Here is a 64,632-nt window from a genome sequence, read left to right as displayed (position 1 = left end):
TCTTTCCAGCACGCTCTGTCCTTTCCTACCTAGTTCAAAAACCGACTTTCCCTAGGAATACGTTGCTGTTATAGGTATGTGTAAAGGAACATATCTACTGTAAGTACTAAACCTTTCTTCAAACTATTTATACTTATTTCAACCTCCCTGGGTAACTAATTCTAGAATTTTACTACCTGCTGGGTAGACTAGTATTTTTAACATTTATATTGAAATTGCATCATCTCTTTTTTATTTTTTTACAAAAATGGTGTGTGTTTGTGTAAGAAGTTCAAACAATGAAACCATGTATCCCTCTTAATGTATTAAGTGGCCCCTTGGCATCTCGCATTTTGAATCTCAGTAAATAAGACTGTGGTTACTTGATTCATATCTTTGAAGACTTGTTTACTGAAAGATTTATACTCCTGTGGTTAAAAGTATATGCTTTAGAAACAGATGGGGTTTGAATCCTGGCTTCTCCTTTACTATCTGGGAGATTGGGCAAGTTATTTAACTTAACTGTGCCTCAATTTCCTCATCTGTAAAGTGGAGATAATAATAGTACTTACCTGGTGAGATTGTTCTTAGGATTGAGGGAGACAACACATCGAGTTGTTTAGAATAATCCCACTTGGGGTAGGAAGGGTGCTCCTACTGGCTGGCTCAGTCGGTGGAGCATACGACTCTTGATCTCCAGGTTGTGAGTTTGAGCCCCATGTTGGGGATGGAGATTACTTCAAAAAAATAAAATCTTAAATAAAAAGAATAACCTCACATGGTGAGTACTCAGTAAGTGTTAGCCATTATCATTCCTGCTGCTGCTTCTGTAGAGTCTTCTAGCAATTTTTCCAGACTAAAGGAGCTCTTTATCCCCTTGGTCTTTCTTAAAACATCAGTAGCTTCTCCCCTTTGTTTATTTTAATTGCTCTTCTCTGGGCCATTTCTAGATCTACTAATATCTCTCTTGGGGTTTCATTACCACATCTGCACAAAGTATCCTAGGTTACTTGTCTGGGGCTAAAATGATTATTTATTTCAAGTAGCCTTGACACTGAAAATGACACCAAAAGTCTAATTTGCTGTTTTAGCACATTGAGCTGATAAGTTCAGGAAGTGAACGTAAAACTCTAGCACTATACTGTGTCCTAACTAATATTGGGGGCTTTTTGTTGTTGTTACTGTTGTTTGTTTGTTTGTTTGTTTGTTTTAGAGAGGGAGCGAGAATGTGCAAGCATGCACATGGTGAGGGGGAGGGATGAAGAGGGAAAGGGAGAGAGAATCCCAAGCCAACTTTACTAAGCAGGGAGCCAGACACAGGGCTGAATCTCAGGACCCTAATATCATGACCTGAGCCAAAATCCAGAGTGAGATGTTTAACTGACTGAACCACCCAGGCATCCTGCCAACTGATATTTGTGACCTATTCTTCCTCTCACTTTTTTTTTTTTTTTAAGCAGGCTCCACACCCAGCATGGAACACAATGCCGGGCCTGAACCACGACCCTGAGATCAAGACCTGAGCTGAGATCAAGAGTCTGACACTTAAACAACGCTTAACCAACTGAACTACCTAGGTTCCCCCTCCCACTTCTTGAATATAGACGTTCCTTATACCACTGTCTTAAAGCTGGGTCTCTTTCTACCTTCTGTTCTTTGGAGAACACATGAACTCCTATAACTTCAATATCGCCTATATAGCTCCCACATCTTTCACTGGCCCTGATTTCACTCCTGAATTGCAGACCCTCTACTTGGACATCCCACCAGTCCTTTAAATCCAACCAGTCCAGAGCCAAGCTGTACCTCCTGCCTCCCATTTTAAAAAAAGTTTTATTTATTTATTGGACAGAGAGAACACAAGTAGGCAGAGAGGCAGGTGGGGCGGGGGGAGCAGGCTCCTCGCTGAGCAGAGAGCCCAATGTGGGACTAGATCCCAGGACCCTGAGATCATGACCTGAGCCCAAGGCAGAGGTTTAACTCACTGAGCCACCCCGGCACCCCATGACTCCCATTTTAATGCTATTAGCACCCCTACATTTTCAGGTTGCTCAGGTTTAAAACTTTGGTGTAGTCTTCTAATTGCCCTTTCTCAAGCATTCCCCATCTACCTGCCCAGTCAGTTTCCATGACAGGTTAGTCCTACCTCTGCATGGGCTGCTGAACCCCACCTCCCTTCTCCCTTTTCCATCCCTACTGCATCCAGTCAGTTAAGGCCTCCTATTCTAACCCCCCTACTTTTTTTTTAAAAAACTTTTCTAACCTCTTAATCAGCCTCCCCTACTACCCATCTGTGTGCATTTCATTCATCCCCCTTTCTACTGCCAAATTAACATTGGGGAAGTTTTGACCAGGGAAATGAATGAGTTAAAAATGTCTACAGCATAAAGACCTTCCACAGTATGGCCTCAACTTTGCTTTCTGGCCTTTCCCCCCTTTCGGGAGCCAGTTAGTTCAGTGTTTATCAAGCATCTCCAGTGAGCCAAGGACTGTGCTAATCACTGGGCTAAACTTATCTCCACTTTTCAGTGATCAGGTATTTACTGAGCACTTACTATGTGCCCAGTACTGGAAAGTCCTCTTTCAGTTTAATCCTTGAACTGAGTCTGTGTCCCTAAGAGGGACAGAGTGTCCCTCCATCTGCAAACATGGAGATTTCTTTGGTCCTCAGTTAAATTTGAGAGGCATTCACTGATGCTCAGATGTATTACATTTTTTAAAAAAGATTTTATTTATTTGACAGAGAGAAAGAGAGAGCACACAAGCGGGGGCGTGGCAGGCAGAGGCAGAAGGAGGAGCAGGCACCCCGCTAAGCAGGGAGCCTGATCGGGGGCTCGATCCCAGGACCCTGGGATCATGACCTGAGCTGAAGGCAGACAATAAACTGACTGAGCCATCCAGGGGCCCCTTAGATGTGTTTTATTGAATACCTCTTTGGATTAGACCTTATGCTACATGCTGTCAGTAAAGAAATAAGTAATGCCTGGTTCCTACCCTCAGAATACCTATCCATGACCTGCAGAGTAACAAACATGTAAATCAAGCATGACAGTATTTTAGGAGGGCTAAAAGAAAGAGTTGCCCAGTGGGCTGTGGGAGCTCACAAAGGGCCCCAAACTCAGCCTGAGGGCATCCCGGAAAGCTTAGTGACCTCTCTACTGAGTTTTGTCAGAGGAGCAGAGGTTAGGTGAGGAAAGGGTTGAAGGACATCCAAGCAGAGGGAGCACAAGGAAAGGCACATACACGTATGAAACCACGTGAAGCATTCAGGAACCCACAGAGTTCAGAATGGCTGAAGCAAATGATATTTGGGGGAGAAGGGTGGGCTATGAGGGGAAGAAACGGTAGGGAGTCGGGGCTCAGGGAGCGTCACGGGTCAGGCTGAGGCACCAGAACTGATGACAGTGGGGACACTGGAGGGTTTGGAGCAGGGCTGTGCTATATATAATCAGATTTGTGCTTCAGAAAGATCCCTCTAGTAGAAGTGTGGGAGGACAGTTGGTAGAGGCCAAGGCAGAAGTCAGCAAACCTTTCCCATAAGGGATCAGCCAGTAAATAGTTTAGGCTATTTGCAGATTCTACAGTCTATTGGGCAGCTACTTAACTGTGCCTTGCAGTGCAAAAGCCACCACAGTCCATTAGTAAACAAATGGGCACAGCCATGTCCAATAAACCTTTACTGATGGACTCTGAAATGTGAATTTCACATCATTTTCATGTGTCACAAAATGTTCTTTTGACTTTTGTACAGCCATTACAAAAAATGTGTAAAACATTCCTAGTTTCAGGCCATACCGAAATGGGTGGCAGACTGGATTCCATTGGCTGTACGTTGCTAATCTCTGGACTAGCAGATGGGAGTGTAGAGAATGTAGGCAACTCTTTGGAGAAGTTCATTTCTGATGAGGAGACAAAACTAATGTGGTAGTGGAGGCAGGTGTAGACAGTGGCCCGTTTCTCCAAAGAGATCTGGAAATGGTTTTGGAGAACAGGAAGAGACAGTGGGCCAGTTTTGTAAGAAATGAGTCATGGGGATGAAAGGTACAGCACAGGAAATATAGTCAGGGGTATTGTAATAGTGTCACATGGTGAGAGATGACAGCTACCCTTGCGGTGAACACAGCATAACATATAGACTTGTGGAATCACTATGTGGCACTCCTAAAACTGATAATGTGACACTGTATGTCCACTAGACTTCAATTAAAAGAAAGCTAGTGGACAAGGAGCCATTGAAGTTGGTGGAGGGAGATGATGGTTGGAGTAGATCCTGGAAGAGGCAAGTAGGAGGTGATGGAATGCAGAGCACAGATTGCAGTGTATGTTTCATAAAGGAAGAGGAAACATATCTTTCACTGAGCTTGGAAGGAGGAAGAAATGAGGGGCCCCCACAGGATGGCTAAGTAGGTGGCAGGGTAAGGAAGGTGAGGACGATTTTCTTGAGGATCTTGATTTTCGCACTGAAAAAGGAGACAAGGCTCAAATTCCAGGTGATTTATCAGTATGGACATTGAATCAGCCGGAATGAAGGCAGGGCTGGGGCTGAGGATGGATGCTGTGACCCAGATGCCCACATCCTCCGTGAATGTACAGGATAGACGAGGAAATCATAAGGGGACAAGGAATGGAGAGTGTTAGGGCTTAAAATGAGGGCTGGAAGGGGTGCCTGGGTGGCTCAGTGGGTTGATCCTCTGCCTTCGGCTCGGGTCTCGGGTCGTGGTCTCGGGTTGTGGTCTCGGGGTCCTGGGATTGAGTCCCGCATGGGGCTCTCTGCTCAGCGGGGGGCTTGCTTCCTCCTCTCTGCCTGAGTCTCTGCCTACTTGTGATCCCTGTCTGTCAAATAAATAAATAAAATCTTTAAAAAAAAATGAGGGCTGGAGGAACGAGGAGCTTGGAACAACAGTGGGGAAGTGAGCTGAATGGCAACCTCTTCACGCCACAGGACACAGGGCGGGAGTTGCATGTAGGTATTGTCTGTGTGTAAGCGGGATGGTGACACAGCACGGCCTGAAACAGCCACAGAGCACGTGATGTCCTGAGTGAAATTCAAGTAGCTGTTAAAGGAGGACATCTCGGGGACATCAATGCAGCAACTGGTTTGGGTTGAGCGAGGGGTACATTCTCAGGGGAGCCAAAACTCATGGGGATTGGCCCACTTGGTAGAGTTATTGCCCCGTCAGGATTCCTCCCAGAACTGTGTTAGAAAGAGGTGGCTGGGTGGTGGGGCGGGGTAGCTGCTAGGTCACTGGGGCCTGTGGACAGAAGTAAAGTCTGGCGCTTGAAAATATTTGCTACTGGTCAGGCAAGCAATCTCTGACTTCGAGTTTTTTTTTTTTTTTTAATTCCAAACACTCAGAGACTGAAAAATGATTTTGTTCTGAGGCAAAACAGCCTGAGAGTGGGTGGTTAGGCCTGAAGAAACAGGTAAATGAATTTGGTGGGTCTTCTGGGGTGATCAAGCTAGGTCTGGGAGGGGGCAGTGGGGAGACTGGGAAGGATCTTACCTGGGTTTCTTAAAGGCCAGCCCTGTGTGCACAGGGCAGTGTGGTTAGGCTGTAGCCAGGGTATAGGGGACAGGCAGGCATGAGATTTCTTGGGAAAGTGCAGATAGTTCCAGGTACTAATAGGAGAAAATGGGCTTCACAATCCCTGGGACAGTTCCTGACCTGCTAGGGACAGAATTTGGAGTTGAACAACCTGTTCTAGGTCTTTTTTTTTCCCCTTAAGCTCACTATCCTCACAGAACTTAAAGAGGTTAAAATGAAGAGCCGGTTTACAGGAGGGAATCCAGAATGGGGTAGCTTGGAGTTACCTGGATGTTATTTGTCTTAGCAAGGGGGTGATAAAGCATTTAAGAATCAGGAATTCTAGGCAGAATGATAGGAATTGGATTGATAGTATGCAAAATTTGAGAAGGAATTCATGTTTGTAAGGGAGAATCGAGCTCACTTCAAAGCAGTTCTAGTTTTTGGGCTTGGTAGGTCCTTCAACAGGATGTGATCAGGATCCCACCGCTAGAGGCCTGAAGGAAGAGTGACAGGTCACGGCTGGGGATTTGTAGTGCATTCATGTAGGGGTAGAAATGAAAGTCCAGAGAGAACAAAAAGCCCACACAGACTAAGGTGTGATTTGATGATAATTATGGAGAAAATAGGAAGCCACTGTTCTCCAAGAGGTGAGAACTGTGAATCTTTCCGTTTGGGTGTGAGACGTGGAGAGGCTGAGTAGAGAAAATACTCTTGGAGGAAGAGAGATGAGAGACGGTGTCAAAGGTGACTTCCCAGCTGGGGAAATCTGCATTGTAACAGCAGGAAGAAAGGAGCAAGGAGAGAAAGAGAAATGCACCACACCTCAAAAGATTTCCTCTTTGGGAAGGAGAGGAGTGGTTTGAAGCTTGGGTAAGTTTGAGCACACACTGAATCTTCTTTGCGAGATGAACGAGTGTCTCTGTACAGGTTCCTGATGTGAGAAGATGACGCGGGTGGTTTACATATAAGGAAAACCGAACGTACAGACACACTCATATTCCTTGCCTTTGAGTCAATTCTTTCATAACGACTACAGTGTTGGTTTTTTCCCAGTGAGGACAGAACAAGGAGAATCCGATTTAAATTACAGAGATGGCGTTCTAGGCGTCCCCCAAGGGGACAACTTCTTATCCAGTTAAGAGACACTGGGGGACAATATTGAGATGGGTTATGAAAGCTCGATTCCCCTGAGAGCTCTAAGACTAGGACCAAAGTAGACCTAGCCCGATCCGCCTCTGCTTGATTAAGCCGAGCTGAGGTTTCTTTTCCAGAAAGCTGTGGGCTGGATGCGACAGCCTTTCGTTCCCTGGAAGCCCCCGAGCGTGCGTATCCGAGGCTGGGGGGAACCGGTGCGGTGGAGGCCCGAAGGGCAAAGGGATGGGGCCGAACCAGCCGGGAGTGTCGCGTCGCCTTTAAGAGCGGCGGCGGTGGCGGCGGCGCGCGCTCCGACGGCTTCCCTGGGGCCCCGCCTCTTTCCCGTGAGCCCTCGGGGAGTGGTCCGACCGCGGGCGGCTGCGGGTGAGGAGCGGGGCGGGGGGCGGGGGGAGTTATGGCTCGGCGCGGCTGGCTGCGGGCGCCCCTCAGCCGCGGCGGTGGTGGCGGCGGCGGCGGCGGCCGCGGCCCCGGGGCCCACCGGCTCATGCGGCCGTTCTGGTTGCTCCTCGCAGTGGGCGTCTTTGGCTGGGCCGGGGCTTTGGACGGCGCCGGCGGAGCGGCGAGAGCCATGGATGAGGAGATCGTGTCCGAGAAGCAAGCGGAAGAGAGCCACCGGCAGGACAGCGCCAACCTGCTCATCTTCATCCTGCTGCTCACCCTCACCATTCTCACGATATGGCTCTTCAAGCACCGCCGGGCCCGCTTCCTGCATGAAACCGGCCTGGCTATGATTTATGGCAAGTGCCTCAACCCATGTTCGCTCCCTGGCGCTCCCCCTTTCTCTGCCCGCCGGCTGCTTCGCCTCCTCTCCTGGCCCTGCTTGGCCTGTGTTCAGCTCCCCTTCGGATTTCTTTCATTTTCTGCCTCGCTTTCCCTCCCACCCCCGTTTCTCAGCCTCATCCCCCCTTTTTCTGCTATGCCCCCCGTTTCTCTGCCTCACCCCATTTCCTCAGCCTCGCCCCCCGTTTTCTCTGCTTCTCACCCCCTTTCCTTGCCTGTCCACACCTTTTTTCCCTCCGACCCCACCCCCTTTTTCTTCCGCGCACCACCCCCCGCCCCCCTTCCCCGCCTCTGCCTACCAAGCTTGGGACCCGGGACTGAGGATGGGAAGGGAGTGGGTGCGGTGTCTCAGATTGGGCTGGGGACTGGGGGAGGGGAAGACAGCGTAGCGATCTATTTCTCTGGGGTGTCAGTTTGTTTAAGGTCCATTGAAGCTGCAGTAGTATCTCTACCGCTCAGGATCTGGCGTCCTTTTGGAGCCGGGGTCCACCTATACCCATCACCCAGCTCTTGCTACGCCCTGTCCTTTCGAGGTTGAGAATGAAAACGTTACCTCCCTTGTAGCCCAAGTGAAAACCCGAATGCAGAAAAAGCTACCAGGAAGGCTTAGGGTATTTTTAATGACATCCTGCTTTATTGTACTATGCTCGTAATATCTGATTAGGATACGTGTGGTCTACCGTCCTAATCCAGGCATACCGAGGTTAGGACAGGAAAGAGTTAAAGATCTCCCAGCAGTGTGTTGTACTATACGGCGATCTGGACAGTTCAGCCAAACAGTGTTTAGGAACACCACGCATATGCGGTATGGGTGACTTGCTGGTGCCGTAAGGTTATTGAGGGATCATTGAGTAAATGGTTTCAGTTCTGGTGTCTTAGTGTGCTTTCTTTTTGAGGTTTCTTGTTTATGTATTTTTATATTTTGGTCTTAAGGAAAGAAGGGCAAATCAAACCATGGGCTCACAGGCATTTTGGCCTGCTGGGAGGCCTCCTGAGTGGTAAAGATGCATATTGCTGACTGTCTTAATGTGACTGTGAGGGTAGATGGCTGAAGAGACGAGCGTGGACAGACAGTCCTTTCAGTGAAGTCCGTGAGTGAAGATTATCTTCATATGAACAGGCTTAAACTGATGAGCTTGCTGAGCTTTGTTTCCCAGACTTGCAAATAGGTAGAAGCGGCACAAAGGAGACATTTCTCCACGACCCTCCTCCCCAGCCCTTCCCAGTAAATACAGACTTCTGGAACGAGCATATGTGCATCTCAAGAGTGGCAAAACAAGGTAGTTGTGTGCATCAGGAAAATACATGAAATCAGACTTATTTTTCATCTGTAAGGTAATACGATTCTAAGCCTGTGTGCAAATATCTCTGCTCCGTAGGATTCTTAGTTTCTAGACATATTGGGTAGTTTTCCTACTCCATATTTTTTTGCATTTTACTTGCAGTGCCCCTTAAGCTACACCTCTCTCTATATATAATTTCTCTGTATAACAACGTATGATTTGTATTTGCTATACTGAATGAACATTTGCTAGTTAGCCAACTATGTATTAGGCACAGAAAATACAAATAAATAGAAGAGCCCCTCCTTCAAGGCGCTTAGCTTCCTTGGGTAGGCAGGTCACATAAAGAAAATAATGGCGTCTTGGGACACCTGGGTGGCTCAGTCGGTTAAGCCACTGCCTTTGGCTCTGGTCATGGTCCTTGGGTCCTGGGATCGAGTCCTGCTTCGGGCTTCTTGCTCGGCGGGGAGACTGCTTCTCTCTCTGCCTCTGCCTGCCACTCTGCCTGCTTGTGTGTCTTCTCTCTCTCTCTCTCTCTCTGACAAATAAACGAGTAAAATCTTCAAAAAAAGAGAAAAGAATGGCATCTTAAATTCAGTTAAATGCCAAATGAGTATTATGGTGTTAAAATAAGGAGCTGATCATAGAAGCCTCTTTGCTCCATATGGGGAGAGTATGATGTAGTGGTTAAAGGTGCAGGGCTTTAGACCAGAGGTCCACAATTTTTTTGTGTCAAGGGCCAGAGTATAAATATTGTTGACTTTGTGGGTCACATATGTCTCTGTTGCATTTTCTTCTTTTTTTTTCCTTTTAAGAAAGCTAAAGAACATTAAAACTGTTCTTAGCTCTTGGGCCACACAAAAACAAAACTTCACTGTGGTTTGCCAACTCCTGCTTTAGAGTCAGTCCAGGGTTCCTGTCCCACTGTGCTAATTGTTCTATGTGATCTTAGGCAAGTCCCTTACCCTCTTACACTGTCACCTGTAAACTGGGGGAAATGACAGGAGGGTTGCTGTGACGAAGAAGTGTTTTTAGCTTAGTACCTGACCCCTAAGTAAATGTTTAATAAATGATAGCTTTGATACTATTATTATTGCTATTATACTGCATTTTCTCAGGTCAGGCTCAAAACGTTTCTTTTAATTCATTAGTCTTATAAGTTGAGAGGCAAACACAGGTTTTTTTTAGTATCAAATACAGACTTAGAATTGCCCTGAAAATATTTGCTCCTTGGTAGTTGATGTCATTAACTTCCTCTAACTCTTGAGCTAAATTGGAAAGTGGGATTACTGACTACATTTCCTGACATTTCTGGTAGTAAAAGGTTATGGAGTAGCTTAGTGTTAGTATTTTGTGAAGGAAAAACAAGGGTGTCTCTTGTGGAATATCAAGTGGAAAGGTGTTATCTGGGAGTCAGACCTGGGCTTGATTTGCCACAACTTGGCATTCTTTAGCCTGTTCCATTTTCTCAGTATGGCATTGGGGGCTGTGGATAAACAGCCTCCTGACTAACTCCCAAGTCCAGTTTGAGAATAGATGGGATTGGGTCAAAGTATATTCAGTGCCATAGAAACCGATGTCTGCCATTTACCTTTTCTTTGACTCTCATAGCTGTTAATATATTAACTTAAGACCTGTATTTTTCTGCTTGACTTTCGGATGAAAATGTTCCTTACTCTGCAACTATCCAGCCCTCCACAGTTCAGCCCACCAATGATTTTACTTCTGTGATGTCAGTTTAGCTACCTAAATCGTGGAAGAATGCTATTTAAAATAAGCCTCTCCTTTATCTTTTTGAGAATCAAGAGTAAAAAAAGAAAAGATTAAATTGTGATCAGTTTCTAGATTGTAATATAGCCTAATTGCTCCAGTTACGAACACAATGTGAAAGCACCCAAGGGTTCTGTTCACTGGGCTAGCTTGCTTAAGAAGCTTAAAAGTGAGTCACCATTAGTAAAAATTGTCAGGGTAGCTAATTGAGTCTGAAAAGTGATCACTCGCTGTAGTGTGTTTACAGATGCTATAGAAAGCAAGAGACAGGAAAGAAATATTTTCCCTGAAACTTCCAGCATCCAGAGTCTTATGCTTAACTGACATGATTCATCAATAAATATTATTGTCTTTGACATATGAGATATGATGGGAAATACAGATATGAGTCATCTTCCCTGCCCACAAAGCACTTAGGATCTAGTGCCTTAATAGATAGTGTTCACTGGGCATTCTAATGTGTTCATTTAACCCCCCTAACAACCTTGTGAGATGGGTACTATGATCTCTCCCATTTTACATATAAGAAAATTGGGGCAGAGAGAGGTTAAATGACCTGCCTGAAGTCACATAATTTGTAAGTATTGAGCCAGGATTCAGACCCAGTCAGTCTGGCTCAGAAGCCCCATTCTCTTACCCCTAACCTTATTGCCTTATATTGAAGTGATAAATCTTAAGTATAAAGATAAACAGTTAGTGTTACCATCACGACATGTAAGGAAACTGAGGTTCAAGGAGGGTTTATCGACTCCAAGATCACAGACTAGAACTTGATGGAGCCAGAATTCATGCTTCTGACTTTCAGACTTGTGCTTTTCCTCCTACATCTTGCTGTACTAAATTTCATAAGATCATATATGTAGAGAAATAATACTTAGGTGGTAAGGGTTTTGGAGGTAGATTGTGAGGGAAGGCTGTGAGGGAGTAGAGACCTTAACCATTGGAGCAGTTCATTGTCATGTGAGATGTTTAGAAAATTGGAAACTATGGACTCTGAGAAACAAACTGAGGGTTTTAGAGGGAAGGGGTGGGGGAATGGGTAAGCCTGGTGGTGGGTATTAAGGAGGGCATGGATTGCATGGAGCACATAAACAATGAATTTTGGAACACTGCATCAAAAACTAATGATGTATTTTATGGTGACTAACATAATACAGTAGAAATTTTAAAATAAATAAGAAAATTAGAGAGGCTTGGGATGCCTTGGGGGAGCTCAGTCTGTTAAGCGTCCGACTCTTGATCTCACCTCAGGTCTAGATCTCAGAATCATGAGTTCAAGCCCTATGTTGGGCTCTATGCCAGCATGGGATGTACCTAAAAAAAAAAGGAACTTTAGAGAAGCTTTGGAGATAGAAAAACCAGATTCAGTGCTGGTTTTATCACTTAATGCCAAATACTGGTGGCTAAGTCATTTATCCCCATTTTAGAGATAAGGAAACGATGACTGAGAGATTTACAATAATATCTACTACATAAGGTTATGAGGGTCAGATTATACATGCAGAAAGAATGAAGATGGGGATTGATTAGTTCAAGATGCTAAGTGAGAGAACTCCCTTTGAAAGGAGGTTGATCTATCCCCAGAGTGGGGCTAAAGAGAAACGAGCTGGTGTTGACATGGAGAGGCTTGGAATTGAGACAGCTTACATCAGATGGCCTGTGGCTTCTCCAAAAAGGATATAGTGAGGTTGAAGATTTGAGAAGGAGGATAAAGGTTGGAGGAGCTGCTGCAGAGAATGTGCTAGGAGACAAAAAGTTGAATAAACACATGAAAAACTAACCAGAGGTTAGCAAAGACCTTGCCTTTTTTGGTTGCCTTGAAGTCGAATTAGCTTTTTTTTTTTTTAAAGATTTTATTTATTCATTTGACAGAGAGATCACAAGTAGGTGGAGAGACAGGCAGAGATAGAGGAGGAAGCAGGATCCCTGCTGAGCAGAGAGCCCGATGTGGGGCTCGATCCCAGGACCCCGGGATCATGACCTGAGCCAAAGTCATGTAACCCACTGAGCCACCCAGGTGCCCCTGAATTAGCTTTTAAAACAAAATCTAACAGCATTCTTCAAGAAGTAGACAAATGTTATATAATAAATACACGCACATACATTGTGTATATAAATCTCTGTGTACAAACATACATATGTTAATCTGTAGAAATTTTATCAATTTTGACCACATTTGATATCCCATCAATATTCCTTCCATATTTTGACTATCAGAGGCTTTTAGTGTCATAGCCTGGGAGAATGAGCTGAGACCCGTAGAAAACCAATTTCCATTGACCGTGAACCCCATACAGTGTTGGGACCCTCAATGATACACTGAGTTCTTTATCCCTGGGTGGAGGTCCAGTACATGAGGGTCAGGAATGTGTAGGAGAGGTGGGACCTTTCTGTTCTGTGAAGGATATCTCTTTGAGACTGTATTCTTTGTTGCCTGTTAGTGGTAATTTTACATTTCGTGATATCAGTATTTTTTTGTGCCTCTGTCTGTAGGAGGCTGGAAGTTTCCGCCTTATCCCCGTAACAAAGCATTCTTTTTGTGTACTTCTCTTCACTGAGAATTGCTTTAACTCTCTGATTACAATTTGACCTTTCACAGAACCCAAATTAACTTGAACTACCAACTTTATTCAGAGAAATTCTAATTTTTCAGATGTCTGATGCTGTAATAAAAAGCATCTCAGTTTTTTCAACCTAAGTAATTATTCTCCTTGCTGAAGTTTTAACTGCCAAAGTGTGTGTTTCAAATTTGTCCAAGCACTGAGCCCTCCTCAGGGCACACAGTGACATTTCAGCTTTGAATCGGAGTGCAAAACTGGTGGATACCAATCCTTCCACAGTCGGCCTTAAGGACATGGACAGAATTTGTGCTGCTGTTATCATTATTTGTAGTAGCTTAGCTATGATATTGGCACAGAAATATAAGGGGGGTATGACTTTTACTGAGCCTCTTGATTAGGAGGCCTTACAGGATAGTAGAGAAAAGAGCTCTTTCTGTATCATGTAGGCAGGGTGACTATGGATCTATAGCCTTTGCTCACCAAGGTTGTCCTTATCAAACCCAACTCATACACAACTATCCCTTTCTTATTTTGTATTCTAGAGGTTAGCTACCCTCACAGTGTATCTTTCATTTTTAAAAAAATTTTAAATAAATGTTTACTTCTTCACTAATTTCTTCCACCTCCCACACCCCACCTCTGGCAACCACCAGTCTGTTCTCTGTATCTATGAGCTTGGTGTTTTGTTTTTAGATTCCACATATAAGAGGGATCATAAGGTATTTGTCTTTCTCTGTATGACTTATTTCACTTAGCCTAATGTCTTCAAGGTCCAGCCATATTATTGCAAGTGGCAAGATTTCATTTTTTATGACAGAATAATAGTCCATTATGTATTACACCACATTTTCTTCATTTATCCATGGATGGACACCTAGGTTGTTTGCATGGCTTGGCTATTATAGATGATGTGGCAGTGAAATTTGTGGGTACATAAATCTTTTTGAGTTAGTGTTTTTGTTTACTTCAGGTAAATACTCAAAAATGGAATTGCTAGACCATATATGGTGGGTTTTTAACAATTTTTTCGAGGAACCTCCATGCTGTTTTTCATAATGGCTGCAACAGTTTGCATTCCCACCAATAGTGCGCAAGGGTTCTCTTCTCCACAGCCTCGCCAACACTTGTTATTTCTTGTCTTTTTGATCTTAGCCATTCTGACAGGTGTGAGGTGATCCCATCCATCATGGTTTTAATTTGTATTTCCCTGATGCTTAATGATGTTGAGCATCTTTTCATGTACCTACTGGCCACCTCTATGTCTTCTTTTTTTAAAAATTTTTTTAAAGATTTTACTTATTTATTTCACAGAGAGAGAGAGAGATCACTAGTAGGCAGAGAGAAAGAGGGAAGCAGGCTCCTTGCTGAGCAGAGAGCCCAGTGCGGGTCTCAATCCCAGGACCCTGAGACCATGACCTGAGCCAAAGGCAGGGGCTTAACCCACTGAGCCACCCAGGTGTGGATTTTTAGCAGATTTTTGACTTGCAAATATTTTCTCTTTCATTTATTTTCTTTTTTCTTTATTTTTTAATTTTTTTTATTTTTTAAAAGATTTTATTCATTTATTTGACAGAGAGGGAGCAATCACAGGTAGGCAGAGAGGAAGGGGGAAGCAGACTTCCTGCTGAGCAGCGATCCCAGGACCCTGAGACCATGACCTGAGCCGAAGGCAGAGGCTTAACCCACTAAGCCACCCAGGCACCCCTTTCATTTATTTTCAATCTAGGACTTTGGTAAAAACTTTCTAAACATTTGAGGTCATCATACTGTTTAGCAGTTACTCATTTTTGCTCACTTAAAAAATGTGTGACTGTAAGTTGCCTGAAAGAATCCCTCATCTCTGCACCCTCCCCACTTGCCACATTTGCCCCCCTTCCGCATTTATCACTTCCCATTCTGGCCTGGCTTCTGCCCCCACTGCTCCACTGGAACGGCCCTTACCAAGCTCACTTGTGAGCTCCTCGTTCCCAAACCCAGTGGACCATTCTTAACACCTGTCTTCCTTGACTTGGCTGCAGCATTAGCTAGTTTTCATCAATTCCTCCTCTTCTCTTCCTGTTCCTATTACTTTTCCTCCTTCCACTCCTTCATCAGCTCCTCCTCCTCTACCAGCTCCTTCACCTTGGCTGTTAAATGTTGGGATAAAATCCGGGCATATATCCATAGTCCTCTTCCCATTTTATTTGCTCCCCAGGTAATCTCAAAGGCACCTGACTTCAGCCATCTCCACTTGAGACCCCCTACTTCCTTGAGCTCCAGACCCCACACACTCAACTGTGCATGTTGTCACAGGTACATCAAACTCAACAGGTCTGAAACAGAACTGTATGTTTTCCCCCGTGAACCTGTTCCCTTTCTCACCGAATGGCCCTGCTACCTATCTGGTTGCTCAGGCCAGCTTACCCACATAGTTGCCAAGTCATTTTGGCTCCTCTTAGTCTTTCTCCCAGTCTCCTTTCCTCCTGGTCTACTCAGTCACTGATTCTTGTAAAAAATAATTACTTTCTAAAAATCTGTCTCCATCCCTTTCTCTGACCTTTTAGATGAAGCTCTAAGCTTAGTGCCTGAAAGACTGCAGTGGCCTTCTCTCTGGCCCTTTCATACCACTGTGGTCTAAAGCAACCAGTCTTTCTAAAATAGAAATCTGATGTCAAGCCCCTGTTTATTTATAACCCTTCTATGACTTCCCTTTGCTTTCGAGATAAAGTCTAAACTCCCTTCCCCAGCTTGCAAGGTCTTTTATGACTCAGCTCCTGCCGATCTTTCACACTCAACTCTGTCACTTTATAACCCAGCCATACTGAACTATGTGTGATTCCCTGAATGGGCTATGTTCTCTCTTCCATGACTGGATGTGTCCTACTGTACCTCCTACATGGAAAACCTCTTCTTTTACTTTGTTTCCTTGCTTAGGTGACACCTCTAGAAAGACTTCCCCACCATCCCACTCCCCCCACATCCCACTTCCCCCTCCCACTTCCCCTGGCTTGATTAGGTACCGCTTTCTTCTGTTTTGTTTGTTTTTTTTTTAACACCGTGTGTGTGTGTGTGTGTGTGTGTGTGTGTACACCATACTGTAATTGTTTATTAAGTCTGTTTTCACTAACTAGGCTGAGAGCTCCTTGAAGGAAGGACCTTGTTTTCATCTCTGAACCCTGGAGGCCTACTCAGCATAGTACTCTAATCACATATATTAAGAGAGTGGCTGGCGGGTTAGTGTGAAAGGAAACAGGGAGGTCAGGTGTAACTCATAGTGGTATGCTCTACATCTTGGAGTTAAGGGAAGTTCCAGAAGTTTGAGTTCAGTTTGCAGTTGAAATATAGCTCTACCGTGGAATAGTATTTGACCATGAAAAGGAATGATGTCTAATACATGCTACAACGGGGATAAACCTTCAAAACAGGGGGTGCCTGGGGGCGCCTGGGTGGCTCAGTATGTTAAAACAGGGGGTGCCTGGGTGGCTCAGTGGGTTAAACCGCTGCCTTTAGCTCAGGTCATGGTCTCAGGGTCCTGGGATCGAGCCCCGCATCAGGCTCTCTGCTCGGCGGGGAGCCTGCTTCTCCCTCTCTCCCTGCCTGCCTCTCTGCCTCCTTGTGGTCTCTCTCTCTCTGTCAAATAAATGAATAAAAAGTAAAAAAAAAAAACCCTTCAAAACAGGATGCCGAGTGAACAAAAGCCAAACATGAAAATTCATATTGTAGGATTCTGTTTATATGAAATGTCCAGAGTAGGCAAACCTATATATAGAGAAAACAGATTAGTGGTTGCCAGGGGCTGGAGTTTGGGGGGGCGGGGGAGGAAGTGGCTGCTAATAGATATGGGGTTTCTTTTTGGAGCAATGAAAATGTTTTAAAATTAGATAGTGGTGATCAATATATGACTTTGTGACTATACTAAAAGCTACTGAATTGTGTGGTTTAAAGGGTAAACTTTATGGTATGTGAATTACATCTCAATAAAGCCATTATCAGTTTGATTAATATAGAACATGGTTCTATATTGGTTCTAGGTTGATTAACCTAGAACATGGTGCACATCTGAATATCAGTATGATGGTCCAAGTACAATTCTAGCAATACGCTGATGTCATAGTGCTGGACTGAGGACTTCTTTTCCATGTTTTGATTTTGAAGCACATATTTTAATTTATTTTATTTTTATATATTTTTAACTTTTTTAAGATTCTACTTATTTATTTGCCAGACAGAGAGAAAGAGAGCACAGAGAGAGAGCACAGAGAGCACAGACAGAAAGAGAAGCAGGGAGAGGGAGAAGCAGGCTCCTCGCTGAGCAAGGAGCCCAGTGCGGGACTTGGGGATCGTGACCTGAGCCAAAGGCAGACACCCAACAACTAAGCTACCAGGTGTCCCAAAGCACATATTTTTCAATTAAAATCTGAGCTTTTAGTGGTAGAAGAGCTCAGTTGCTCTTCAAATGCTATTGACATTCCAGTTTGTTAAACGTGTATTATTTGGCTAGCCAGATGCTGTAAGAATAGTTTGGGAAGTGTTGTGTGTTTAACGGTCTTATGAACTGATGGATGGAGGTGGAGGCGGTAAACACATTTCTAACAGGATTATGCTGTCAGGTTGGGACACCTTGGAGCATATTCTGTGTGCAGATAATTTGAAGGTATTTTTTTATTTTGTTACATTCCTAATTACCCATTTATATCTTGATCTAGAGATGCAGTGATATATGCTTGTGCCCTAGGGAATGTTTTTTCCTCTCGTCCCACTGGATTATATGAATATTAGACTCTTAGATTTGCAAATTTAATACTACTTTAAAATGTAACTGCATTCGGTCTAGAAATTGGTTCTGAACCACAGAGGACTATCATAAGAGCTTTTTTGTTTTTTTAAGATTTTATTTATTTATTTGACAGACAGAGATCACCAGTAGACAGAGAGGCAGGCAGAGAGAGAAAGAGAAGGAAACAGGCTCCCCGTGGAGCAGAGAGCCCGATGCGGGGCTCGATCCCAGGACCCTGAGATCATGACCTGAGCTGAAGGCAGAGGCTTTAACCCACTGAGCCACCCAGGTGCCCCTATCATAAGAGTCTTTCTGTTAACAATCCAAAGGTATGTGTGGGCTATAAAAGAAGTAGTCTTTGTCCAGAAGAAGAGCTTATATGGTTCTTTTATTATTTCCAGGTCTTTTGGTGGGCCTTGTGCTTCGATACGGCATTCATGTTCCAAGTGACGTAAATAATGTGACCCTAAGCTGTGAAGTGCAGTCAAGCCCAACTACCTTATTGGTAAATGTTAGTGGAAAATTTTATGAATATACACTTAAAGGAGAAATTAGTTCACATGAACTCAATAACGTTCAAGATAATGAAATGCTTAGAAAGGTAAGTTCTTCATTAAAGGGAATATTTGGATTTTTTTAAAAGTGTATAACTAGTAGCAAAGTGGTTCAGGAAGCCAATAGTGAATTTTTAATGATGTTGAAAATCAGTCTCTTAAAATGGAGAAAAATCTCAGTTTGTGTGTGATATAATACGAAGGAAATAGACATCTGTATACTTCATTTTCTGATCGAGGCCAAGTACTATAATCCTTTTAGTTTCATTCTGTGATGTTTATAATTGTAATAAATGGTGAATAAGCATTTCTTTCAATTACCAGATGGTCCTTAGAATTTTATGGTACTTCAGCACGTTGAGTTTATTTGATAATACCTAAAATATTCCATTAATATTCCATTAAAATAAAATTAATATTATTTCTTCCTTGTTTTGACTGTGTTCTATATGGAGGACAATTTCATCTTTCTTTGATTCATAATCTGGCACAACTTCAGGGGCCTCATTCTGAGAACCAGTTACTGTACCATGCTGTGCATAAAGCTTTATGTAGGAGGCTGTGCCACAGTCTCACTGGCACCCCGATATTCCTGGAGCTGCTTCTTCCTGTCCATGCCATAGTTCCCCATGAAGCTTCTCAGGGCCTCTTTGCTTGTGTCTCCTGTTTGCCGCCCACCCTCGGCCAGGCGCCTCCACTTCTGTCTTCTGCATGGGCAGAACTTGGCTTTCAGAGCTACTTGGTTGTGGTTCTGACCATCCTTAATGCTTTTTACAGTTTCGTACAAGCTTAGTTTGCTTTGCAGCGAGAGTTCTTTCCACCTGTGGAAAATTCCAGTTCCTTAAAAGTTCTGGTAAACAAAGTTTTAGCATGGGTATGTGTGTAGTAGCTTTGTGTTCATGTCGGATCCTGCTGCAGCCTTATGAACAGAAAGGGTCATCTATATGATTATAAGAAATAGATATTAAAAGAAATGGGCCATCAGGACTAGAAATCTTAGTCACACAGAAAGTTCTTGCCATAATATTATGCTGTATACCTCTTAGAGTCATTACCTGTGTAAGAAGTCTGTTTCTTTTTGCCAGCAATAATGGTATACCCCCATATTTTGTTACCTAGTTTGGGGGTCTCCTGAATTTAAAGCAAAGAAATGTTCATGATTTCCCCATTTTTAAGATTTTTTAATGTCATAGTATTTTACTACCCTTTCCACAGATATGACTTAACTGATTGCTCCAACACTGTCTCCTTGTCGTTTGGTTGAGAAATAGAACAGCTATCCTATATGAAATACTTTTCAGTGACCACAGTAATATTCTTGACTTTCATCAGTTTAACATTCAATCTTTTTTTTTCATAATTTGATAATGTAATACAAGGTCTTCTAAGGGAATTCATCTAAAAGAACTCTTTATTTTAACAGGTTACCTTTGATCCAGAAGTATTTTTCAACATATTGCTTCCTCCTATCATATTTTATGCAGGATATAGTCTGAAAAGAGTAAGTGCTTGTATATTTCATATATTTTGAACAACTTTAAACTCGTGGACTTTATCATGTCTGACACTTCAGAAACAGGCAGTTATTTCCATTTTTCCCTCCCTTCTCCTCTCCTTGCTGAAATTTATGCCTGTACAAAAATTATTTCTCTTATTTCCTTTAATGAATAATGCATTGAATATTAGCAAAGCACACTAGAATAGAAAGCCTTTTCTTTTCTAAATAATCAGTAAGTATTCTAACACACTGTAACTTTTTTTTTTTTTGTTAGAGACATTTTTTTCGAAACCTTGGGTCAATCCTAGCATATGCTTTTCTTGGAACAGCAATTTCTTGTTTTGTAATTGGGTAAGTACTTGAAAATTAAAACACTTTCTATCCTTCAAATTATACTTTTTAAATAATGCAAATTTGATTTATGTAGTATTATATTCCTGAGTGTGCCTAAGGACCTTTTTCAATAAAATGTGTTCACGTAGATAATAAGTTGTTTGAATTCTCCTTACGGACAAGATATTACCATATTTAAATGAAATGAGTTAAATTTGGGATTAGTCACAAAGTACTACATTAGACTCATCTTATTCTTAATATATTCTGACTTCTTTAACAGTTGCTGATTTTTTCTAAAGTAGAAATGTGTTTATTGAGCAGGTCAATAATGTATGGCTGTGTCACACTGATGAAAGTAACTGGACAGCTTGCGGGAGATTTTTACTTTACAGACTGTCTGCTGTTTGGTGCCATTGTATCAGCAACTGACCCAGGTATGTGTCCATGAGAGCGGAGCTTCAGAACTTAAAGTACAGCATTTTAAAGATTTTTTAAAATTTATTTGACAGAGAGAGGTCACAAGTAGGCAGAGGAAGGCAGAGAGAGAGGAGGAAGCAGGCTCCCCACTGAGCAGAGAGCCTGATGCAGGGCTCGATCCCAGGACCCTGAGACCATGACCTGAGCCGAAGCAGAGACTTAACCCACTGAGCCACCCAGGGACCCCAGTACAGCATTTTGCTAGCAAAAGCACATGTGTGCAGTCCTTCCTTTGGGTGTAGAATTCATAAATTCCCATAGTACTGTACTTCCAATTATAGAGGAAAAAACCAAATTCATGGATCCTTTTGGCTTAAGCACCCTATTTTATTTTATTTTATTTTATTTATTTTATTCCTTACATTTCCCATTACTGGTCCTCAGCTTGATGCTGTTTAGACAATGGCTCTAACGCGTTTTCTTCAGAAATTCAGGTTGGTGTCTATCTTTAGTAATTGGGTATTTGGAGAATATGAACTAGATTAGTTAAAATGGGTGATAGTGGTACACTTCCTTTCATGCATTTAGACCAGTTCCCTAAAAACCTTCTGTTTATATTCAGCTATCTACATGTAAGAATAAGAAAAATAGTTTTTATATGATCATTAGAAGGCAGTTGTGCTACCATTAGTGTGATTTAGCGTCATTGGTAGGCCTTGCTATACATTAAAGAATTGTTTTTATAAAATCAGCTTTATAGTTATGATATATTTTTTTAAGGTTTTATTTATGTATTTTAGAGAGAGAGCGCTGGGGTGCCTGAGTGGCTCAGTTGGTTAAGTGTCTGCCTTTCGCTTGGGTCATGATTCCAGGGTCATGGGATCAAGACCCCTGTCGGGCTCCCTGCTCAGCAGGGAGACTGTTCCCTCTCCTTCTCCCTCTCTCCCTGCTTGTGCGCCTGCTCGCTCGCTCTCTCTCTCTCTCTGTCTTTCAGATAAATGAAATCTTGAAAAAAAGAACGCTTTAGAGAGAGAACACTCATACAAGTAACTGGGGGTTGGGGGTGTAAGGAGAGAGAATCTCAGGCAGACTCTGCAGTGAGACAGAGCCCCATGAGGGGCTTAATCTCAGAACCCCGAGACTATGACCTGAGCCAAAACCAAAGTTGAATGCTTAACGGCCTGAGCCACCCAGGCACCCCTGAAATAGTTCTGATATGAACACAGCTGGAGAATGAATACCATTCTATGGAATTAGGTGGTAATTTTCCTAATACAGTATTGATGAGCCTCACAGTTACGTTCATGGTAGCAACTTAGAGAAGATGCAGGCTGAAGACCTAGTGATGGGACCAAAGACTGGAGTTTTTGAACTAGGGATGCAAGGTTTCTTTCACTGGGCTTTAGGACCTCAGCAGAGATTTGTTCTGTTTGACTTTTTGCCTTTGTAAGTTAATCATCTTCTTTAACTGTCATGCAGCACAATTAAAGGTAGGATAATAAGCTTATCTCTGAATTCCTGTGTTAACTCTGATAACACGGGGTGTTATATATAGGAAGTAGGAAAATATGTTCTCTACTCCATATGAGATAATTTTATAAAACTCAGAGGGCATTTTACAGAGGCATTTATATAGTTCAGCATTTTTATTTTTATTTTTTAGTTTTTTAGTTCAGCATTTTTAAAACCAAAAATCAGAGTGCTCCTTTCAAGACCATCAATGCTGTCCCCTTACTATTTAGAGCTGCTCCCATTATCTGTATGAAGATAAGATGGTTTTTGCAAGGAGGCAGTAGTCTCGGTTTTCTGCGTCCTTTTGCTGAGAAGCAAAGCCCTTGGCTTTTCAACATCTATGAGAAATCTAAGTCAACTGGACTGGCTACATTAATTCAACCTTCTGGTCTTGTGTTGGTAGAGGTATTTCCCGAATGGCTCAAGCAAAAGTGTGCTGTTCATATTAAACTGGACAGTTAACATTTCTTCTGAGTTATATAGGCATTTGCCCCTATAATAATTCTGTTATTTTGCAATAGAAGGGTGAGCCATGGGTTCTCTTTGCAAAATTCTTCAGCACTGCTTTTGCTCTCCTTCTCTCAGTAAGCTTTTGTGTCAGTATATTCCAAATGAAATGCTTTGCGGTAGGAACTACATCTTTTAAAATGCAAGTTTCCTGTTTCATTGGTTGGCATGTGAAGGGGCTTTCCCATCTCTGATTAGAATAATCTTTCATGTCTGCTTGGGTTTGTTTAGTGAGTGAGCTGTTATGTGACTCAGCAACTAAAGTTATAGTACAACTTCAGCTCATCTGATTTTTTAAGAATTCTCATGGAATTGTTGCCTAGAAGAAGGTTTTGTTTTGTTTTGTTTTTTAATCTTCTCAGGTTATAGCCTGGTCATTGGCTTCTAATTAAGTTAACTATAACAGCTGTAATCCCAGTCATAAATTTCATCTCAGCCAAAAACCATACTTGTGCTTTCATTTCCTACTGTCTTTGCTAAACTAAAGCATGTGCCTGAAATTTGCAAGTCAAATAGAAACAAGTTGTAAGGCTCCAAGGAGAAAATGTAGTTAGCAGCAAGAAATGCTTTTCGTAATAACCCTTCTTCATCAGATTAATGATCACCTGGTCTGTAAGAAGTTCTGTATATATTCTTTATGGAAGAGAAATGTGCAAGACAAAGATGATTAGCATTTGCATGAAACGTGTAGGTCAGCTCAGTCCTCCAGGGTTAATTTCAGCTGTTTGTAAGATAAAGGAAATATTGTGGTACACAGTTAGGAAAAAAGAGCAGTATTGACAGGAAAATCCTGAATCTTTAATATGGTAAGAGAATTTGTTGGGATCAGATCCTAAGAGGAAGAAATGAATTTCTAAGTAGACATCATAACCATCTATGAAGGGGACTGTGTTACATTTGTAATGTCTAAATACTTCTCTGACTCTCTCTGCATGCTAGTGACTGTCCTTGCCATATTCCACGAGCTTCAAGTGGATGTTGAACTCTATGCACTTCTTTTTGGGGAGAGTGTCCTCAACGATGCTGTTGCCATAGTGCTGTCTTCGTAAGTGTTTGTTTTCTTGTTATCTTCTATATTTTGAATATTGGGGTACTAGGAACCAAAAGTCGCTTATTGAATGAAGTACATTACAAATGCAGATGTTTGAAAGACTGAGGCATTGGTTTTTTCTCCCTCATAAAGAAATACATACTTACAGACAACATGGAAAATGGGGGGGAAGAAAAAATGGTATATCCTGCTCACACCTAAAGACAATTACTTTAAAGATTCAAGGCAATGCCTTTTATTCTTGTTTTCTATGCATGATGAGTGCTGTTTTTACACAGTTGTGACTGTGGTGTGTATATAGTTTTTTATTCTATTTTAACATGATAATGTGAACATTTTCTTTTTTAATTAAATTTTTGGAACAGATAAAATATTTACATGGTTCAAAAATCAAAAATGTATAGAGATATAACATAGAAAAGTCCTGTTCTTACTCCCATTCTCATCCTCCTGTTCCCCCAGCCCCTTCTATGTAACCATTTTGATTAGTTTCTTGTGTATCCTCATATTTCTTCAACCAAATTCAACCACACATATGAATAAATATTCCCATTTGCCTCTTATTTCTTATTTTAAAAGTAGCATGCTAAATATAGTCAATGCCTAGCTTTCTCTCACATAACTATATCCTGGAGCTCTCTCCATGTTGAAGCAGAAAGTTTTCTCATTCTTGGTTTGCAGCTACAGAGTACCTACCCTGTGTGCTGTACTATGAACTGTTAAAGTTGGTTTACTCAGTCTCCCATTGCTGGAAGCATTAAAGAGTTTTTAGTCCTTCGCTATCCCAAACAGTACTACAGTGATTAACCTTGACCTCACCTTTTTTAGGTGAGGTATATTAGGCATAGGTATATTAGTTGGATAATTTTCCAGAAGTGAAATTAGTATGTTCAAGAGTAAATACATTTGTAATTTGGTAGACATTGCTACATTGCCTGTCAAAGAGATTATGCCATTTTGCACTTTAACCACTGAATTATGGGAGTGTCTGTTTCCTCATAGCTTCCCCAACAGAATATTTGTCAGACTTTTACTTTTTTGCCACTTTGATGATTGAGCAATATCTCATGGTAGTTTAATTTGTATTTCTCATATTTAACGTAAGCATTGCAGAAATGTTTAATTTTTAGAAGTGGTAAGATAATTACTGAAGTGATACTTTAATACTTTAATCTACTTATGGAAGTTACTATACATGTTAGCAGAAGGTGTTTGCTGGTGAAAAAATAAGTGTGAACCTTAGAGGGACTCAGTCCTGCCAACCCACTCCTACTAAGCAAATATCTAGCCCTGTAGACAATTGCCTTTACAGGACAGCATCCACCACCCAACAAATAATTACCTGACCCCAAATACCAATAGTGCCAGAACTGAGACATCCTGGTGTTTTAACCAAGCTCACTTGTACATTATTCTTAACATTGCAGTTGGTATCATCTACTCTTTTGCACTCTACCTCTTTGTCATTATTTATGATAATAAAATTTAATACATTTATAACAATCTCAAAAGTATTTGACTTAGAAAGTAGAACATTCCTGAAATTTTAGCTCTCAGATAACCACTATTAAGATTTTCATTTAGGCCTTTCCATTATGATATTAACATACATATAAATATATTAATTTTCACAATTAAAAAATATACCAATTTTATTTTATTTTATTTTATTTTCAATTTTATCTTATTTTTAAATTTAATTTTGTTTTATTTAAATTCAATTAATTAACATATGTATTATTAGTTTCAGAAGTAGAGTTCAGTGATTCATCAGTTGTATATAACACCCAGTGCTCATTGTATCAGGTGCCCTCCTTAATGCCCATCACCCAGTTACCCCATTCCCCCACCCCTATATTAATAATTTTTAAACAAAAAAGGCATAGTACTAAACATACTCTTCTGCAACTTGCTTTTCTCATTTGGACATTTTACTGTGTTAATACTTCTACCATCCCTTTGTATGATACACCACAAATTTACCCCTTTAATGTTCAATGTTTTCTAATATTGTTTTATTGTGAATGGCACTGCAGTGAACATATTTATGTGTAAATCTCTGTGAATCTTTGTGAGCTTTTCTGTATGATTTTTAGAAGTTGAATTTCTAGGCCAATGGATGTGATCAGTAAAAAATTGAGAGATACAGTCCTATTTCCCTCCTATTTGAAAGCAGTTGCACTACATGTAAAAGGAGCCATAGATATAGTAATACCCAGGTTCCAGGAATATAGCACAGGGAACTAGTCCAAAATTTGGAAAAAATGCAAAAATGCTCTTTCACATGTTTATTATGGTAGCAAAAATATTAGAAGCGAGTTTTACATGTCTAGCAGTAGGGAAATGGTTAAACAAATGGTTATATCCATTTGGACCATTCTTGATGTCTTAAAAATCATAAAAGGTGGTGGGACCCTTTATGTATAGATAAGATAGCATGACATTAGAAGCCATTTCATATTTATTAAAATAATTTTTTTAACTTAACTGTGGAGGTATGAAAAATAACTTGGTGTATATGGTATAGCAAGCCCATTTTCAGCCTGAACCTTAAAAGGCATTGCAGTAACCACAGGGAAAATTCATTATATTCCTGGGAATGTGTTTTTTTCTTCTTCTTTTCTTTGTCATGACTTGTATGATGTCATTGAGTCCACTTTTTATAAAAACACTGATATGTCAATTAACTGAGATGAGAACTGATTTACTAATGGTAGGCACTCTTGCCAGACACCTGCTGGCAACAGTGATCTTCTCAGCCACTTCTCTTTCCCAGGGTGACCATTTTAAAAGAAGCATTTTAGACCAGGTTTGGACTTGTAAGTTCAAGATGGAGAGTGTCTCCTGTAATTGCGTGTCTTGGCCACTTGCAGAGTGACTTTCTTTCAAAAGTTGGAGGTAGAGATCCAGCTGAGTAAGCTGAGTGGATTCTAATTCCTTGGATGGACTTTCAAGCCCTTTTCCCTATAAAAGTCTATTTCAGTGAGTGAATAGATGTTAGGCATTGGGCCCATTCTGGTATTCTAAAAGTTGAAAGGGTACTTCAGTCATCTTTTTTTTCCCATAGGAAAAACAAAATGTGACCAGGTTGAGTATTGAGCAGTATTCTTTATATTCTTATGCCTCTGCTGAAAACAAGTGGAATTTTTCATTAGTTTGTTCACATTAGTATGTTAGGGCTTGTAGGCATTCAGTGCTAGGAAGTCTTGAACAGAGTCATAGAAGAATAGTACTGCAGTGTCTTGACACTGGAGAAAAAGGCTCAGTCCAACTTCACATAGAAGACCTTAAAACATTCAATCTCCTGAAATTGTCATTTAAAGTAAAAGCTGAATTTTCTTGCTAGCTGGATCCACCACAGGGTGTTTTGGTAACGTTTTGTCCTTATTTTGCCAATTCAAATCAAAGGTTTTTGTCCCCTTTCCCTCGTACCCTCCTCCGGCCCTGATTTCATCTTTTGAGCTCTACGACACTAGAGAATGTATTTATTATTTTTAAGATAGTTTTTGAAGTAAAAGTTGCTTCTAGAAGTAAAAACGATCTCTTTTTTGTAGCTCAATAGTGGCATACCAGCCAGCTGGAGACAACAGCCACACCTTTGATGTCACAGCCATGTTCAAGTCTATTGGGATTTTCCTTGGGATCTTCAGTGGCTCTTTCGCAATGGGTGCTGCTACTGGGGTGGTAACCGCTTTAATATCCTTTTGTTAATCTTTCCTTGTTAACTGAAAAAGTGGTTGAAGACTATATTCCATGGTCTCTCCTGCTCCATAATTGATGTTGTGGTTACAATTATTTTTTTAAAGATTTTATTTATTTGAGAAAGAGACAGCATGAGAGAGGAGCATGAGCAGTGTGGAGCAACAGGCAGAGGGAGAGGGAGAAGCAGACTTGCCAATGAGCAGGGAGCCTGACGCAGAGCTCCATCCCAGGGCCCTGAGGTTATGATCTGAGCCGAAGGCAGACACTTAACTGACTGAGCCACCCAGGTGCCCCTGTTTATTTATTTCAGAGAGAGAGAGAGAGAGAGTGGAGGGGGAAGGGCAGAGGGAGAGAATCTTCAAGCAGACTCCCCATGAAGTGTGGAGCCCAGTGTGGGGCTCAGTCCCAGGATCCATGAGATTGTGACCTGAGCTGAAACCAAGGGTTGGGTGCTTACCCCACATCCACCCAGGTGACCCCATTGTGTTATAATTATTAACCTTATAATCAAGGACTTGGTTTGAAAACATTATGTAATCATCTTTACCAATAAATAAAGGAATTTCCTTATTTTGCTTTGGGCTCCATGCTCTCCAACTTTCACTACCAGAGTCTAATTAGACACAGTGACTCTCTGGGAGTGAATTTTAAGGCTAGAGGCTAAATTGATATAAAGGTAAATATATTTCACTGAGCCTCTGGGTATTCTGCACTGCTGTTCATTTGCTCTTTGTTGAGTGGGACAAATAGGAAATGTACGACCATAATGTCAGTTGAACAAAATCAGCTTCCTGGGCTTGGACAGATGGGAGTTCATCTCCGCTGTCAATGGTTTTAACCTTCAGTTCTAGAGTCCTTGGCACTGCCACTGATTTGCTATTAGAAATGTTGGGCAAGTCATTCTTGTGCTCATTCAGAAAGCACTCCTTGATTGCCTGCTGCGTGTGAGTTGCTATGCTCTGGGCATCAAAGATGGGCAAGACAGACATGGCCTCTGCCTTCCTGGGGCTTCCAGTATGGGAGCATTGGCCCTTCACCTGTGGGCCCTCAGTGTAGGAAGGTGGCAGGTGGGGACAGCAGGAAAGATGAGTGGGACCAGATGGTCTCTAAAGAGCTTCCAACTCTAAAATGTCTAAGATATTTTCATGTAAAACAAATACTTTTGGGGGCACCTGACTGGCTCAGTCAGTAGAATGTGTGACTCATGACCTCAGGGTTGTGAGTTCGAGCCCTACATTGAGTGCAGAGATCACTTAAAAGTAATATCTTTAAGAGTCACTTATGGTTGCTGGGGGGAGGGGGGTTGGGAGAAGGGGGGTAGGGTTATGGACATTGGGGAGGGTATGTGCTTTTGGGTAAATTGGAAGGGGAGGTGAACCATGAGAGACTATGGACTCGGAAAAACAATCTGAGGGGTTTGAAGTGGCGGGGGGGTGGGAGGTTGGGGTACCAGGTGGTGGGTATTATAGAGGGCACGGCTTGCATGGAGCACTGGGTGTGGTGAAAAAATAATGAATACTGTTTTTCTGAAAATAAATAAATTGGAAAAAAAATAAAAATAAATAAAAGTAAGATCTTTAAAGAAAGTAATAACAACAAATACCTTTTTTCAAGGATCTGTAAGTGTGCTCTCCTTCAGCCTTGTGCTGGAAGAGACTTGTCTTACAGCTTTTTACAGGTGAACTGAGGCACAAATAGACAGTACAAAGTTCTGAAGGAGGAACCAGGACAAATCATACCGCTGTCCCATTGCAGTCTCCTTGAGGGGAGGGAGTGTATCTTGTTCATCTTTCTGCTGTGGTACACAGTTTTTGAAGCAGATGTCGATTCCATCCTGAGATTTGTCACAGATCTGCACAGGCCCTTCCCTGGTCGACTAACAAATAATTTTTAGATTTGTATAAGTGAGTGCCATGCCTCAGTTTCTTCATCATGGAATGCTCTACATCACAGAGGTGCTAGGGGATCAAGTAAACATGAAATCTCATGGAAATGCCACATTCTTAGTAATTGAAAATTGCTATAATTAGGGAAGCTGTCTTGCTTTGGGTTGCAGATTAATAGTCAGAGGTGGCCTGTCGTGTATCTGATCTGTTGCTCACCTTTCTGACTGTCCTTTATGATGTGGTTTCCAGCAAGGCATGTGATACCCATAAAACAATTGGACTGACAAAACTATGTGACTTCCTCATGGAAGCAGAGACTGCGGACTTCTTGGTACAACGCTCCTTTTAAGAAGTCTTTGACTTTGGTGCCTCCTTATTCTGTGTCTTGTGTTAGATTGAAGAACCCTTCTTGCCCTATCATGGTTGCCTTGCCTCAACTTATTTTTTGTAGTCTTACTTGTGTATTATGAGATCCTGTTACCAACCTTGACAGTCTTACGTGACAAAGTTCACCAAATTACGGGAGTTCCAGCTGTTGGAGACAGGCTTGTTCTTCTTGATGTCCTGGAGCACCTTCCTCTTGGCTGAAGCATGGGGCTTCACAGGTAGGATCCTTTCTCCTTTTGATCGTCAGCCTTCACAGGGAGTGACTTTGCTAGTCATTGCTTCCACTCGTGGACACATCCTCTACCATTTGAACATACTTGTTAGTGTTGGGATTTGTGCTGTCACTTAGAATATAAAAAAAGATTTTTAATGGAAGTGGTTCCTCTTAAAGTAAGTCACAACTGGAAATTTCTACACTAAGCATATGATCTTCTGTAAAATACAAGCCTCGGTATGAAAGTCGGGAAGTCTCCTTTGATGTGAACTTGGAACTTGTTGTCTTTATAGGTGTGGTTGCAGTGTTGTTCTGCGGCATCACACAGGCCCATTATACCTACAATAATCTGTCCACCGAGTCTCAGCATAGAACTAAACAGGTAAGAGAAGCTTATAATTATAGTTTGTGAATAAATGTTTCCTCCTTGGCAGCAAAACCAAAGTCTGTCTTTACTGAAAAACCATCTTTGATTGGTTCCAAATGATGTCTACTCGTTTCAGCTCCTTTTCCTTTGATTCCAAAGATAGATGGGATTGGCAGGTGGAAGGGTGGCAGCATTTAAGGTAGAGATAGTTCATCAGAATAGCTAGGGGTCATTATTACTGTGGCTCCAGTGATCAGTTGGCTTCCCTTCCTTGTTTTCCTAATCAAATTGCTTTTAAGAGGAGCGTTTTGGAAGTTCACTCAGGTCTGCCTAGAAGGACCGCTGAGTGATAGAAACAAGATACATTTCTGATCTGACTGGCTCTGCTGCCGGGTGACATGGAGATGATCGACCTCCCATGGGCACCTCGCAGCTGCTCTGTTTCCAGGAATGTCAGCCATGCCCGTGGTTGGGTTTCACATGGTGCCAAGTGATCGGGTGTGCAGGGAACCTGAAGGGACTTACAGAGGAAATAGGCATAGCATTTCCTAGTCTCATGGGGCGTTTGGGACAAATGAACGAACGATAGGAAATGTCTGGAATAGAACTAAATGCATACTTGATTATGATTAGATGCCTCCAGTGTTACCAAATGACTAGAACACAGTGAGATTAGCCTGGAAAGGACTCCCGCTAAAGCGGGAGCAAATGTCCTTATTCTTTTCTTCTTTCTTCTGGGGATACAAATTGAGTATGTGACCTGTGCTTTTTCCTAACTCTTCAAAAGAGTTAGACTTTTTTCCCCCAAGCATATATGCTGAGGCTACAAATCCCTTTTATGAATTAATTTACTGTAGTAAGTGTAGAGAAGAAAATCAGCTGGGGTTTTTGGTATTTTTCTAGACAGTGGAGTGGGGAATTTAAAAAAAAAGGTCTTTTGGTCTTGTTGGTGATTTGAAGCTTGTATAACATTAGAAAAACCCAGACTAATGGAACTTGTAGATAGCATGTTTCAAATGATTTGCCAAACAAGAGGTCAGAGAAGTGGGGAAATGGTTTGAGGCTTGCGGAGGCTGGAAAACTATCATTGAAGAAATGGTATACCTAGAAAAATTGGAAGGATTCAGAAAAGCATGGAGAAAGGATAAGAAAAGAAGCTGTGGGGAAACAGGACTGGTAAAAGCAGGAACGAAAAGGTAGCTAGCGTCAGCAAATGGAAGGCCACAAAGTATGACACAGGGGTTGGCAGACAGCAGCCAGACCTCCTGGTAAGATCTGCGGGCTGAGGATGATGATGCTGACATTTCTGAATGGTTGGAAACAAAAGAAGATGATTTTGTGACACAGGAAAATTCTTTGAAATTCAGACTGCAGTGTCCATTAGTAGTTTTATTGGCATACTGCCACACTCGTTTTTTTTTTTTTTTTTAACATGTAGTCTGTGGTTGCTTTTGTGCTACGTTGGTAGAATTGAGTGACTATGACAGGGACCATGTGGCCCACAGAGCCTCAAATATTTACTCTCTCTGATCCTTCATAGGAAAAATTTGCCAGCCCTTGGTATTGTGGTTCAAAGCAGAGAGTCTGTGTTGTTCCAAATCCTGGTTCCACTGCTTGCTGGCTGTGTGACCAGGGGCAAGTTACATAACTTGTCTGTTCTTCAGTGTTGTTATCTTTAAATTGAGGATAACGATAGTACTTACCTCATGGAGTTTTAAGATTAAAACGAGATAATGCTTGCAAAGTCCTTAGCATAGTATCAGGCATATAGTAAAAACCAGATAAAGCTTAGCTATTATGCTTAAACAAATAAGTATAATTATAGCATATTAAGTCATTTAAAGTAAATTAAGTATGTACTTACTTATTTCCATTTTTAATTTCTGTTTTTTAAGAATGAGGCAAGCCCCGTTTAAAAAGTTTAACTTGCCCAAAGCCACACAGCCAGCAAGTAGGAAAAACAGGCTTCAAGCCAAGGCATTTTGACCCCTGGGCACATGTTGTTACTTAACCACTACCCTGTTTAGTGGGGCAGAGGCTCGTGTGAATGAGCTGTGGTAGATAACTGTGGCAGACGGATGGATGCTGGATTACACAGGGCCTGGGATTCACTCATGCGGCAAGTCAGGTCGCAAGTCTCAGCTCCCTGCTGGGTCAGTAACACTTGCCGGGGAGGGGAGGAGCACAGGGCTATAACCGGCAAGCCCCTGCTCCCTAAACAAGGGCTAAGACCCACGTGAAAAGTGAAATCACACAAGGCAGTGATACAGAAGTTGTCACGAAGTGTTTGGTGCCAAGAGAAAAGAATTTGAACTGCATCTTCTAGCCTAGAAGAGGGAGGTGTCTTCCAACTGCCGTATCCGGAGAGACCCAGCGGATGAGGCTGTGGGATGGGGGCAGCAGGATACAGTTAGGGGCCCTTTGCAGTGATTAGGATTTGGGCTTGCTGAAAGCTTTAGACTAAGCCAGTGGCAGGGACAAGGAACATCCCCATAGGAAACTTGACAGGTTTTGGAGAAGGAGGTGGAAGACAATGACTAAACTTGGGGATTGACAAAGGAAATGATGGGGGGACGTGCGGGGGCAACATTTCTGGCTTTATCTGTGGGACTAGAAATGTCATCCCTACATTTGCTCCCCTCTGAAGCACCTGTTTGAGGGCTATCCATGAGCTTTACATATGTGAAGTGTCTACGTTGTTATCTTAGTGATTACTCGTGTTTTCAAATTACATAACTTAATGTATTTACTGGACTAACCTTTCAAAATTTCGTTTCAGTTGTTTGAGCTTCTCAATTTCTTGGCAGAGAATTTCATCTTCTCCTACATGGGACTGACACTGTTCACCTTCCAGAACCATGTCTTTAACCCAACATTTGTAGTGGGTGCATTTGTATCCTTTATTATGTGTTCTATTTTGAAAACCTCTTTTCGGTTGAGATTCGCACGTGTGTTCTGGAGAGGTGGTTGATAAGAATACATTTAAATATATAAAATTTTCCTCTGAGTAAAACAAAGGAAGAATTGCAACTCTTTTTCCTATTCTATGTATTCTATTCTCTTTTCATCTTGTTTATTGCACAAGTAACACGGGTTGAGATGGCAGAAAAAGGTCTCCAACCATTCTAGCGGTCCCCCCAAATAAAACTGTTAGTCCTTTGTTGCTGAAGGGAAGAGAGAGCGCAGATCCTGGGAAAGAGTTTGCAGTCTGCGCCGTGGGGCAGTGGTTGCAGGATGGTGAAAGGCTGAAGGGGGCTGCTTTCCTCTGTCTCTGTCTCTGGCTTTAAAAACCAGTCGAATGGAGAAGCTGAGCACATGAAAGCAAGCACTCAGTAGTGCCAGCCTTGGGAGAGGACAGGAGAAAATGGAATCTAACACGTGTGGGGAAGGGTAGGTGTCCAGCGGGAGGAGGCATGGCTCCGCCATTGTTGCAGGAGAGGACAGGGAATGTCAAGATGCAGGTACACACCTGTAAGGTAGAGTTCCTGTCTGATGGCTTCTATTTTTATCTGTAAAGTAGGAGGTGAGAGCATCTGCTGAGAGGGAGGGAAGAGCAGGTGGCCTATCAGTTTTCTATTGTATAACAAAGCACCCTAAAACGTAGTAGCTTAAAACAACAAGCACGAATTACCTCACACAGTTTCTGAGGGTCAGGAATCCAGGAACAGCTTAGCTGGGTTCTGGCACAAGACTCTCTCCTGAGGTTGCAGTCGGGTTCTGGACTGGGGCTCTCCTCTCGGGACTTGACTGAGGCTTGGAGGATCCTCCACATCTCACTCACATGGCCTTTAGCCAGAGGCCTTTCTCCAGGGGACCTCCTCGTGGGGCAGCTCACAGCATAACTTTCCCCAGAGGGAGCGAGCTGAGAGAGCATGAAGATGGAAGCTGATGTGCCTTTTATAACCTGATCTCAGAAGTGACTGTCATCCCTTCCTCCACATTGTATTGGTCACACTGATGGCCGCTGGTAAGTGTACACAGGGACTATACGAAGGTGTGAACACTAGGGCACCCTCTTGGAGGCTGGCTCCCACAGGTGATCGGAGTTTTGAGGAGAGGGTTTAGAAATAGACGTAGGAAGCATGGGCAAGGGAGTGAGTGAGTTGACTGAAGAAATGCAGTAGAATTGCCGAGCAGTACTAAGGATGCTTTTGAGTTTGAGGAATAGGTGCGAACAGCAGAATCGGTCTGCCCTGCGGTACTACTTTGTCCAGGAGTACTTGGCTGGAAGCTTGGAGAAGAGAGAGAGATGGGTCCTTCGAGGTTTGGGGTTTAATCAAGTGAGTGCTGTGAAAACCCAGAGAGGGGCGGATGAGTATAGGGTACCGGGAAGCGTGTTACTATGATGTGGCTGAGAAAGGAAGTGAGGAAGGGAGAGGACTGGTTGTTTGAGGGAAGAGTTGAGGGTTCTTTGGATGGGAGGTCCCAGGGAGATGGAGGTGGGGAGCGATCCAAGGGGGATAGATAAACGTGAGACATGGAAGCAGAGAGTGTGATTAGAGAGGGGGATATTTGAATTAGTAGTTTCCAAAAGGAATATTTTTAAAAACTACTTCTGAATGAAGTTTCTGCCAAAGAGAGTACCAGGAATATTTTTAAAATTACAACTCTAAGTAGGATCTCTATTAGAAAATAAGGTATTACTGAAATGCCATCCTGTCGTGTTTTAGTCTTCTGGGAATGAACTTCAGGCAAAAAAAAGAGAAAACCCTATTAATAAGAGAGGAACCCTAGCTGAAGACTCCCATGAGATCATTCCCTTCATATCCCGCTAGTCTTTGAGAAACTTTGGAGCTGTCAACTGGCTTGATCTACTATACTTATCCAGAAATGAGGCTAAATATTCTCTATATGTTGAGTCTGTCAGGAATTCAGGTTCCTCAATGCAAAAGCCTACTAGTAATATTGACTTTTAGCAGGAAAGAGTTGTCCTCTTGCCAGCTCTATTAGGATATAGGCTTGATGCTATGTGACAAGGACCCAAATTAACCAAGGTTTAAACAAGATAGAAGTTTCTTTCTTTCTTGTGCCAAAGTCTAAACTAGTGTGGCAGCTCAGGGACCCAAGCAGCCTTCTTGCAACCATCCTTCAGGCCCCTTATTCTTAGGGGCCAGCATGGCTCTCCCCTGTGTCTGCCAATTCCCTTTAAGGACATGATCCAGAATAGCCACACATCACTTCCACTTAACATCCATTGGGTTACACATACCTGCAGGAGAAGCTGAGAATTCTGTTCTTTATCTAGGTGACTGTGTCTGCAGATGAAAATTAGAGGTGAAAGTGAGGAGGGTCTGCTGCTAGAGAGGAAGGGAGGGATATATATTGGGGATATAACTAGCAGTCACTGCCACATTGGCCCATGTGTTTTGTTGTTCTTTTTTTTTCTTTTCTTTCTTTTTTTAGGGACTCACTATTTTTGATAACCTTTGCATTCTAGATTAGTTTTAGAAATAAAGAAAAATTGTGAAGATAATATAGAAGGTTCTCCTATACCCCACAGCCAGGTTCCCCTGTTATTAACTTCTCATGTTAGCGTGGTACACTCATCACAATTAATGAACCAGTATTGACACATTATCGTTACCTGAGGCTTGTCCTTCATGCAGATTCTCAAGAGTTTTTCCCTAATGGCCTTTTTCTAGCCTAAAATCCCATCCAAGACGCCACAGTTCATTTAGTTGTCATGCCTCCTTAGGTCCCAGTTGACTGTGACAGTTTCACAGACTTCTTTTTGATGGTCCTTGATAGTTTTGAAGGGCTGCTACAGAATGTGTCACGAGTAGAATTCCTGATGTGTTCCCCATGATTAGACTGGGGTTGTGCATTATTTGGGAGGAAGATGGAGAAGTAAGATGCCATTCTCATCACATTATATCAAGGGCATATACTCATTAGCATGTAAATAATGATGGTATTAACATTCATCACTTGACCGAGATAGTGTTTATCAGGTTGCACCACTGTAAAGTCATTCATTTTTTTTTCCCCTTTCTCTATTGTCGCACTTGGAAGGGAGTCACCACCCACAGCAGGGAGTTAGGTTCCACTTTCTCAAGGACAGAGTATCTACAGAATTATTTAGAATTCTTTGTATGGAGGACTTACCTATTCTTCTCCATTTGTTGTTTTATTTTCATTTATATCAGTATGGACTCACTGAAATTTATTTTATACTTCGGATTATAATACGTTACTACATTTAAAAATATTGTTCCCCAAACTGTTCCAGCTTTGGCCATCAGGAGCTCGTTTAGTGGGTACTTTGTTCCTTTGGCACACTCCCATCGTTGTGTGTTTCGAAATTTTTTCTGAGCACTGCCTTACTTTCTAGGGAAGATGCTTCATGCTCATCTTGTGTATTTTCTGTTCCAACGTCAAATCAACCATTTTCCCAAGGATCCCTGGTTCCTTTTATTAGGGAATGGTATTAGAAACCAAGATCTGAGCTGTGAGTGTGTTCAGTGTTACTGGGGTGTCCTGGCTTCTAGGCACCCTCAGCTGACAACTGGGAGGAAAGATGTATGTATGTACTAGCTTCTGTATGCACATATACCTATATGTATGTATGTAATCATCCATATCGCTATTAATCTAAGCATAAGTTCATACTGATGTCTCTAACTCTAATCCATTACCACACGCATCATCCTGGCCTCCTCCTCTTGATGATCCATGAATTCCCATTCCAATAGTGAGAAACTGGCTCCCACTGTCCACCATCCCATTCCCTTAATTGTTCCAGCATACATAGGAGCATCAGAATCGTTAACCAGTACTCCCCATGGGAAACAATCTGACCAACAAGCCCATGATGCCTTTGTGCAGTTCCTTGTGCCTTTAGTCTTACAGACTCTGTCCACTTCCAAAGTTACTCAGGTCAACACTCTTTACTCCACCTAGTTTGTTTTTTCTCCTCCCCCAGCTTCCCCTACCTTGTCTTGTTTTGTGTCTTAAATGCTCCTTTTTATCCCTTTTAGAAAATGGGGTGGAGACTGTATCATAAAAATTATAATTGCAAAGCAGGAGTCTCTACACAGCTAAGTGGGCAGAAAGACACGAGGATTGGTTTTTAGTTCAAACCAGTCTGCATTCCCATTAAGACTTCCTTTTGAAGCAGTGGGGATATGGTAGACTTGGAGGAACACACCTGGGCCAGTAGGAAAATCAATGGTAGGAGGGGTTAGAGCTGCCCGTCTGTTTGTTCTAAGGAAGCAAGGGCAAGTTTAGCCAGTATTACTCTCCCTCCAACACTGACTTAAATTAAGATGACTTAACCTATTACATTAATAATCTTACAGTTATTCCAAAGAAGATCAGCTTTTAAAAATGTTTCTATTCATCTAATGAATTTCCTATATGTTAGAGCTGTCCAAGTTGGTACCAGTTAGCCATATGTAATTATTTAAATTTAAGTTAATTTAAATGAAATAAAACTGAAAGTTTAGTTCCTCATCACACAAGTCACATTCAGATACTCACCGTGTTGGGGGCAGATACGGAATATGTTTTGTCATGGCAGAAAGTTCCATTAGAGAGCACTCTGTTAGCAAAAGCAAAAGACTGTTAGAGACTGAACTTTTTTAAAAAAGGTTTTATTTATTTGAGAGAGAGAGCATGGGGTTGGGGTTGGAGGGATGTGCACAGGGCTCAGTCTCATGACCCAGAGATCATGACCTGAGCCAAAAATCCAGAGATGCTTAACTGACTGAGCCACCCAGGCACCCTGGAGACTAAGCTGCTGAAGATAGCCTTTCCCCGTCTTGAGTGTGTAGTCTAGATAATATTAATAGTAAAATGAAATTAGCCTTAACCTATTAATTTTAGATTGCTATTTTCTTGGGAAGAGCGGCTAATATTTACCCCTTGTCCCTCTTACTTAATTTGGGTAGAAGAAGTAAGATTGGATCAAATTTTCAGCACATGATGATGTTTGCTGGTAAGTTGGAACTTTCCCTCTTGGCCCATTCCACGGAACCACTCACAACACATATGCTAGCTTGATTTTAAACAGGAATGATGTACTAGTAATATGACTTCCTTAAACATTGAAGTTGCAACCTCCAGTAGAAAATTCTTTTTATAGTGTCCCGTTCCCTTCTGTCAGAATTTTTTTCTGTTTTCAAATTCCTGGTTCAGGAATACGTCACATGTTGTAGAGAAGATAAGGATTCATGTATTTTCACACAGAAACCTGTGTGTGAGGGTTTATGGCAGTCGTAGTCATAATTGCCAAAACCTGGAAATAGCCCAGTGGGTGAACCAGTAGGCAAACCGTAGGATGTCCATGAGGCCATGGGGTGCTCCTTAGCACTGGAATGCCCAACTGGGGATACATACTTACAGTGCCTGAGAGGCATTGCATGAGAAAGAAGCCAGTCTCAAAGGGTTCCATTCTCAAAAGGACAAAAGCACAGTGGTGGAGAACAGCTCAGGGGTTTGGCAGGGTGACAGAGAGGTGCAACTAGAAAGATGTAGTACCAAGGAATTTGTACCAGGGATGTAGTACCAAAGATGTAGTACCAAGGACACACGCTTCTAGCCACTGTCCACACTCGTGGGACTGCACGCCCAAAAAGAGTGGATGTCACTGTGTGTAAGTTTAAAAATAAAATTCAAAATACTGCTAAAGGGTCAGCACGTGTCAGGATCCTCTACTCATTCTCTGTATCTGTCTATACTTTTGTGTGTTAGTATATATTACGTATTTGTTCACATGCTTCTGAGCATGTGAGTTCTTAGAATGTGCCTTCTCTGAATTTCTGAAGCTCACATTAGTAGTGAGTTACTGAAGAAAGCCTCTTTTCATTCCCTTCCAGGCCTCCGTGGCGCGATGGCATTTGCCTTGGCCATTCGCGATACTGCCACTTACGCACGGCAAATGATGTTCAGCACCACACTTCTGATCGTGTTTTTTACCGTGTGGGTATTTGGCGGTGGTACCACTGCCATGCTTTCATGCTTGCATATAAGGTAGGTAGTGCCTGGGAAGCTCATTTTCATATTAAATTCTAATTTAGGGGTTTTTTTTCTTTCCATTATGAGAAAAGTTAAAGCTTTGACAAATGTATAATATTTTATTCTTCCCTTTTAAAAATTACATAACCTGTAGTACAGAGAAAATCGGAAATGTGCCAAAGAAAGTTAAAAATCGTTGTTTACACTTTGAGGGATGTCCGTCCAGATCTCTTGCTATGCATTAACATATTATTTTTAACAGAAAGGGGCAACGCTGCAGGTATTCTTGTAAAGCGATTTGTAAATGTAATTATAGCATGGGCATTTATGTTAGGAAGTGTATTTACATCAGAACTTCATGGCTGCATACACCATAATTTATGTAACCAAATCCCTATCTTCGGGTTTTTGCATTATTTCTAGGATTTTTCTGTTACCATTACCATTTGAGGATTTTGCTCTTAAGTGTTACCATTAACAGCATGAGCATACATAAATGTACACACCACTGTGCACTTGTTTGATTATTTCCTTAGGATCCATTCCTAGGAGTGGCATTGCTTGGTCAAAGGATATGCCTATATTTAAGGCTTTTGATCCATATCACCTGATCAGATAGAAAATGTTTCTTCTCATCTGCAGCATATAAGACAGTCCAGTTTATTCCAATCCTAATCAGATAACTAGATGTTATCCTTCTCTCTCAACTTTATGATCAGCACTGTCTCTAGCCTGACAGTCCAAGGCCAAGATTGCAAGGTCTTAGTGTTAAATTCATACTAGTTAATGTATTCAGTTGGAAAGCTCCCTGTCTCTCAGGAGTACTGCATTGTTTCCATGGATACAGCAGCCTGTGTTGCTAAAGCTTTTGTAGATTTTAGTTCTGTGTTTGGCTGAAACTTCATAGACCTTCTGCTGAGCCTCTAGAATGTGTAGGGTTCATTAGAGAAAACAGTATTTCATGTTTTATAGAATCTGTTCTCTACTTTTTCCATTCTATTATGCCTTTCCCTTAGACATTCTAGAGACTAGCCGGCCCTAAATCACACTTTGAATGTTATTATTGTCTTTATTTCTTTTTACTTTTCAAAATCCTTTCTTACCATTTCTGTGCTATTATTGTATATAATTGCAAATAATGTTCTTCTAATCCAGATCATTACTTCAGGGAGGACCTGGCATTTGTTGAGCACCTACTATGTGCTGGGCATTGGGCTAAGTACATTTCATGTATTCATCTAATCACAATAGCTCCATTTTACAAGTGAGGAAATAGTGGCTTTGAAAGTTTCTAAGTTGTTCAAGGTCATACAGAGAAGTCACAGACAGAGGAGCCTCGGGTCTCACCTCATTTCTTGTAGAACGTGCTGCATCAAGAAATGAAGGTGTTCACTTTTGGAAGGATTAAACTCCTTTCTTGCCTTAAGACCTTGTAAATGAAGATTTGTCCTTATTATACTGAGAAGAACAAAATTCCATATAAGATAATTTATGAAAAGTAATGCTCTTCGGTAGAGTCTCAGCATTTCCTTGGACTCAGTTCTCTTTCCTAACAACTCTCCACACAAAATACCCATGCCTACCACTGCCCCCTGAAAAAAACCCAACCTAGAGTTGAATCCTCCTCACCAGATTTGCAAGCCCTTCGGTGCCATCTTGCCTGTCCTGGAGCATAGTTTGGCACTTACTTACATGCATTGCCTTACAATCTTAGGTTAGTTCTTACTGTGCTTGGTTGGGGGTTTTTTGGCCTCTTTGTGAGCAGGGGCTGGATTTTAAGTTTCCTTTCCCTCCCCCCAGATTTGTCTAGTACAATTTTGAAGCTGCTGAGAAGTCCTTAAATTTAAGATTCATGCAGACTGAGTTTTGACTTCGAGTTCTTGCTCCTTCATTCTCCAATTCTGTGGTCTTGGGCAAATTCTTAACTCTTCTTATGCCTCAGGTTCCTCATTTGTAACATGTGGGTAATAGTACCTGCCTCCTTAAGGGTTGCTGTAAGGATTCAGTGAGCTAATGTCTGTAGAGCTCTTGGTACAGCATTTCCAATGTGCCTTTTATTCATTCATTTGATTAATACCAATTGATCGCCAGCCACATGCCAAGCACTATTTTAGGCCCTGACTTCGTGGTTCTCAATGGAGGGCTGCAGTTTGGCAATGTCTGGAGACATTTTTGATTGTCACAAAGAGATGGGGCTGCTCCTGGCATCTGGTTGGCAGAGGCCAAGGATGCCTCTAAACATCCTATAGGACACAGAGCAGCACCCCCACAGCAAAGAATTGTCTGGACCAAAATATCAGTAATGCAAAGGGTAAAAGACCCTGCTCTGGAGAGATACAGTGGTAGCAGTAATATAGAAAAGTCTACACGTTAGTAAGAGAACACAGACAATAAGCCAGCAAACAAATATATGGAGAAAACAATTTAGTGCTGTGATGACAAACACGGTACTGTGAGAGCGACTGGGGATAGAGTGACTTTTCTATGCAGAGGTCAGGTAAGGTCTCTCTGAGGTTCCACTGGAGCTCAGTCTAACTGAATGACAAGAGATTATGAGTTAAACAGTGAGCAGAAAGAAGAATGGTCCAGGCAGTGGGGAACAGAAGTGCAAGGCCCTGAGGCAAGAGCAAACTTTGCCTGTTTAATAAACTGAGAAAAAAAAAAGCCCACATAGCTGGAATATAGTGATTGAAGGGTGGGCAGGAGCTGAGATGGGCAAGATCCTACAGGGGCAAGGGTTGGCAAGTGTGTCCTGAAAAGGGCCAGATAGTAAATGTTCTAGGCTTTGCTGGCCGTATGGTCTCTGTCTCAACTACTCAACTCTAGGTGAAAGCAGCCATAGATAATGAGTAAATCCGTTGGATTGGCTGTGTTCCATCAAAACAGGAGGCATACCGGATGGGGCCTGTGAGCCGTAGTTCGAGGAGCTCTGCTATCTGGCCTTGTAGGATGTGGGGAGTTTGGATTTTAAAATCCAATTGGAAATCTTCTAGGATTTTAAAGCAAGGGAGTGACATGATCTCTTGGACCATATGAAAGGATTGCTCCAGCTGTTGTGCAGACAAAGGCTCCTCAGTGAGCTAGAGCCAGCCAGCCAGCTCTTCCTGCGTCCTTTCACGTAGCTTGTGACAGTCACACTTGGCTCCCTGTCATTTCCCTTACAGACTTGGCACTTCTCGGTCTCCGAGCCTTTGCTCATACTGTTTCCTCTGCCTGGACTTCTCCTTCACCCTCACCCCCCACCCCAGGAAATAGCACAGCTCAGACGCCTCCTCCCTTTGCCCTGTTCTGTCGGACCTCCTCTTCCCTGTGCTTAACGTGGCCATGGCTGTTACAGCACTTCTGTCGGCCAGTCTTGTAATGGCCGAAGAGCGACTGTCCAGTGGGGGTGAGATGAGGCATCAGATGCTTTAAAACTCTCTAGCTACATTTCTCATTTAATCCTTGCATCAACTCTGTGTGGTGGATATGGTCCCCATTTTCCAGGTATAAAATTGGGGTTCATCAGGCTGCATAGCCAAGTTCACCCAGATAAAAAGGAGCTGAGGCCAGACTGGAGCCCAGCCTTCCCCAGTGGCAAAGCCCCTGGGGATTGCGCTGTAGTTGTGTCTGTGCCCCCCACTAGTCTGTGAGCTCCTTGAGGGCAGGTGCTGTGTCTCATTCATGTCTATGCCCTGTGCCTAGCACAGTGCCTGGCAGATAATAATTGCTCTATAAATGTTTATTACACTGAACTGGCTTCCAGTAACGTTCCGAGTATTACAAATGTGCTATCGCCAAGACCACTAGATGTCACTTTAGATGCACAAATGTATCTTGAGTTTAAAACGGCTAAGAAGGTATTAAACAGCTTCTGGCCATTTAACAAAGACAAGATGAGCCTTTTGAATTATGAATCTGGTCATGGCCATCTGTTTTCAAGCACTTGACCATGATTCACTCGCCTTCCCGATGAGGTCTTGCATCATTTTCCTCCCTTCGGTGTATTCATATTCTGGGATGCTACTGCTACAGCTGCTCACACTGCTATTTTTTTTGTGTTGTCTGTAGTAGTGACCTTAATCGATAAACATTTGAGCACCTATTGTGTATCAGGTACTGTGCTAGACTCTGGGGCTACAGAGATGAATTGAGACATGGCCTTTACCCTCAAGGAACTCACAGTCTATTTGGGGAGACTGACAGGTAAATAATTATACTCTACTGTGTATTATTATAGAGGAAAAAATATTATTATAGAGGAATCTAGGAAGTACTGTAGAAGGACAGAGGAAAGAATGGTTCCAGCTGCAGGGGTCTCAGAATGGTTCTTTTGGAGCTTACCAAAAGACTAGGAAACACATGAGGGACAGTGCATTTCAGATAGAGGGCAAAGGCACAGAGGCTCGGGAGAGTATGGGTCTGGGGACAGGTGTAGGTGGGGATGGCTAATACAGGGTATATAGAAGAGAATGAGGGGCAATGAGGGTGGAAAGCTAGGTTGGAGTGGCAGGGGTCACTAGTCTTAGAGTCCTCGGTGCCACCCAAAGGGCTTTAGGCTTGGCCCTCTGGGTTATAAGCCACCCTCAAAGTCTTTTGCCAAGTGAGTTCTGTACTTTAGACAGCTTACTCGAGGGGGTATCCTGGCAGCCAGACAACCTTATAGCCAATTGCGACAGACCTCATGAGTCACAGTGAGGCCTGAGCTTGAGCTGTTGGAATGGAAAGGAGAGAAGGATGTGAGAAACAGGGAAGAGAAAGAACAGACAGAGTTGGTGGGAGCTGCTGTTGCGAGAGAGGAGTCCAAGAGAGCTTCCTAATGAAGCTGTTCCCTGGGATACGGAAAGGAATTTTAAGCAGATGAAAGGTAATTATGAAGAAGCCAGGCTAATATCTGTCCATTAGCCTGTGAAAACAACTGTAACTGGGCCCTCTCTTCAGTCATCATAACAGAATGTTGCCATGAGAGCCGAGAGGTCCGCAAACACGCAGCTCCCTCCTGGAACTGCGCCGTGCCGGCCTTGTGTTTGGAACTACCCAGTGGTTCCTATCCAGCCTCCAGTGCCCTGCCATTCAGTGAAGAGAATGTTATTTTTCTGAAACTGGTAAGTGGGATTGCAGGAAGAGAATCATTAGTAGACCCTGCCTGCCTCGGGATCCAAGCTGTTGCTAAGGAAAGTGGCAGGAGCCAAAAATCTACATCAACAGCCAGAGAGAAGCAAGAAAAGATTCACCCTCCATAGCTTGCGTGTTGGGGAAAGTAGCGGCCTGACGCGGCGCACCAGGGACTAGACCTCGTTTCGGCCTCAGGATCTCATTTGCCTTTTGTGTTTCTCCTTTAGGGTTGGTGTTGATTCCGACCAAGAGCACTTGGTAAATATGCGTTTATGTTGTCTCTAGCGTTCCTGTCGAATGTGCAGCCACTTGGAAAGGAAATGGCCCACCGCACACTTCATGCCACTGTTATTTAGACTCTGTCCTGTTTGCACCAGTGTTTAACTGACATCATTCCTGGCTTTTCTCACTGCTTGATAGGGACAAAACCACATTTTAGACAACATATGGTTATCGGGGGTGACAGCTCTCCCGTCTGTGGGCCGGCCTGGGTTTGGCCGTGGAGCGAAACTCCCTTAGGCACTCCTAGTTTTCAAGTGGCGGCTCTGGCACTTGGAGCCTTTGTCCACTCTGGTTTGCGCATGGAGGCTTGTCTCTGATGTCAGCTCCACTCCGGCTGCTCTTCCTGTGTAACTCTCAGATTGGATGACCAGCAGCTGCCCTTGAGAACCACCTAGAAGCTTTGCGGTCCTTAGCCAGTCTTCCCTGGCTGGTCAGGAGAATGTACTTTCTCGTCCCGTGCCTCTGCCTTGGCCAGGTCTCCTTGCTTAATTTTAGGTGTCCTTTTTTCACTTGTTCCTCTGAACCTGACCCTGGTAGGTGCCTTCTCTAGACTGGCCACCCATTTCTGGTGTTTAACATCTGCTTTCTCATGGTTTCTGAGCACCACTGAATACGTGACTCCATCCTAGACATTAGATGGGAAATCACAGAAAAAAATGTTTTGAAAGATGGAAAGTCTCTCTTCCAAAACACATTCTTTTTCTTGTCTGAAACAAGCGGTGGTCTGTTTGTTTTCTGGGTGGTTCAAAAAAAAATTCTCAGATTCATTTCCTAAATGCTAATTTTGTTAGCTGTTGAGTGACGAGTGTATATGTGATACAGTAAGTTCTCGCCTCTTTTGTGGTCCAAACCAGACTAGTTTAGTTTCATGGGCTTGAAATACTTGTGCAAACCAGGCTGGACAAATCCCCATGATGCCGAGCTGCTGGGGTAGTTTCTAAGGGGTAGTAGTGCCTCAGGCCTCCATCCCCGTGTCCCAACAAGAATCAAATATCATACGATTCACCAGACCAGCGCTTGGTCATGGTCCACGTAAGTCTCCCCCTGCTATGTCCCCTCACAGAGGAGAGATGGGAAAAAGAAAACCAGGTAGGTGAGTACCACCTGTGAGATACAGAAAAAAAAAAATTTTCCCTTGCTCTCAAAACCCCGTGGGTGTCTTGCTTTGTTGCATCATGTAGTCAGTATTTTGAGTGTCCACTGGGAAGCAGAGAGGAACGTGTTAGGAAGCACGGAGTATGTGGGGGTTAGGGGTATAGGTGTTTATGTAGTGAGGGGATCATGAGATTTATAGACCCATTGCTCTTAAAAACACAGAGACATACAAACCTTTGTGTACCAGTGTGAATGGAAGTGCAGGTGTTTTTCAGCTCCTGTAAACCCATGCAGTATTCTCAAACATTCTTACTTTGTGTATGTTTGGATACATGTTGAGAGAAAAATTTACTTATTTATTTTGAAGATCAGGAAAGACAGGAAAGAACCCAAACCCAGAATCTAAACTCTGTGTCCTTCAGAAAGCCTGGGACCGTGGAACATCCATGCTAGAAAGGGCCTTTGAGATTCTTCACCCCTCACGCTGTGTACACAAAAAAATCCAGGCTCAGGGAGGGGAAGGGACGTGTCCAACTAGTTCATGTCAGAGCTGACAGGAACCAGATCACCTAACTGCCCCACTGCTGACTGTACCACGTTACAAATAAGGACCCAGTTTGTTTTTGGAAGCTATTTTAAAAGAGGCCTGCTTGCTTTGTTAGTTTTCCCTTCTAGCCAGTCAGGCTCACCGTGGAATTTTTCTGCTTGCTTTCATTTTGCTAGTGTTCTAAGAACATAGCATCTTTGCAGAAGCCCGTTACTTTGGGGACCCATAACAACTCCCAAAGATAGGGATGTCGATGTGATGTTTTCTGTTCAGATGCAATTTGCGTTGTGGGGGTAAGTCTTGCAGATTTAAGGGCGAATTATCACACATTGATTTCTTTTAAATGACAGTAGACTCATAAATCAGCAGGCAGCCTGAGTAATAGAGGTATTCGGAAAAACATTTCAGTTCCGTATTCCAAAGCTGCAGTATACAAGCTATTAAATGTCTAATGCTACCCGTGATAGAGGGTATCTTGTGTGAAGTAGGCTATATTCCAAGTCTAAAAAGAAATCATTCTAAATAAATGTGTGTTTTTTTATCTTGGTATATGGATTTACTTCTTTATTATCTGTTTGCAGGGTATCCCTGAAAATGAGAGAAGAACCACTAAAGCCGAGAGTGCCTGGCTTTTCCGCATATGGTACAACTTTGACCATAAGTATCCTTAACTGAGGGGAGAAATGGTAGTGTGAACATGGCCAGTTACAATTTAATGGGATGGCTGTTTTGACTATTCCCTTCCTGAAGTGGACTACAGAACCTACCTTTGGTCTTCCTTTTCCCCTTCAGTGTGGTGGACGGAGAAGGTTATGAGAGACAGTCCCCACAAATGAATCCCTCTGAAAACCCACGAGCCAGCAGGGAGCCGTTAGTGCAGAAGGTAGCTGTGCGATGGGCCTCAGGAGCCCTTATGGGAGACTTTATGGAGCAGTCGCTGTCTTTTACCTGATTTAGTGAATCTTGCAAAAGGTTATTTGCCAGTCTTTGTCAGTGTGCTAGGGTAAAAGAGGAAAGGCTGCCTCAGGGAAAAGCATGCAGATGAGATGAACACAGAGTCATATTAGATACCGCAGTAGCCAGTGGTGGGTTTGCTTTTCCCTGACCTGTCAGGAGACTAGAAGATTCGCCTATCCACTCAAGGTGCCAGTGTTTCATTGTTTGCCAAATCTCTGTCCTCTATTATAAGTGTTCCTCATAGCGCTGCTTTGGATTGTGTTATGTTCTATAACCTGTTTAAATCATGCCTTTCAGAAAATACTTTATCCCTTACTATTTATTAAAATCAATTTCTTAGGGGCACCTAAGCGTCTGCCTTCAGCTTAGGTCATGGTGCCAGGGTCCTGGGATTGAGTCTGCCATTGAGCTCCCTGCTCAGCGGGGAGCCTGCTTCCCCCTTTCCCTCTGCCCCTGCTTGTGCGTGAGCATGCTGTCTCGTGCTGTCTCTCTCTCTCTGTGTCAAATACATAAAATCTTTTTTAAAAAATCAATTTCTTATTTGAAAATTGAACTGGGAAAAGGAAGCATGCAGTTCTTTTAGGCTGAGTCTTATTAGTAAATGAATCAAAACCCGGTCTCTGTTCCACCAAAGCCAGTTTGGGACAACCACGTAAAAAATGGTTCCCTCGCTTTCAACTTGCTGATGAAAGCTTTGTGTATTTAAAAAGAATGCACTTGGCACTTATCATTAGAAGCTACTACTTACTATATTCCATTTGCTAGATTTTTACAATCACTTTTTGTAAGTACTCAAAATGAAATTACTCTATGGAAACAAGAACGCAAGCATATCTGTGGTATTAAGCCTCCCAGTAGGGAGAGAGATCCTGCCTCTTTAAAATTGTTTAATGATTATGTCATTACTTCTGGCTCCATTATCAGCATTTTGGGTATAAGCCACTCCCATATCTCTTGGGGCTTTTTCTTCCCTCTGATTTAACAAAAATTGTTTAATGTTTCCTGCATAAAATGTTTTGCACATTTTCTGCATAATGCATGTATGAAACAACTAAATAATCCTGATGTAGAGAAAGCACAGAATAATAGCTTATTTTTCTGTATATTTTTATAGAAGCAAACACCAAGATTTGAAGCAGTACTGCTAGACTAAGACACGGTATTTTTTTTTTTTTTTGAGAGAGAGAGAGAGAGGGCAGGGAGGGGTGGGGGGCAGGAGGAGAGGGAGAGAGAGAGAATCTTAAGCTGCCTCCATGCCCAGCACAGAGCCTGACGTGGGGCTCAGTCTCCCGACCCGAGGTCATAACCTGAGCTAAAACCCAGAGTCAGGTGCTTAGCCAACTGAGCCACCCAGGTGCCCCCAAACCCAGTAATTTTAATAGCTAGTGCCCTAGTAGGATTAATCATTCGTGATTCTGGATTTCGGGTCCTTTGGGTAGCCAGATTGTTATAATTGAGATACAACTGAAATAATATACCCAAATCTTAAGCTTGCGACCTGTGTATATAGCTGTGTGCTTGCTACCCTTGTAAAGATACATAGAACATCTCCCGCATCCCCAAAGCTGCCCGTGTTCTCGTACAGTCAGTAGTGCCTTTCCTGCCCCTCCTCCCCCTACAAAGGGCACCGCTGTTCTGCTTGCTGGCAGATGGATTAGTTTTTCCTGGTTTTGATCTCCGTATAAATGGGATCATGTATTGGGAATTATTTTATGTCTTACTTTTTTCACTTAGCAACATGCAATTTGTCTGTATCATTGCCTATACCAATAATTCATTCTTTTTCAGTGCTGGGTGGTGTTCCAAAGTGCAAATATATTACACGTTTGTTGGTTTGTTTGTTTCCAACCATTCTACTGTTTGATAAACATTTGGGTTGTTCCCAGCTTTTGGCTATTACGAACAAAGTTAAAAGTCCACATATGCATCTCTTAGTGACCGTCAGCCCTCATTTCTCTTGGGTATATACCTAGGGGAAAATCTTCAGGCAAGTGTATTGTTTGGCTTTCATAGATGCTGCCAACCAGTTTTCCAGCGTGGTCGTAACCAACTTACATTCCTACCAGCAACTTCAGGGAGTCCCCCTTGTTCCGATCTGCACCAAAACTTGATATTTAATCAATCTTTTAAATTGTAGCCATTTCCATGGACGCCTAGTGATACCAGATGTGGTGTAATTTGCATTTCTCTGATGGCCAGTTAGATCAAGCATTCCTTCATATGTTTATTGGCTATTTGGACTTCATTTTTTATGAAGTGTGTTTAGTTCTGTTTAGTTCCTTTGCCCATTGTTTAATTGATTTGGCTTACCTTTTTCGTATTGACTTGTAGTTCTTTCTGTGTTCCTGAATTGGGTTCTCTGTTGGTTGTATGTACTATGAATATCTTCCCCCAGTCTTTAGCTCACCTTTTCATTTTCTTAATCCTGTCTTGTAAGGAATAGAAATTCTTCATTTTAATGAGGTTTATCTTACTAGTCTTTTCTTTTGGTGGTTTTCTGTCTTGATAATGCTTTTATAATTCATATCCCAAGATCCTATGTTTTCTCCTAGAAGTGTAATTGTTTTAGCTATCACATTGAAGTTTTTGACCCACCACAAAATAATTTTTGTGTATGGTGTGAGATATGGGTCAACACCTACTTTTTTCCCATATGAGTATACAATTAACCCCGCACCATTTATTGAAAATGCCATCCTTAACCCACTGAATTGGAATGGAGCCTTTGGTGTAAATCACTTGGCCGTATGAGTGGAGGTCTGTTTCTGGACTTTCTTCTCTCTTTGTCTTTTTTTTTTCCACATCAATACCACACTCTATTAATGATTGTACTTTGTGTACTTTGTAATAAATCCTGCTGTCCAATAGGGGAAGTTCTCTAGGTTTATTATTCCTTAGTATTGCCTTAGCTATTCTAGGTTCATTGCATCTTCATCTAAATTTTGGAAACAGCTTGCCACTTTACACACACACACACACACGCACACGCATACACACTCTCACTCACTCATCCATTCACCAAAAAAAACCTGCTGGTAATTCTCTTGGGTTTGTATTAAATCAATAGATGAATTTGGAGAGAACTGACGTCTTAACAATATTGAGTCTCCCAATCTAATAACACAGTATATCCTTCCCTTTCTTTAGATCTTTAATTTCTCTCATTAACGCTTTATAGTTGTCATTGACCAGTCTTGCATATCTTCTATTGTATTTACCATCCCTAAGTATTTGATGCTATTGCAAAAGGTACTTATTTTCTACTTGTTTGCTCTTAATATATAAATCTATAATGGGGTTTTTATATATTGACCTTGTATCCAGCAGTCTTGTCACGTTCACTGATTATTAGCGAATAGTTTATAGATCCTTTTGTATTTACTGCTCATAAAATCAAGTGAAAAATAATGTGTCCTTTTTTCTTTTCTAACACCTTACTTTTTTTAATGTGTTACTACACTGGCTGGTCCTCTCCAGTACAATGTTGAGTATAAGTGATGATAGTGGACATTTTTGTCTTATCCTGACCTCAGGAGGAAAATTTTCAATATTTCACCATTTAGTATGATGTTAACTATAGGTTGTTGAGATAGCTTTTGTCAGGTTAAGGATATCCTCTTTTATTTCTAGTCTCCTGAGAGATTTTAACATGAACAGGTATTGAATATTATCAGATGCTCTTTCTGCATCATTTGAGGTGATCATGTATTTAATTTGTTCTCCTTTGATCTGTCATTGTGCTGTTTTCATCGATTGAGTATTATACCAGTCTTGCACGTTTAGAACAAATCCCACTCGGTTGTGATACACCATCCCTTCTGTGTGTCACTAGATTCAGTTTACTGATATTTTGTGTCTGATTTTTGTGTCTATTTTTGGGAGTGATACTGGTTTGTGGGGCTTTTTGTCATTGTTGTAATGTTCTTGTCAAGCGACTATAGCAAGATAATGCTGGTTTGATGACATGAATGGGGAAGAATTTTTCTCTTTTTCTGTTTTCCGGAGGATTTGTATGTTTTCTTCCTTTTTTTTTTAAGATTTATTTGTTTATTTGACAGACAGAGATCACAAGTAGACATAGAGGCAGGCAGAGAGAGAGAGAGAGGGAAGCAGGCTCCCTGCTGAGCAGAGAGCCCAATGCGGGACTCGATCCCAGCACCCTGAGATCATGACCCGAGCCGAAGGCAGCGGCCCAACCCACTGAGCCACCCAGGCGCCCTGTATATTTTCTTCTTTAAGTGCTTGGAAGACTATACCAGTGAAGTCACCTGGGCCTGGAGTGTTTTCTCTGAGGAGGGTTTTCATTTCTTTAATAGACATAGGATGAGTCCTCATTTTTTAAAAGATTTTATTTATTTATTTGACAGAGAGAGAGAGATCACAAGTAGGCATAGGGGCAGTCAGAGAGAGAGGGGGGAAGCAGGCTCCCTGCTGAGCAGAGAGCCCGATGTGGGGTTCAGTCCCAGAACCCTGAGATCATGACCTGAGCCGAAGGCAGAGGCTTAACCCACCGAGCCACCCAGGCGCCCCTAGGCCTCATTTTTTTAAAAAAAGGTTTTATTTATTAGAGAGAGAGAGAAAGAGAGAGAGTGTGTGCGCGCACCCACGCACGCGCATACACACACACAAGCAGGGGCAGAGAAAGAGGCAGAGAATCTCAAGCAGACTCTGTACTGAGTGTGAAGCCTGGCGCGGGACTCAATCCCATGACCCCAAGATCACCACTTGACTTGAAACCAAGAGTTGGACGCTTAACCAACTGAGTCACCACCCAGGTGCCCCAGGACTCTTCCTCATTTTTAACTGAGAACAACCTTAGGTTGTGACTTCAGAAAGTGGGGAATATGTATATGTGTCTTTCTCCCATTTTCTCTACTTTTTCTTACGATTCCCTCTTGTTTTCTTCTGAGTATCATACCTGTTATCATGTCTGTTTTTATTTTTTGGAAAATAAATGAACACTGAAATGAGGGTCTATGATAGAGGAACTCATGATACATAATTTTTTTAACGTTTTTAGAGTTGAATTTCCTTTGATACGAAGTTTCAACTCATTCAGGATACCAACTGAATTCACAATAGATGATTAAAACCGTTTTTGTTACTAAATTCTGCGACTGGAAAATTTCATCTTTTTTCTGACTCTTCCCACTCTTTACTTTCTGCCCTATCTCCTTCGGTGCTAAACTGAGAGTGATCCTGCCTTCCCTTTGGGTTTAGTAAAAGAAAAACGGCAATATGACGCAGTAGACGTGGTGCAGGGCTTGGAATCCAAACTTCAGTTTGGGTTCATGTATGGGTCCGTCACTTGCTTCATTGTGTGACTTTTAGGTGGGTCATTCCTTTCCCTGAGCCTCAGTTTCCATTTCCGTGAAACAGAGATGGTAACTCGCTTCGCTCACTCGCTGGCATAATGTGGCCACAAAATGAGGCAGCGTATGTGAAAGGCCCCCGTTGCCCTCGGAAGCAGCAGGTACACCGTGAGGGTGGTGGTGAGCACACGACGTGTTTGGACGTGTTTGGAGTTCGCGAGGAAAGGGGCGTGGCTCTTCCTTAACCGGGGTGCAGCTATCTGAAGCCGCTGCTGACACACAGTGGGCCTCCTCTCACTACAACGCTCCCTGCCTGCTGCGGGCCCATCGCCAGATGCCTGACCAGCCCCCAAGCTTATGAAGTAAGTTGCTTTTATCCAAAACCTAAGTTCTTCATGAAGTTAAATTTTTCTGCTCTGTGGATACATCACCGGTTCGGTTTTGCTTCACTGGCCTTTAAGGTATAAAATCCATGAGAGGGAATACAAGCCTATTTTGCCCGGCCAGAAAATGCATATAGATACATATAGAAATCTAGAGATACAATTTCACGGTCTTTGAAACCTCATTTGAAAAGAGATCTAGTGTATTGCCTCACTTACTGTCAGTGATTTTAGTAAATAATTCTATTTCCACACTGGTTTTCGTTTATTTACAGTATGTGGCCCGAGCTCAGTATTGAATGTGTTATGTTTTCATCTATGAATTAGAGAGGTCACAGTCATGTTGAGAGGATTAATAAAACCATTTTTGTTACCCCTAAAGTACAACAGATGGTCTTTTACTTCAAACCTGCCACATTTGGACATCAGGGAGAGTTTATCTGCCGGTGTTCCACATTGCTCGGCGGCAAGAGCATATCTAGATAGAACCTAGAGTCCATATTTTTTTCCCTTAGCTGCCAACATGAGATTGGTGATTCAGCACGTGTCACAACACAGAAAGAAATGACAAATGCTGACAGCCTTTACTTTAAAAATATGAACATCTTATTTTTCAAGTTCTTTTTTTAAAAAAAAAAAAACCTTTGCTTCCAACCCAGCCCTTCCAAAATCATCTGTGGCATCAGATACAGGGCCCAGATTAAGCCCACCACCTGGGCTGGTCTGATGGAACAGCTTGAGGAGAGCAAGAAGGCCGTGGTGAAGCAGTGTAGGCAGGCACCGTGTGGTTCCCTATGCCCTCCTCTGGGATATATTAGAGCAGAGCCCACAGAGAAGGGACAGGCAGAGGAGTCTTAGTAGAGGTGGCGCCTACAGGGTGGGGTGCCCTACAGCTCTGCGGGACGTTGAGTCCATGCAGCTTCCTGACAGATTGTGTCCGGGGGTGTGGGGAGCACCGTGTTATCTTGTCTCTCCCTCCCACATGGCCCAGGCTCTCCATGTCGAGCAGCCTCCCTGTCCTCTGTGCCCTGTCAGCCTACGAGGCCACAGAGGGGCAGCCAGCTTTGTCAGCTCAGTCAGTGAGCCTCAGCTCTTGGATTCCAGAGACCCACTCACAGTCACCGAAAGCCAAGAGTTCTACAACTGCGCATCCTGCGGCCTATAGCAAAATACAACATTGTCATACTTGTTTCCTAGGGCAGCCGTAACAAAGTACCACAGACAGAATGGCTCAACAGAAATGTGTTGTCTCATAGTTCTGGAGAAGTCTGAGGTCTAAGTGTGAGCAGGGTTGGTCCCTTCTGAGGGCCATAAGGCTCAGTCTGCTCCGGGCCTCTCCCTAGCTTCTGATGGTTTGCTGCCAGTCTTTGGTGTTGGTTGGCTTATAGTAGATGAGTTATATAGATCGCTGTCTTCATCTTCACATGACACTCTGTGTGTGTGTGTGCGCATCCCCAAATTTCCCCTTTTTTTAAAGGACACCCGCCAGTCATACACTAATGACCTCATCTTAACTTGATCATCTGCAAAGCCCCTATTTCTATATGAGGTCACATTCACAGGTACTCGTGGTTGGGATTTTAGCATCTTTGGGGGGGATAGCATGTAACCTGTAACAACCATAAAACTTAACTTTTAATGTTTTATCATTTGTTAATTAATTAACACCTACTTTTTTAATTATTAAAGTTAACTCTACTTGTGGCCAGCTATTCAAACAGTATGGAATGTACAAAGTGAAAAATCAGTTTGCTCCTTCTCCCACCTATATCCCCCCAGAAATGGTCTTTATTAATGATTTATTGTGTATACTTCCTAGAACACAAGAAGTACGTTACTTACATGTGTATATATAGCTTTGCACAAACTTAGACAAATTTACATGTGTAGCTTTCTTACTGTTTTATACAAGTGAGATCACAATTGCATTGTCCTGCTACTTGCATTTTCACTTAGTGATATATCGTGGCTACCTTTCCATGACTACACAAGACCCATTATCTTCTCTTTATTCATGGCCACCTAGTGTGGCTAGACCAGCATTGATTTAATTAGTCTCCTATGGATAGACCTTTAAGTTGTTTCCTCTCCTTTTTTGTCTCTACAAACCATGTTTATAGTAAATATTCTTGTACCTATGAATTTATCCAAGTATATAAAGATATATAAAATAGATTTTAAGGGTTAAATTGCTGAGTCAAAAGGCATATAGGCATTCTAAAATTTGATAGCTATTGCCCCAAACCTCACACTCAACACAGTCCTTAAAAAGGTGCCGAAGAGCCCTTGCTGGTGAAGGCATCCCCGAGCTTTTTTGTTGAATATCGCTCAGTGAGGTGACAGACCCTGGTGGGCCTTCATGTCATACTCTACAGAGCAGGAGGGCCTTACGGTTAGTTAGTAGAATGGGTTTGTTTGGTTTTTAATTCACATGGCTTTGAGTATTTAGGCAAATATTTAGCAACAGCAAATTAAAACTGTTTTAAATTGGTGTTTAACAGTCTCCTCAGTCTGACTCTCTCAGACAAATTTACGATTTTCAAACACATACAGCTCAGGAGAGACAGATGTCCACTGTTCGTATCAGCTCTGCTTCCCTCAAGGAATATTAGTCACAGATTTTTTTTTTTTTGCCAGATCCGTAGGAGTGTTTAGAATGGTTCTTATGCTTTATATTAGAAAAGGATGACTTTCTGATTTTTATAAGTAATAGGTACTCAATATAATAAAATTTCAGTACAAAAACATAAGAAAATAAAAATCACTAGCAATTTTATCATGCAGAGCTAAAGATCATCATTTTGTTGCTACCCTTCCAAAGTTTTCTATGCATATATAACATTCTTTTATTTACCAAAATGGCATTATATGTGTGTGTGTGTGTGTGTGGGTGTATTTGATTTTTCCCCTTTTGTAGAACATAATTTATTTAATTCTACATTTTTGGCCACAAAGTCCCATGAGAACCAAAGCTTATTGAGCTGGGAGACAAGTGTACGATGAGGTTTCAACACATTATATCTCTAGGCATTGTTCATACTGAAGTAAAAGCTTCATTTCCATAAATCCACTCCTCCACTCAGTGATCCATTGACCTTACATTTGGAGAATGCCCTCCGTGTGCCCCAGGCCGTCTGGTGGTTGGACTCGAGCACAGAAGGGGCTCAGAAGCTAGTGCGCGTGCAGCCGTGGTACAAGGGGAAAGGGCGCTACAGGGCCAGGGCTAAGTGCCGGACACCGGGCCAGAGCGCAGGAGGCACACCTAAGCCAGCTTTGCAAGATCAAGGAAGACTTCCAGCAAGAAGGGACTTTCTTTTAAGCCAAGACCTCAGTGATAAGCAGGCTCTAGTCACAGGACGGAGGGCAGGGGAGACAGAAGGGAAGGGAAAGCATGAGTGGTTTGGGTACGTGTCAGCAGTTCGAACGGCAGGCACACGAGGGGCGGCTGGCGTGGGTGAGGCAGATGCCAGGGCGGGATGGGGTGGGGGGATGGGGAAAGGCCTGAGTCACGAGGTGTCTTTAAGCCAAGGTGAGGACTGTGGGCTTTATCCTGAAGGCAGCAGACTAGCCCTGAAGGGTTTTAATACGAGTCCTTGAAAAATTCTTCTCTTGGAAATGTTTCTTGAGTCAGCCACATAGCAATTCTTAAGACTTATTTTATTTTCATTTAGAACCAGGAGCAATTGAAAGACGATGACTCCGATCTTATTCTCAATGATGGCGATATTAGTTTGACGTATGGGGATTCCACTGTGAACACCGAATCAGGAGCATCCGGTGCCCCTAGGAGGTTTATGGGAAACAGTTCTGAAGATGCCTTGGATCGGGAGCTTGCGTTTGGGGACCACGAACTGGTCATTCGGGGAACACGCCTGGTTCTTCCTATGGATGATTCTGAGCCCCCGTTAAATTTGTTAGATAATACACAAATAAGACACAGTCCAGCCTAAGCTTACTAATACTCACCTAGTGGTTTGTAAACTTTGCACATGTGATTGTGAAGAAATTTGTACTACCTAAAAAGTCCCAGTGCATGTCTCTGAATGTTTAAGCTATATAAATGCTCTTTATATGGCATCGAGAGAATATAAATATCCTGTACAAGGCAGATTGTGAACAAACTATTCTTTTATGTTTCATTGGCTGCACTATGTAGATTGGATCTGTTTTAGAAAAAAGTTATTTTCACAGTGATGTTGTGTGTTCCGTTAGCTTTACGTCTCAGTTAAAGTACACAAAGTGACAGATTTACTCTTTCTTACACTTACCTGATACTTAACCAGAGTACCAAGTTCTTGTGCCGTGAATTAATTTTGTTTCGTGGGAGGGGAGGGAGGGGAAAGAGGGAGCGTTATCTCTGGGATAGCCCAGGGACGGAGAGGTTCCTCTGTTGGGAAACTTGTGTTCATTGCTACTGCCTTGGTCGTGACCTTTGTCTTTCCTTTTTCTCCGGTGGCCTGTTGTGGCATTAGAGGCTGATGGTGTTCGGATCTTGTCCCGTTGGGAGTTGGGAGTGAAGTGGGGGGGCCTCTTCCCCCCACCCTTGCTAGGAAAGAACAGATTCATTGACTATAGCATACTGGTGTTCAGAAAAGAAGGGCTACAGATGACACCCAAGACTGTGTTGCTTTTCTCCCAGACCAAGACCATAGGAAGGAGTCGTATCCTCCTGCCCGGCTAGCCAAAGCACGGGTGTACATGGCACAGGGCAGGTGGTTTGCATCGGTGGGGGCCGGGGCAGAGCGCGGGAGCGGAGTCAAGAGAAGCGGGGGGTGCTTCGGAGAGCTCTCTTCCCAGAAGTGTAAATATTCCATACCAGATAAGTTTAAATAAGAAACTCAGTGCTGCTTACTTTTGGATTATATACTTTATCTGTATAGCAAGCTTTGTGGTCAGATGTTTTTATATCGATTTAAATCGCTGCTCTTTAGCAGCCAAACAGGAGCAAAATGTAAAATTTTTGAACTTTACTGTGTCTCATTGTCATTCGTTCGTCTGTAGTTGATGTTTAAAGTTAATTTATGACTCCCATGATCGTTCCACACTACATCAAGGTCAGTCGGGGAGAAGCGCACCGCTTTGGAACTCATCGTAAGGGCAGTGTTCCTTTACGTGCTCCGGCTAGACTTGTCTTCCTCTCCATGTTACTTTTTAATATGAAATACCGAAGCTGCCATGTGGGGTGTGTGGGTGTGGGTTTGTTTTTTCTTTTACAGTTTTCAAGGAAGAGTACATAGCAACTTCCCATTTCCTACTCAGAGAATGAAAGTAGATTCTATTTTGTAATGCTGAAAAATCCTACAGGTGCAGCAAATGCTTCAAAGGGGGATACGTTCTGATGTGGATCCTGACCTGTTGTTAATGTTTCGGAAGACAGATGGGAACTTTTGTGGGTCTTCCCCCCGCCTCGGGTCTGAGTAGCATTGCCTTAAATCTTAACCCGCTTCGCAAACTGACGTGTTTACATGATGTTCAAATTTCCCAGCAAAAGATGTCTTTCCAAACAAAATATGTACTTATTCTCCCCAAGGTGTCTGTACTGTTGCGAACACTCTGAGATTTTAAGGGAATTCTACCGTCGGACTCTTGAGCGGCAGCTCTAACTGTTGGCATAGCCATTTGTTACGTAGTGGTAGCGACTTTCCTGCTATGCAGGAGCCCCGTGACGTGTGCATTCGAGAGGACGCGCGCCTCTTCTTACAGGCTCTCATTTCTTGTTAATGTGTGTTTGAGGGGCTTTGAACTTCAGCGTCATTCACCCACGAAGTTATTCAAGTTGTAAAAGGTCATACACGAAATTAACAACTACCTTTTTTATTCTGTCAGGTTACTGAGCTCACTTTAGGAAAATGGCTGTAAATACTTCGCATGACACAGTCAGTAACTCGTCTCTTTCAGCATGCATCAGACTTTTTCTTAGGGAAACCGATACAGCTTGAGTCAACTAAATCTGCCTTCGTACTTTATCAAAGGGGAACCAAGGCTGCTGTGCTTATATCAGCATCTGGAAGCTTCTCCTCTCCTCTAATCTGTGTGCACATCTCCAAGCAAAGAAGAACCAACAAACTGCTCATATACCCGTCGCTTTTCGACTCCTGAGTGAACTCGAATGAAGGACGGTCTGAGTTACCATCACGCACAAAGGAGAGCCGCTCTCGGACTTAACTGTTCTGTTCTTTGTGAGCCCTGCGCGTTTGAGTGACTCAAACATTGCATCTTTCAAAGTTATTTTGTAAGGTTCCTTGGCATTTTATCCTCGTTGTCCGTGTTTGGCAATGTGCTGTTAAAGAAATAGACTTAATCTGTATGTATTTTTTCGTTTTCCCTTGGAGTACTTGGACAGATGTTATAGTGGTTTCTTTTAGGAAAATCTGTCATTAAAAAAAATTATAGCCTTGCAAATAACCACTCACCGTATTTGAGTCACAGTTTATTCTAGTGAGAAGTAAAGAGTGCTGACTTCATTTATTTTTCTACCTATACACCTACTGGGAAAGCGGGGAAGACTGATGTTTAAAAAAAGAGCAGACAGGAACCTACCAGAACGTAACGTGTGGGGCTGCCAACCAAGGGGCTTACGTGTAAGGCTGGACATGTTTGCTTGTGGTCACAGTTGGACCATTTAAGAAATAAGACTCAAAGCACTCAAATTCCATCACACTGATTTGTAGCCTGTTAGCTCGGTAATGGATAATGTCATGAAAATGTCAGTTCCATGATGTGGCGAGAGTAGATTCTGTGTCCCGTTAGGTAGAAAAGCCATTCCAAGTTTAGTTGAAAGCACGCTCACGCAAACAGCCCTTTCCCCAGTTAGAGAGATCTTTCTTTACGCACCTGAGCAGTTTTATAGGTTAGGGTTTGCTCGCAGCAACTTTGTCTAGTAAAGGCACCAACCACACTGGCACTCTGTTTTGTTGCCAGCTTTCGTATTCATGGTCCAGTGAGAGACGCAGGTGGTAGGCCTACACACCCCTCCTTTCTTGAACAAACCATGTTTTCTAATTCACAGATCAAATCTGACATTCGATCTGAGTAAGTACATTGTTAACCTGGCTCAACGCAGGAGTGTAAAGAGATGAAGGGTAGGGACGCCTGGTGGGCTCAGTCGGTGCAGTGTGCGACCCTTCATCTCAGGGTCATGAGTTCGAGCCCCATGTCGGGAGCATTGTTTTCTTGAGTTCACTTAAGTTACTTAAGCTTAGTTTCTTCAACTTAAGTTTATTTAACAAAAAGAGATAAAAGTACAGATGTTTTAACTCCATCAGGCAGTCCTTGATAGGAGGCACCCCACACAGATGATGCAGCGTAAGGTATGAAGCTTGGAATAAATTGGAAATGATAGCAATACTAATTCCCATGTTTTAGAGCCCCTCTTGGATACAGGCTGTGTGTATACATGGTCTTCTTGAAGAGCTGCATTTTAACCTAATCCAAATCATGCTGTGGGAGTACATTCTGTTCTTTTCATTTCACAGACGTGGAAGGTAAGGTGCAGGGAGGTCGTCCCCCTGCTGGTAAGGGACAGAGCCAGGACTCAAATCCAGGCTTGATCCAAAGTCTAGATTGTTAGCCACTGCTCTAGTGGCTCCAGCGGCGGTCTGCGGGCTAATCCATCTTGAGAACTAGAAGGAGGCTGCAGAAAAATGCGGGCTTCCATCCTGCTGCCCACCACCTGCTTGACATGAGGCCAGGGAAAGGCGTGAGGTCTCAGCTCTGTCCCTCCATTCGCTGCACTGTTGGCTGCCAAACACAAGTTTGCCCGATTGGGAAGTTTCTCAAATTCTTAGTGAAGTGCCCTCCTGTGTCCATAAGCAAGGCAGCCTGGCTAGCACCATGCCTCCCCACTCTGCCTTCCACTATTTTCACCGGGGGGGGGCATCTTTTGTGGCAGAGCATGTGGTCCTAAAGAGTGGCTCTGTGCCCACATACGTGATGTAGTAGAAAAATCCCAGGCTTTGGAGTTACACAGATCTGGTTTCAAACCCAGGCGCCACTGTTACACAGTGTCAGCTCGTTACTTGACTTTGCTGAGCCTTTCTGCTTCCTTAGCTATAAAGTGAATTCATTCAAGAAATATTTGAGAGCTTACTTTGTGCCACACACAGTGGCTATAGTGCAGACAATTCTACAACCATCCCTGCTTTCACAGAGCATGCTACAGAAACACTGCTTGCCTTCCAGTAGGGGAATATCTGTCTTAAATAATTGGCAAAGAACATAAAATGCAGTCGCCATAAAGACTGTGATGGCAGAGTACAGGAGGCTGGGAGAGGGGACTGCTGCCTGCTGGTAGGGGAATAAGGCAGATCTTCTAATGAAGTGACATTTAAACAGACCTTGAAGCTAAGCAGGGGGTCACCCAGATGAAGGGCGGTGAGGACGAGGAGCAGTTCTGGGCAGAGTGAACAGTGACAACTCACCACCTGTACTGGATCTTCCACACAGCATTCATCCAATCAAATGGTTCCTTGAGCGACAGACATACCGTGTGCTGTGCTGTATACACAGTGAAGAATAAAATTGACACAGGTCACCCTCCCAGCCCCTAATATCCGTATGGAAGACAGTACCCAGCAATTGTAACGAGGGGCACCTTGAAGCCAAACCTACCCTTGTGACTTCCTCCCAGTCAGCCCTTTCGGGCTGCACCTTCTAGGCAAGTTGTGCCCTCTGTTCCCTTGCAGCCTTTAGACATTTGAAAAGAGGAGCTGGTATGTCTTCTGGGCCTTTCTGCTACCAAACTTACAGCCTTATTCTCTTCCTATCTTCTGGACATGCACCAGGAGTCTGTTGTTCTAGACTTTTTCATGAATGCGCCTGAGCCCATGTTGGCCCTTCGTTTCAGTGGCCACATCTCCTTCGTCTTACAGTGGGTTGACTGTCCCCAGAAAGTCTGGGCGGGCCCCTGCCCTCACAGAGCTTATATTCCCGGCAGAGCAGGCCAACCACAAATACGCAAAATACACACACAATAATTAGAGATTGGGATCAGGGACAGGTAGGGAACACGGTGGAGGGCGATGGGCACGAGGAGCGGCAGGGGGAGTGTGGGAAGGTTCAGGAGGCAACGTTAACACGAAGGCTTGAAGGAACCAGCCAGGCAGACAGCAAACGGGAGGAGTGGCAGAAAGGCCTGGTTTAGGGTAGATGCTCAATGAATGTGTTGAAAAGAAGCACAACGTCCTCCTGACCTTTTACTGAGCTGGGTCTGGAAGGCCTTCGAAGCATGGGGCAGGAGAATCGATAGACCTAAGGCCCTACCCTGCCGGCCACTGGGCACTCTCCGGAAGCCACCTAAACCTCTCTGAGCCTGTTTCTTCGCTTATGAAATGATGCCAGCCGACTGATTCAGTAAACATTCATTGAGCTACTGCCGGGTGCCAACACTGTGGTAGGTGCTGGATTCTGATTCCAGCCCCCGTGCAGCTGCCAGCCGTGCTCAGGGGAGCAGATGAAGCGATGTACATCGGAACATTGTGACCAGGATTCCGAAGGCTCTTGAAACTGAGGTTGCGTACCCTGTAAGGTTTTGCTGACGAGGTGCTGTATGAGTAAAATACGGAAACACTTGACAGACCATGATTCGACTCTGGGATGCTTTTCTTTGAAATCTCCCGTTCAGCAAGTTGGAGGGGTCCCAAGCTGTTGCCACGGTGCAGACTGAACTCTGAGAACTGGCTTAGTTGGGGCTGTCTTGGCTGTAGCCGGAACTCCGTGAGACCCGACAGTTTCTGGACAATTCCGTCTGCCTAGTAAAAGACCTTCTCTCCTTTGCCATGCACCATACTGCAATTGTGGCCGGGGAGTCCTGCCCCTGGCGTCCACCTGGACCCCAGGTCTCATTTTCCACTTGGTGCTGGCTGATGGGCGCTCGGGCCCCCTAAGGTGACACGATGTATTTGTGCGAGTTATTTCTTTTGCAGTGATGAAAAAATGCATCGAAGGCTCAAGTGAGCACTTCTTGGAAACAAGGTTTAATTTCTCCAGATTTGTTGGAACCGAAGTGGCTTGCTCTGTGTTTAAATACTAATCTTACAAAAATTGCTTGAGAAGGATTCAATTCTTGGTTGCTCTGGGAGTCACGAGGCTTTATGACATGATTTTTTTTTTCCTTTTATTCATTTGAATTTCCTATACAGCTGTGTTCCCGTGTAGCCTAGGCAAAAAGCATGTGAGCTGTTTTTTTCGTCTGAAAAAATCTGGAAGACTTCTGTCGAATTATGGAAGATGCCTGTTTTTTGGTTTTTGGTTTTTTTAAGTGTAAAGCTGGTTTAGTGTGAGAAAGCAAGACAATGGCAACTGGACCCCTGATTGTGCTACAAAATTGTTTTTTTAACACTTGCTTGAAACCTCGACCCTCAAAGCTCCATTTTCTAAGGGGAGCCAAGAGGTTGATTTAAACATTCCGGCCAACTGATCCTTTACTCCCTGACTTCCAGTCGGCAAACACCGAACATGCCAAATGGGCTGAGCCCTGGGCCAGGTGCTGGGACCACAGAGGGGACTCAGTCACAATTTTGATCTCCAGGCCACTGTGGCCCATTAGGTCAAAGCATTGCAATTGTGTGAAAAGCATTAGCAAGGGACTTCAGATGGAATTCCCTCACCCGCTCCTGCTTCTGATGGGCAGACTAATGGTCCCTAAAGATGTCCGTAGGACATCCCGGGAAACTGTGACTGTTAGGTTACCTGGCAAAGAGAATTAAGGCTGTAGGTTGGATTGCTAACCAGCTGATCTCAAGAGACGGGGAGATTATCCTAGGCCCAGACTAATCACACAGTCTCACAAAACCAGAGACCCTTTCCGGGCCGTGTTCAGAGAAAGAGCTGGGGACAACAGAAACAGGGTCAGAGAGATGCTATGTTGCTAAATCGGAAGAGAAAGGAAGGCCGTCTCTGGAAGCTGGAAAAGGCAAGGAAATGGATTCTCCCGTTACAGCCTCTGGAAGGAATGCAACCGGCTGACTCCTTGACTTTAGCCCAGTAAAACCAGCTCAGACTTCTGCCCTCCAGAAGCATAAGAGGACAAGCCCCTGAGTCTATGCTAATTTGTTAGGGCCGTAGTTGGGGGCTAACATGCTGCCTTCGAGGGAGAGAGTGTGGTCTCTGTTACTATTTAGTTCTGAATGTCTGGTCTGTGCCAGGCACTGTGCCCGGTGTTGCAGACCCATCACTGAAACAGGTCCACGGTCCACAGCCCAGTGGGGAAGACTAGCAAATAAAGGGCCAACATGGCACCATGATGGAAGGAAGTCCAGATGGTAAACGCACAAGGCGGGGGAAGGATCAGGAGGCTGGGAAGCCTGGGAAGGCCCTGCCGTTCCTATGACTTGAGCACTTACACATTGCTCACTGGTGCAAGGAACTTTTCTGGGCCACCATGCCCACTACATTCCTGGGGAGTGGCAGTGTATGGAAGACATTGACCACATTTGGGTTCTAGAAAGATCTCTCTCCTTGCGGATGCAGTAGGAAAGATGGATTATCGAGATGGGGCAAAAGTGGATGCAGGGGTAATGGTTAGAACACCTGGCCAGGTGAGACAGCTGGCCCAGGGGAGAAAAAAGTCATTTAGTAGGTAGACTCAGCAGGACTCAGTGACTAACTGTAGCGAATGACTGGGGGGTGGGGCCGGGGGAGGTGGATACGGTGACACCCTGCCACCTGGAGCTGGGCAAATGAGGGGGGCAGAACAGTAACTGCAGTCCTAGAAAATACTTTCATGACAAGTTAAGGGATGGAGCTGTCAAGGTACAGAGCTAGG

General features: G+C 43.0%; 1 protein-coding gene across 3 annotated transcripts; it reads left to right on the top strand.

The window, feature by feature from the left end:
* The first annotated feature begins 6,038 nt into the window (after positions 1-6,038).
* SLC9A6 (solute carrier family 9 member A6) lies at positions 6,039-59,273 on the top strand. Of its 3 annotated transcripts, XM_044234440.1 has the most exons (18): positions 6,039-6,377; positions 7,175-7,399; positions 18,214-18,413; positions 19,790-19,867; positions 20,139-20,215; positions 20,522-20,634; positions 23,576-23,681; positions 27,242-27,383; positions 29,775-29,880; positions 30,170-30,258; positions 33,023-33,136; positions 38,068-38,179; positions 39,060-39,213; positions 43,294-43,383; positions 44,520-44,550; positions 46,798-46,877; positions 52,742-52,847; positions 56,540-59,273. In XM_044234440.1, exons 2-18 carry the CDS (start codon positions 7,231-7,233, stop codon positions 56,816-56,818), a joined length of 2,046 nt encoding a protein of 681 aa, XP_044090375.1. In that variant the 5' UTR covers positions 6,039-6,377; positions 7,175-7,230; the 3' UTR covers positions 56,819-59,273. The 3 variants fall into 3 exon arrangements, with proteins under 3 accessions (XP_044090375.1, XP_044090373.1, XP_044090374.1); XM_044234438.1 differs by lacking the exon at positions 6,039-6,377 and having other exon boundaries at positions 7,057-7,399; XM_044234439.1 differs by lacking the exons at positions 6,039-6,377; positions 43,294-43,383 and having other exon boundaries at positions 7,057-7,399.
* Positions 59,274-64,632: the final 5,359 nt, after the last annotated feature.

This window comes from Neovison vison, chromosome X (assembly GCF_020171115.1).
Source record: "Neovison vison isolate M4711 chromosome X, ASM_NN_V1, whole genome shotgun sequence".
NCBI classification, from domain to species: domain Eukaryota; kingdom Metazoa; phylum Chordata; class Mammalia; order Carnivora; family Mustelidae; genus Neogale; species Neogale vison.
Note: the sequence above shows the minus strand (reverse complement) of the source record. Positions and strands in the feature narration are given on the sequence as shown.

Bases quoted from the DNA above. Each gene is read 5' to 3' on its own strand.
- SLC9A6 (XM_044234438.1), top strand. From the start codon at position 7,057: ATGGCTCGGCGCGGCTGGCTGCGGGCGCCCCTCAGCCGCGGCGGTGGT. The intron at 27,384-29,774 runs ATATCCTTTTGT...TGACAGTCTTAC, and splicing joins CTGGGGTGGTAACCGCTTTA to GTGACAAAGTTCACCAAATT. The intron at 29,881-30,169 runs GTAGGATCCTTT...TTGTCTTTATAG, and splicing joins TGAAGCATGGGGCTTCACAG to GTGTGGTTGCAGTGTTGTTC.